The 72,089-nt window shown below is 37.4% G+C and overlaps 3 protein-coding genes across 3 annotated transcripts; all 3 read right to left on the reverse strand.

Annotated features, from left to right (window-relative positions):
• Window positions 1-15,344: 15,344 nt before the first annotated feature.
• On the reverse strand, window positions 15,345-17,428 carry LOC111408217. Its single transcript, XM_023038011.1, has 2 exons — window positions 17,229-17,428; window positions 15,345-17,150 (listed from the first exon to the last, which is right to left on the reverse strand). Exon 2 carries the CDS (start codon window positions 16,995-16,997, stop codon window positions 15,981-15,983), a length of 1,017 nt encoding a protein of 338 aa, XP_022893779.1. The 5' UTR covers window positions 16,998-17,150; window positions 17,229-17,428; the 3' UTR covers window positions 15,345-15,980.
• Window positions 17,429-30,227: 12,799 nt separating this feature from the next.
• Window positions 30,228-32,007, reverse strand: LOC111407604 (6-phosphogluconate dehydrogenase, decarboxylating 2, chloroplastic-like). The gene has a single exon (XM_023037206.1). It carries the CDS (start codon window positions 31,931-31,933, stop codon window positions 30,467-30,469), a length of 1,467 nt encoding a protein of 488 aa, XP_022892974.1. The 5' UTR covers window positions 31,934-32,007; the 3' UTR covers window positions 30,228-30,466.
• Window positions 32,008-34,316: 2,309 nt separating this feature from the next.
• LOC111407605 (V-type proton ATPase subunit E-like) lies at window positions 34,317-38,129 on the reverse strand. Its single transcript, XM_023037207.1, has 6 exons — window positions 37,927-38,129; window positions 37,743-37,843; window positions 36,941-37,097; window positions 36,104-36,297; window positions 35,815-35,914; window positions 34,317-34,652 (listed from the first exon to the last, which is right to left on the reverse strand). Exons 1-6 carry the CDS (start codon window positions 38,026-38,028, stop codon window positions 34,617-34,619), a joined length of 690 nt encoding a protein of 229 aa, XP_022892975.1. The 5' UTR covers window positions 38,029-38,129; the 3' UTR covers window positions 34,317-34,616.
• Between the last annotated feature and the right edge of the window lie 33,960 nt (window positions 38,130-72,089).

Raw genomic sequence — 72,089 nt, forward strand, 5'->3', positions numbered from 1 at the left:
CACCATTAATGCTAAATAATAAGTAACATTACTTAAAAGTAAATCTTTTTTTTCTTTTTCATTTTTCGAGCAAGGACATCCACGTATTCTTAGTGAATTTTTAGGCTCTATCACAAAAGGTCGATAGGAGTTAAGATCCTCTAACCATATATATATCATCAAAGTAAGAGTATCTCCAAGCTTGAGATGACAATTCGATTCGAAAAATTCAAGCTCGGTGCTACCTTGTCCCAATAGGACGATTTCAGGGGAGGATTTTGCTATCCCAATGCACCTTGTCCCAATAATTTTTATTATCCTCGAACTTATGAGGAAATAAAAAAATATTAAAAAATATAAACAGTCGAAAAGTGCCCCTTCTCATCCTGCCTTAAGCTGAGATCGGGGCAAGGATGGAATGCTAAAATTTTCAGCTCCCTATCAGAAAGCTCTTAATTTTAGAGAAGAACTTTTTATTGAAAACTTGATGGATTATAGAATAAACTAAGCCCTTGTTTGAGTTCCATTTTTTTTTAGAAAAATAAAATTTTGAATAGTGTCTTAACCACATTTCAACCACATTTTTTAATAAAATAATATTACATGCAGATTCAAAATTTTCCTTATTTTTTAACCTCACACTTCCCATTAATACGCTATTCAAATATTCATTTTTTTGCTAAAAATGAGGCTCCAATAAGGACTAAGTAAACAAACCGAAATCTCTTCCCTCATACCATATTAGCACTTAAGCTCATAACAATTTTTAAAGAAGAAAGACTCACAAAGGGGTTGGGCCTGCTAATATACCCGTGTCCATGTTACAATATGATGAGAAGTTATTTCTCTTGAAATAGAGGAAATCAATGATAATGGTCAGTTAACCTACCCTTATTTCCACTTTGGCTTTTGACTAATTTTAAAAAAAAAACGAAAATCCAATTTAAGGACAATTTTCCAAAAATACCCCTCCATCTTCCTCACTCTCTCTCGGCAGTCAGCCGTCTCCTTGGATTCTAATTTTCACTTTCATTGGCAGTTGGCTGTCCAAACATCCTTCCTCACTCTCGAACTTCCGGTTGCCAACTATCTCCAATTGTAAATGTTAGTTTTTGTGGAGTTATAATTAGATTATTGGGTTTTGTTGAGTATTAATTAGATTATTGGTTGGAATATTATTTTTGTGGTGTGAAAGGCATTATTTAGGCTAGATTTGGGTAAAGATGAAGTATATTTGACTATTTTAGTGGGTGGGGAGTTCCAGCTTGCCGAAAATGATAGAATCCGACGAGATGGAGCTAATCGGTGTTGACAGCCGACCACTAACAGTCGGTCGGCTGTCAACATCAGGCAAACAACCGGGTTTTTAACCGACTGTTAACAGCCCAACTGTTTGTAACTGGTTTTAACCTGCTGTTAACAGCCAGTTTTAACAGTTGTGAGCTGATTGTTAAGTGGCCCATGACTGTTATATGGACTGATTGTTAAGTCGCAATCGGCCCAATTGTTTTATTTTTTTTAATTTCATAAATTAATTTAAATCATTAAATGTTTCTAATTTTCAGTTAAATAATTTTTTTCTTTATCAAATTTAAAGAAATTTGTTATTCTAAAATTAATTTTCAAATTAATTTTTTTATTCTAATTTTAACTTTTTAATTGAAATTTACTTTTTATTTTTTATTTTAAATTTAAATTTTCATTTTAATTATAATTTTAATTTAAAGAAATTTGTTATTTTAAAATTAATTCTGTAATTCTAATTTTAACTTTTTATTTTACATTTTATTTTAAATCTTTATTTTAAATTTAAATTTAAATTTTCATTTTAATTATAATTTTAATTTAAAGAAAATTGTGATACCAAGGGGGTGGCCCCGTCGGGACGAGAGTGACGATCGAGGAGGTGGTGCCAACGAGGCGGATGAGGGAGTCGAGGAGGTGGTGATGACGGGGGATGAGGAGGTAGGCATGTTGGAGACGGAGGAGGTGGTGACGACGGGGACGGAAGAGGAGGTGAGCCTAGAAGAGGTGGTGATCGTCGAGGCAAAAAAGGGGGCGATCCTCGAGGTGGATGAGGGGAGGACGATCGTCGTGACTGAGACGAAAAAGTGTGTTGTTGACATGTTGGAGCTGGTAGTAGGCAAGCGGCCGAGAGTGCCGTTAAGGTACATCTTCTTTCACTCCACGGCTGAGACGAAGAGGAGGAGGTTCGTCGATGAGACAATCCCCAACCTATTTCGGGAGGTGGACCATGCCAAATGGAAAGCGTTCGAGACGAAGTGGAGAAGAATGTTGTCCGAGTTAGTATTCATGATATTAGAAAAATACGCTACGTTACTTGTATATGCTTCTTTAACATTTCTTTGTTTCCTTTTTCAGACCAGTCGTTCGATCGGTACTACGACGATTTTCGATGCTTATAAGTGGTTCCACTACATCATCACTTCAAGAGTTTGGCTTGCTGACAATGTAAGTCAAGTAGTCATATTGTTATTTTTTATGTGTATATCATTGTTTGTTTATGCAATCAAATAACTCCCTTTTATATTGCTATTTCTTAATGCAGCACATCAAGCTACCCATGGACTTGTTGCGCGATCAATTTCAAAGATATCTAGGGTCATTTGATAGTTCTAGGCGAGTCATACTTAATTTGGAGTTCGGATGAAACATTGACATTGAGTACCAGTCGCTCCAACATCCCGACAAGGAGTACGCGGTGTCCGACTATATGCTCAAGTGGAACATAGGGATGTGGCCACGTGTCGGGGGAAGTCATGGGAGGGTTGTACACGTACATACATACCAGTGATCGTGAATCATCACTGCATAGCTTTGGAAATTCTGTTTGCTGAGTTTACTATATATGTGCATGACCCCGATCATTCATGTCTGACATAGGGCTAGTTCGAGCAAAATCTGGAGTCCATTGCTGTTGTCGTCCCTATGATGGCTAAATGCGTGGAATTGACTGTGAAGGACAGATTAGTCGTCGTGCGAAACACGACGACGGCCAGGCAAACAATATTGTAAGTGGTTCTAAATTTTTTTAAATTTAATACTTAATTCTTTTGCTGCACGGTACCAATCTAACTCATTGTTGTTCAATTGCAGTGGAAATAATTGTAAACACTGTAAATATTATTTTTTGTATTTACTAAATGTTTGTAAACACTGTAAATATTGATTTGTACATTGTGAACTTTTCTTATCGAATTGAACAATTGGTTATTAAATTACGACGTCCTCTGAAATATCGTAAAATAAATGCAAAAAATGTTTATTTCAGATGGACAATATTACAGAATGATTTAACTGTCATTTAGAGGAACATGACTTGTACAATATTGGCAAGTATACCCTATTGATTTGCACCTGCTGCATCTATGCGGTCGAGAAAATTCTCTGATAGATGGTATTCTAAACGTACTTGGAAGTCCAGAACCACGCGATTCAATGAGAGGTGACGACAATGTATTAAATGGGCGAATATGGTCGAGGACTTCCCACTCAGCTTCGTTCAACAGAGAAAATATTGTCTCGGTGTACACAGCTCTCCAATAATCAGTTGCGTAATAATGAGAGCACAATGTTCTAACTGCAAAATTCTCGATACATAGCAACCGCGACTGCATGCTCACAAAGAAAAGTCTCCAATTGAAATTTTTTACAAGTGCATGTATTATCAGTTAAATCTACCATGTATGTCTATTACGTGCACATTTCACTGAGAGGCGCAAGTCATCCAGTGGTTCGACATTCAACTGTCTCGCAAGTTCTGCAGCCTTGAATAGCCTTTCCTTTTGTGTCGGGGCTAACACGCTCATGCAATTTTGTGATTCCGCACCTCAATCGTGATACCACTGCTGCAACCTGGTACGGATATTCTCAATCAGTGCAAGGATGGGTAATTCTCGATCCTTCTTGAATAATGCATTGAGAGACTCCATGTTGTTTGATGTCATCATATTGTATCGACGTCCTGAAAAATACAAGCGCGTCCAATGTTCAATCCCCATCTTCGTTAGATAATCCCATGCATCGAAAAAGTTACTTGCCATTTTAACCATGAACTTATTCCACTCTTCAATACTGTAAGCTTTAGCCGCTCTTCTGAACAATGAAATGATACCTTTGCCAAGATTGCCTTGAATATGGTACATGCAATACACATGATATGCATCTGGAGAAACTTCAGTGATACTATTTATTAAAGGCTGTCCACGATCGATTACAAATGTAAGATCCTCGACTTCCCCGAATACTTCCCTCAACTATGTAAAGAACTACTGCATCGACAGGTCATTCTTACAATCGACTATGCCGAACGCAAGAGGGTAAATTTGGATGTTGACATCTTGACATGTAGCAATAATCAAATTGCTTTGATATTTAGATTTCAGTGTTGTACCATCAATTAGAATTAGGGGTCACATTATATTTCGAAACCCTCGAGTGTATTGTCCAAGCGTCGTGAAGAAGAATTTGAAGCAATTCTCACCCTTCGACTTAATAAAAAATTTCGAGCCAGGATTTATTTTCTCCATGTTATGGCAATACGCGACCAATTTAGTATAGCTTTCCTCTATAGAGCCCATTAAATCCTCAAACGCGCATTCCTTGGCCTTCCATGCCTTCTGGTAGCTCAAGACTACTCCGTCCTCTCGACGGACGTCGTTAATGATATTCGATGGTCTGTAGATCATGCATGGATCTTGATACTTGTGCATTATTTGTCGACCAATAAACTAAGTTTGGGCTTGCCTATGATCATTTCGACGTAATCTCACTTCACAAGTTTGTTTCCGTGTATACGTGCGAACTACAAAGTACACGTTTGTGTTCATTTTCGTCACTTGCAAACGCCAGTAGCAACTGTCGTCTACGCAGACGATTGTCAACAATGACTTTTTTTATTTCTTCATTTTGAACTCAAAGTTATACTCAGCGCAATTAGATGCACAGCTTCCTGTAAATATTTTTTCATTTCAAATAGTTGCTCGATATACAAATCCTCACTATTGGGAATCATACGTGAGGAATTAGAGGATGGCCCACTCGATCCAGCCATTGAGGTCTCACCCCGCTCATGTCTCTGTCAAGATAAAGCTATCAAATCCTCGTTTGTAAAAGTATTTGCATTTTCACACTCATTGTTATGAACTACGAACGGAATTCTGTTAGTTAACTGTCTCTGGAATAACTACATCATCTTCACGAGCTATCTAGACTGTATCCCAAAAATCATTAGAATTGTGATCCCCTCCATCTGAGTCTACTCGTTTACCTTCGACGACATCCTTCCTCACTAAAGTCACACAAACAGGAGTAGGGTGCCTATTGTTCATTTCAAACAGATAATTCACTTCGACATCAGAAGAAAATGTCATAGGTGGAATCGGAACATCTTGATCGCTGAATTTAAATTTCAATTCCATGTCATACTGAGAGAGATCGACATTTAGCTTGTTTTGTAAAACATTATAGAGTTTTGCATATGATGTTGTTTTTGTTATGGAAATTGGGATACCACTACGTTTATCGCTCATCCATTTTCATACCTATCGATCTCTTTCGTCCAATCCAAAATCACCAAAATAACAAACTGAGACTATAACCATATCTGCATAACGAAACATAATTTTTAATTGCAGGAAAAAATCAAAGGCAATAAAAATAGCCAAAAAAAAGTCGGCTGTTATAGTCAACTGTCATCCGGCTGTTAAAGAGTCGGATGAAAACCAACTGTAACATGCCCGTTGGACTTCTAGCTGTTAGCCGTCTGTCCAGCCAGCTGTTCTAACAGTTGACTAGATAGTCGGTTGTTAAGATTCAGCTGTTCGGCAGAATAAACACACCAAATTTTGCAGATAAATCTTTTCGTATATGTAGATGAATTTTTCCTCGTCAAATATTTAAATTTTTCACAGATCTATTAAAAAATTATCTACATTAATATTATATATGTTGAAATAAATTTTATCTATTAAAACGTACAGCAATTTAATGAAAACAAAATTAAATATGCGTATTTTTACTCACCGATCTGATGAGATTGATATAAAAGAATTTACGGTTATTGCGTTCGATAAATTTCTTGATTTTAAGGTTAGAGCAGATGAAAGATGAGAGTGTTTTTATCTGTGTTTGAGTAAACTGATAAGAGAAGTTTACCTGATTTTGACATTTTAAGTTGGAAGTGTTTGATTTTTATTTCTTGACTAAAGGGTAATAATATCTTTTAAGCAAAACCATCTTTTGTAATTTTATAATGTACTTAAAAGTATTTTCATTTTTTAACCATTAATAGGCCATTGTCATAATATTCCATTGTTTTTAATTCAAAGTGGAATTTGTGCACTTTGACTTGGCCATTTTTAAAGAACCCCCTTGAAATATACATGTCATAAAATGAGGTTCTAATGATGAAAATATTGAAGCATTATTTAATAATCAAGTGAGTTGACTACTGGAATTTAGATTCCAATAACCGTATCTAATATAAAATAAAAATAGAGTCTATAGAGAGTGCATTGAAGATTTATTTTAAACATTCACTTTTTAAAATACGAAGTGTCTCACATTTAAAGAATTTGTAGAAGATGCTCTAACAAAAATAAATTAATAAAGCAGAGATTGCGTGACAAATATCCCTAGTTCACTCCTAGAACTAGAAGTCTGAAATAAATGAAACAACTCCCTACCTCCAAAAGAATTTTGCTTATTTTACATTAAAGGAGAAATGCAGACAAAGCAGAGACGGATTTGGGAGTCTATAGAGAGTGCATTGAAGATTTATTTTAAACATTCACTTTTTAAAATACGAAGTGTCTCACATTTAAAGAATTTGTAGAAGATGCTCTAACAAAAATAAATTAATAAAGCAGAGATTGCGTGACAAATATCCCTAGTTCACTCCTAGAACTAGAAGTCTGAAATAAATAAACAATTCCCTACCTACAAAAGAATTTTGCTTATTTTACATTGAAGGAGAAATGTAGACAAAGCAGAGACGGATTTGGGAGGGGGGTGGGGGGACTGGGCTGGGCTGTGCCCACTGCCCCAACACTCAGGCCCAAGAGCTTTTTTTTAAAGTATTTTTTATTTTTAATTTTTTGGGTAAAAAATCAGTTTTTTATGTGTAAATTTTTTTTCCACGTAGTAGTCGGATTTAAAATTTTGTAGTCCTATCTTGGATCCAATTCTAAATTTGTCCCTGAGACAAAGTACACAAAGAAACCATGACACAAACAATTAAAATTAAAAGAAAGAAAAGAGCAAAGTTTAATTGAATGTCTAGTGTCAATAACTTTTACAAGGTTCTCAAAAAGTTAGGATTAGATTATAAATTTATAAAAGATGAGACAAATCGATGCACACAAAGTTCGCCTGAAAACTTGTGCTATGATGCTTCCAGGAGTCGAGACATAATTTTAGCTATCTCAAGAAAACAATTTTTCCAAGGACATATTTGGTATATAGTTGTAAACTCGAACAATGTAATTATCAAGATTTTAGTTTATTTTCTCATAATACTATCTAGTTTACTTTGAGTAAATCTAACTTATTAGACATACTAATGTGATTAGAATCAGATCAAGCAAATGCCATAATAAAGTCGAGCTAACTTCAAACTAGCGGTAAAAACCGAAAAATGGTACAAAGAACTAAAATGTCAAACGTAGTCAATTTTCGTCTCCTTGGGGAAAAAAAGTATTTTAAGTTTTTAACGATATCTAATGTGTTTTAGACTCTTTTCTAAACTTCTGAACTTAGTATAATATTGATTTATTAGGCGGATTTCTACTCAAAATTGTGTATATATGATGTTTGTGTGTAAAAATCCCAACTTGAAGGTGGATTGAGCAAAATGAAGGTCAATTGGAGCTTAATTAGGCAATTTGGAGGGGAAAGATTGAGAGTCTCTGCTTGAGATCCCCTCTTTTTTTTTTTTTTTTTTTTTTTTTTTTTTTTTACCCAAAATGCATTTTGGTATAATATTTTGATGAAAAATGTTTGGCCAAAAAATAAGGAAAAATTTTGAATTTGCGTGTAATATTATTTTATTGAAGAATGTATAGTTAAAAATAAGGTAGAGGAAATTGTATTTTGAAAATAATGAAGACCAAACAATAGATAAAAGTGTAAAAAATCTAGAGCAGAGGGACTCAAAGGGATGAAGAAAAGTGGAATTGAGGACCAGCTTGCACATTCTCAAAAGATCAAGGGATTAATTTGATCATGTGAATAAGTTTGAGGACAAGATAAATAGTTTGGTAAACTGTAGCAACAGTCCCTAATCTTTCACTCTTTTTACAAACTTTATTTTAACATTCACTTTGTGCCATCCACAATTTCAAACTTTTCAAAAATATGCGCCTAGGTCCAACCATCCATTTGAACCTTTGTTGACTAGGAAAATAAAAACTGGACCAATTTTTATCAATTTGAAAAGCCTAAAATGACGTATTTACATTTTTCCAAATATTATTAACAATTAGAACAATTACATGAAAAACAAAAAAGAAAGAAAGAAATCTGCCCTACACATCGCCACCCACACCCACCCACCTTAATCTTCTTCTTCATCTTCTTCATCTCCTTGTTGGCAACGATCATGACGCCACCATTCTCTTCTCTCTCCCAAGCTCACTACATCTTCTCCTCCACCTACACTTGCCCACCAACATTTACAGTTGCAAGAACCCAGAAATCAAATCTGGAGTGATATTTTGCCAAATCTAGTTTTGCAGAAATTCGAAAATCAAATCAAGAGTGCAATATAATTTTTGCCAATTGTACAAACCTAATTTTTCTTTGAGCCCTTCACAAAACGTCAATATTTGGTACCCATTTTTTACAGTGAATGAGGGATATAGAGTAACTGCTGCGTTTCCCGTGAATGATGGAAAACCCTTTTGTTACATCCCTATCTGAACCACATCGGAAAGTCTACCACTGCATCATACGAGGTGTCCACCACCAATCTGAAGTGGTTCCGAAGTAACTCCACCACCAATATCAGCGAGGTGCTAACGGTGCTGCGAAGCACAAAATAATTCTACTGAACCGATCGAAGTGTCCTTGACGCTGAAGCGCAATGCACTCCAAGGTTCTCCTTCAGCGGATCCTCCGCCACTTTCAGAAAGAAATTTGTGTAAAGATCCTCTCTACCCCCAAGACTTAATTGATTTGACGTCTCCAAGGGTCTAGTTGATGTGAATATCAACTTTATGTCAACTCAACTCAGGAGAAGTTATTACCTTCCCATTCTATAGACACGACTGATTGACGTCTCACACCGTCAGATGCATACACATGTCCTGCATCTAACGGTTCTCCTCACCTATAAATATCCAAAGTTTGATAAGAGGCAAAGGTAATGAAACTCTTACAACTTAGCTCTTCATAACAAGAAAATATATATTCTCCTCCCCACTCTCTTGCACAACCAGGGCATTGTTCCGATCACCAAATACTAACTTGACCGTCGGAGTGTATGCGACCGCCGCCGCCCCCGCTGGTTCCAGCCGTGTGCGTCTGATCGTATGTTGATTATGCGTAGGGAGGATCACATGAAGTAGCTATCGGTTGGCCCATGGGAGGTCCGATTCGCGAGGTCAATAGATTGACACCGTCTGCGGGAAACTTCCCGTCCAAAATTCTACATTCTCCACCGAAAAAGCCACCGGAAAGCCATTGACTTATCCTGAAAATGGCACGTTCTTGAAAAAGAACAAAGTCGAATTAGAATCCAAATTCTTATCACCCTTGAAAAAGGAGTAGATAAGATGAGTCCCAGTGATGAGGAAGCAAACCCCAGGATGGATGCTTCTGAAGAAGAGGTGCTCCGAAACAATGTCACTCACCAAAGACCCCATCACCGATGTCGCCGAGGTGAAAGAACGGTCATGCTCACTGAAGGAATGACTCAAATAGCTGCGGGCATGAGAGATATCGCAACTCAGAGTATGGCGATGCATGAATTCTTCATGCAAGCCCAAGGTTATCAGGGCTCCCAAATGCCCCAAGGATCTTATTTAGCTCATGAAGTCCCTGCGTCTAGTTCCCAAGGCCATATGAGCCAGCACAGAGAACTCCCACTCGAAAGAGAAATGGGTACGAAAGTCACATCCTCTGTGCAAGGGAGCCAACTAGAGGAACCGCAATTGGGGGACAACTTCCCACCAGATTATGAAGCATAAAGGTCAGTTAGTGTCACTAACTGAATAGGGCAGGACCCTAGTAATAGGGTTCGCTCAGTGCAAAAGTCAGTTCGGCAAGAGCAGGAGCAAGAACAAGCACCCCTTCCACCTAGAAATAGGAAGGAGAGAAGAAACTTAGTTGATTGGGATAGTCGGGGAGGAGCACCTTCACCTCCCCAGAACATGCAAGATGATGAGGGCTCCGAAGGGCTGTGTCAATCTTATAAGATTAATGATGATGATGATAACCTCTTTTTCTCAAGAGAGATCCGAAGCTTCCCAGTGCCTGCGAATTTCACGCCCACTAAAATCCCCAAGTATGAGGAAAGTGGGACTCGAAAAAGCACCTCACCAAGTACATAACACAGATGAGCCTCAGGGGAGTCTCGCCTGCTTTGAAATGCAGAGCTTTCCACCTAACCCTAGCCGGAGCCGCCGAAGTGTGGTACAGCAGACTGCCTCTCCTGAGCATTAGGAGTTGGCTAGATCTGAAAAAGACATTCTTGAACCAGTAGCTCTCACGTAGAGAATGAGAGGCCCCAGTGCAACGCCTATAAGATATGAGACAAGCCTCTGGAGAAACACTGAAAAGCTACATTTCCAGGTTTACGGACGAAATCACATACTACAAACAAGTTACTGACATAGAAGCCCTTTCAGCCTTGAAAGGCGACCTCAATATGAACACTTTGTTTTGGAGGGATGTATGCAGCAAGAATCCCACCATCTATGACGAACTGTAGAAATGATGAGAGTTGAAATCATCAGTGAAGAGATGATTGATCACCAAAATCGTGCCACGCGGGGACTCCCTCCGCCTCAGAGGCAGGTAGGTCGAGGACCCGCAGCGCACCTTGTCACCAAGCAATGGACCCAAGCAGGGCACATAATAGCTCCCACGTCCGGACAGGCACTAGCTTCTGCCATGCTAAATGCAATGCCAGTATTGGCATACGAGAATACCCCTGCCGAGGCGGGACCATTTGAGGGTACTAATAGTAATCAAAAGAAGAAGAAGAAATGGTCAAACAGGCCCTTAGAAGGGGCAAAATTCTGAACCTTCCACCAACTCTATGGACACGACACTAGCGAATGTAGAGACGCTTCTCGACGCTCGGATCAGAATAACCTACATCCCTTCAGGAGGGACGAACATCCTCACAGATCTGCCTCCTCGAACAGGGGAGAGAGGAGGCATAGAGATTAGTCACCCCAGAGAAGAGAATCGAGGGACAAAGGAGAGTCCAGAGAGATTAGGCCCCATTTTCTAGAGGCCAAATCATCAGGAAAATCGACACGATCATTAGGGGACCTCATATTAGTGGCAACACTAGAAATGCCCAAAGGAACTACACAAGGGAAGCAAAGAATCCACTAATGCTCACTTACATCGTCAACCAATCCCAAGAAGCCAACATGATGGCCTCGATTACCTTCTCCCAAGAAGATGCACAAGCAGTTCACCACCCCCATTGTGACGCGTTGGTAGTAAGAGTCGTAGTGGCAAGAAACGGACTCAAGCGCATGCTCGTCAACAATGGCAGCTCGGTGAATATACTGTTCGGCTCTACCTTCGACAAAATGCAAATTGAACATGGGTTAATCCCCATGATGACCCACTATTTGGATTTACTGGAAACAGCATCGTCCCACGAGGACGAATTACTCTGCCCGTCGAGATGGGTTCAACTCCCCTAGTGGCCCAACATTTCATGAAATTCTTGGTAGTAGACCACAGATCAGCCTACCACGGAGTATTGGGCAAACTCGCCTTGAAAGATCTTTGGGCTGTCACCTCCATGCATTACTTGTGTATAAAGTTCCCAACTGAGCATGGAATTGCTACGGTCCGAGGTGACCAAATGGGCTCCAGAGCATGTTACCTAAACTCTGTGAAAATCAGAGCCCCGCACTGTTAACGTGATCATAACAGAGGTTGCGAACGAAGCCGACTTGGACGTGAAAATGCTCGACACCCCTGAACAAGGGCATACCTCCGAACAGGAGGAAGACATCGATATGGAAGAGGCCCCTGAAGAAGGGCACCCTCTTGATGAGTTAGACCCCCGAATTACTGACTCAGAACCGAATGCGATCCCAATTGAAGAACTTGAAACTTTCTCCGTCAACCCAGAGAACCCCAGTCAAGTCTTGCGAATTGGAAAGACATTATCCCTCGAAGCGAAAGAAGAAATGATAAGCTTCCTGAAAAGGAACTTTGATGTCTTCACTTGGAAGCACGAAGACATGGTGGGAATAGACTCAAGGATCATTTGCCATCGCCTTAACATCAACTCCTCCTGTGCCTCACATCAGTAGAAAAGACGAGCCCTCAACCCGGAGCAGTACAAGGCATTGAAAGACGAAGTCAACAAACTTAACAGCAGCGGCTTCATCAAAGAAGCCATATATCCGAAGTGGATATCCAACTTGGTCCTTGTGAAGAAGCCTAGCGGGAAATGGAGGGTGTGCGTAGACTTCACGAACTTGAACAAAGCATGCCCTAAAGATAGCTTCCCACTGTCGAGAAAAGACCAACTTGTGGATTCCACTACTGGACATTAACTCTTGAGCTTCATGGATGCGTACTCAAGGTACAACCAGATACCCATATTCCGACCTGATGAGGAGGCCACATCGTTCATCACAGACAGAGGACTGTATTGCTACAAAGTCATGCCCTTCGGATTGAAAAATGTTGGAGCTACATAACAGAGGCTGGTCAACATGATGTTTACCGAACTCATTAGCAAAACCATGAAAGTCTACGTGGAGGACATGCTAGTTAAAAGCTTCCAGGCGAACCAACACGTAAGTCACCTCGACCAGACCTTTCAGATTCTTAGAAAATATAAAATGAAGTTGAACCCCCTCAAATGCACCTTCAGCGTGGCTTCGGGTCAGTTTCTGGGATACATTGTGAACTAAAGGAGAATCGAAGCAAATTCGGTAAAGAATAGGGCCTTACTAGAAATGAGGCCACTTCAGAAGACGAAGAAGGTCTAGAGCCTCAATGGTCGGATAGCCACGCTCAGTTACTTCATCTCCAGGGCCACTGATAAGAGTCTACCCTTCTTCAAAGTGTTGAAGCAAGGAAAAAAGTTCCAATAGACCGGTGAGTGTGAGGAAGTCTTCCAAGCGCTGAAGAATGACTTAAGAGAGGTGCCTCTATTATCTAAACCTGAACCACAGGAGTCACTACTGATGTACTTGGCGGTCTCGGACGAGGCGATCAGCGCAATCCTAGTCAGAGAAGAAAACGAGCACCAATTGCCGGTATACTATGTCAACAAAGCACTACTCCCAGCAGAAACACGCTATCCAGACATGGAGAAACTGGCACTCGTCCTTATCATGACATCAAGGAAACTGAGGTTGTACTTCCAGACTCATTCAATTGAAGTTCTCACCAACTTCCCATTAAAGTAGGTGCTGCAGAGAACGGACGCTTCGGGCCGCTTGCTAAAATGGGCAATCAAACTCAGTGAGTTCGAACTATTGTTCCGACCCCGACATGCCATCAAGGGCCAAACCCTTGCAAATTTTGTGGCTGAATTTACCAAAGCCCCAGAAATGGAGGCGACAATTGAACCAGCCAAGCCCCCAACATGGAACCAGTTCGTGGATGGATCTTGAAGAGAAACTAGCTCCGGATCAGGGATCGTCTTGGAAAGCCCAGAACACCACAAGCTAAATTAAGGTTCAATTTCAAAGCCTCGAACAACGCTGTCGAATATGAGGCTCTTCTAGCAGGCCTTAGACTTGCGAAAGAAATGCAGGTCAGAAGGCTCCTGACAAGCAGCGACTCTCAACTTGTGGTGAGTCAGGTCAACGGAAACTTTGCCTCCAAAGACAGTAGCATGACTGCATATTTAAAATTGATTCTGGACCTAGTTCCTCATTTCAAAAGGTTCGAATTGATCCAAGTCCCACCCTCGAGAATACTCATGCAGACGCCCTGTCAAAGTTGGCCAGCAACAAAGATTCAGAGCTACTAAAGATTGTCCCCATTGAATGCTTGTCGAAGCCCTCCATCTCCGGAGGTGAAGAGTTGTTATGGATAGAAAATACCCAATTATGGATGCAATCCATCATGACCTATCTTAATGATCAATCACTACCAGTTTCGAGAAGCGAGGCGAAGAAGTTAAGAAGAAAGGCTGCACACTTCGTTCTACTAGAGGATGTCCTCTACAAAAGAAATTTTGCCACACCACTTCTCTGATGTGTACGAGGGGAAGAAGCCATGTATATACTTAGGGAGATCCATGAGGGAATCTGCGAAAATCACTCCGGAGGAATGACTCTGGCACAAAGTACTCCGACAAGGCTACTTCTGGCCGACCCTGAAAAGGAATGCTTGCTAGTTCGTTCAGAAATGTGACAAGTGTCAGCACTTCTCAAATATTCAAAGACAGCCTTCTCAGAGTCTCTCCATAGTCACCAGTTCGTGGCCATTCGCCAAGTGGGACATCGACTTCATTGGTTCGCTCCCAAAAGGAAGAGGAAGCGCGACTTTTGCCATTGTCGCCACTGACTACTTCACCAAGTGGGTCGAGGCTGAACCTCTTGCCAAGATCACCAAGGCGAATACTACAAAATTCATCTAGAAAAACATCATTTGTAGGTTCAACATTCCCCACTCCTTAATATCTGACATCGGGAGACAGTTCGACAACAAGAAGATATGAGACTTATGCAACGAACTGGGGATAAAGAAGGATTTCCCAACGCCTCATCATCCCCAAGCAAATGGGCAAGTTGAGGCAGTAAAAAAAGCATCAAGCATACCTTGAAAATGAAGCTTGACACCTCGAAGGGGGCTTGGGTCGATGAGCTTCCCCACGTCCTCTGGGCCATCCGCACAACTAGCCGAACCACAATAAGGAAGATACTCTTCTCAATGACCTACGGAGCCGAAGCCATAAGCCCGGTCAAGGTAGTAGTCTCATCGCATCGTCAGATATATTTCAATGAGATCAGAAATGACGAAGCTCGAACGTGCGAACTTCACTTCCTTGAAAAAATGAGGGATACCTCCTAAGTGAAACTGGCTAAGTATCAAAGAAAGATGACCCGCTATTACAACTCCAAGGTCAGAAATCGAACTCTTCAGCTGGGGGACCTCGTCCTTAGAAGGGTCTTCCAATTATCGAAGTCAACTGGGTCCGGAGTGTTTGGACTGAACTGGGAAGGTCCTTATCGCATCCGCAAGGAGTCCCGACATGCTACTTTTGAAATTGAAGACATCACAGGGAGAGTACTGCCTCATTAGTGGAACATCGAACACTTGAGGAAGTATTATCAATGATGAACGTATGTTCCGATCCGATCTCAATGTTGTCTAATAAGTGTTTGTCATGATCCGATCTCATTTGTAACGACCCTATCTTACTAAGTGCTAAAATTGCCTTAGTGAAGATGATGTAACTTCTAAGTAATGATACTTCAGTTCTTTGTGTCACATCGGTTAATGAATTGTTACCTCATTTCTTCAATATGCTATTAGTCCGATCTTCTTTTATCAACTGGTTATTGGTAAGTGGTGCTTAATATTTATTTAAGTGCTTATCATTCATTTACGCAAGTATAGACAGTTCAACAGAAGGAAAAGGAAGAAGCAATAATACTTAGAAGAAAAATTTTCATTCCATTAAGTTCAAACTGAGTTACAAAAAGAAGGCCGAAGCCATTACAAAAGTAGCCCTATTCTACTGGGCCGACGTCTTCCGCCTCGGCCTTCGATTCAACTTCCTTTGGGGCCTCTAGAGCTTCCTCGACAGCCCTATCAGGCTAGCCTCTAGTAGGGCCATTGAACTCTGTTTGCAAAGAGGATATGTCCAAAGTCGGGTGGATCTCCTTCAGCTGACCCAATAGTTCTTGGGCACTCCAAGAGGCCCAGTAGTTGGCAAAGTCATCATACAGGGGGTGCTCCTCGAAATGATCAATGAAGTTCTGCACAGCCACCTCCCCTGCAGACTTCAGCTCTCCCTTCAGTGAAGCAATCTCTTCAGCCTGGGCCTCTGCCCACTGCTTCAACTCAGCCTTTTCCTTATAGGAGGCCTCCAGAGCTGAAGTAGTTAGGCGATGGTACTCGTTGGCGTGATCACTTCGCCTCGTCACAGCAGCCACTTGGCACTCAGTTTCATGCAGCTCTTTCTTTAGCCTCTCAACATCAGCATTGACCCTTATTAGCTGGCCCTCCGCCTCCTGCTTCGTCGACTCCGCCTCATAGGCCTTCTCCTGGGCGGCTCGAACTTCATCTTCATATTGCATCGCCTCCTCGAGGAGCTTGGCCAAATCAATGTTTTTAACGCTAAGATCTTTGATTAGATCCTCCAGCTGAACACTTGTGCCGAGGGCCCTGGCTATGCATGCACAATTGGCCGCCACGAGATCTTCGACAGTGTACGAGGCAGTGTAGTCCTTCCACTCCTCGACCCAGTACTTGTTATGGACCACTGCCACCGCTGCCGTCTCAGGAGGTAGAGCCTCCAGCACTTCTTTCACGGGCTCCTCAGTGTTTACGCCCAAAAAGTCTACCTCCTTTGTGGGGCGGGCCCTTTTTCTCCTTGGCTGCCCCGACACTTGAGATATTAGAACGGCTGAAAGTGGAGCTTCAGCCGGGGCAGCAGAGGTGGCAGGGACAGCCACGGAGGGTTCAACAACCTTCTCCCTTAAGGCCAACCCGGTTGGAATTGTTGTCTGCCTCAGGGCTGGGGCTGGCCTCGCCACGGTGAGCCTCTTTGAAGAGCCCGCAGCCTTTTTACCCTTACAGATTCGCCTCAGGGTCTTCTTCAACCTCCTCATCCACTAAAGGTTGAAGCCTCTTACTGGCATCAACCAGATCCTTCATCTGCTTCTTGTAGGCAGATGAAGAGGTCTTCAAGCTTCTCGCCTCGGCCATCATCTTCTAAATTGTCTTGAAATCAGGCCTCAGAGGCCTCTTCTTGTTGAAGTTATCTGCAAGGAAACAAAAAAATTATTACAAGTATAAAAAGGCCGGAAAACCCACGCGACATGGCCACTTCGTAAATCTACCTTGGGAAGCCATCAGGTCGTGTGTTACGAAATGAATATTCTTCCTGATCAACTCGTGGTATGACCTCTTCTTCGGGGGCAGCTGGTAGATGATGCAGATTATGTCAAAGTCGTCGGTGGATATCTCACACCGAGGAAGGGTACCTTCAAAAAGCAAACAAAGAACAGTTACGATCCGAACCGAAGAAGACTAAACAAAAATGCAAAGCAACAGTACTCACTAAGTGTGGAATGTTTCATGGGGACCGTAAGAGGCGCCAAGGGGTCCCCCTCCATTGTGTCCCATCTCCTAACAGCCCAACACCACGAGCTCTTCCATTCTTTAATGGAGCTAGACAGATCTAGTACGAATGGAATATGGGAACCCCATGAAGTCAAATAATGCCACCCCCTAGTCTTGTCCCCACCAGCTACTACCTTAGGGATGTATAGGGTCTGAAAAATAGAGAAGGGCATGTCCACCTCGAGCGATGCCTCCTTCCATAAGATTCAGGACCCCACCATTTGGCTACAAGAGTTCGGGTTCAATTGAGTCGGGGCTAACACATACGACCTCAGCACTAGCCTAAAGAAGGGATAGAGGGGGAGCCTAAGTCCAGCCCTAAAAAGTGCCTCACTCACGGCCACACACCCCGGCCTAGGATAATAGGCCCTCTCATCAGGGTCCGATAATATCAGTTCTACACTATCAGGTATCCTATATTCAGCCCTAAGTCTACCCAGATCGGCCTCCTTCAATTTCGACTGGTAATCTGAAGCCCCCTGTGTTCTGATGTATCTATCGGGCTGTCAGGCCTTCTCCAAATATTTTGCCCCCAATATCGTCTCAACAACCTCGCTGGGCGTCACCAAAATAGGCTTATCCACCCTCACCATCTCTAAATCCCTTCTCGAAGCCCTACTACCATCCGAAGCCATTGCAGAATAGAGAAATGTGAAAAATCTTGGGAAAAAACTTACAAAAACTTAAGAAACTGGGTGACCTACGGTCGGAAAAAATCAACACACAATGTGATATCGTCAGAAACTGGAAATGTCGTCGGAAAACAATTGTACAATGCTGGAAAACGCAAGAATCTTGTAAGGAAATGGATTTTCTGATTTCGTAAAAGTGAAAAACTCCCAAAATGCTCAAGTCCGCCTTTTATAGAGTGTCCTAGCTGATCTCCATTGTTGAATTCAAATGCAATCAATCTAGGCCGTCCATCGTATCATAAATCTGAGCCGTTGATATGAAACGCCAGATTTGATCTACGCTCAAGATCTAGCTATGACTTTCACATTCGCATAAAACGTGTTGCCTCGATCACCATCAACCATCTACAATAAGTAGCCGCAGCAGCCTTTTTTGGGAATGGGCATCGTACCCAACTGTCGTCTTGGAAATACACGACAGCTGTCAAATCATTTGATGTCAGAAATGTTCGCTTCAAATCGAAATCCTCAGCTTTACAAAGCTTAAACGCACCTGACGCGAAATCCCCTGTGGTCATTGCCTCGGTGGCTGCGTTCCTTCCTGAGCTTAACAAGGTCAGCACACCAATGGCAGATGAGCTCCCCACTCAGCTGTACAAAGCTTAGATGCACCTGACGTGAAGTCCCCTGTGCTCATCGCCTCAGTGGTTGCGTTCCCTCCTAAGCTTTACAAAGCTTTAGCCATCTCCCAACGCGTCGTCCCCTATGGGTCAACGCACCAGTGGCAGATGAGCTCCTCACTCAACTTACAAAGCTTAGACGCTCCTGACGCAGAGTCCCCTGTGTATCACCGCCTCGGTGGATGCGTTCCCTCCTAAGCTTACAAAGCTTTAGCCGTCTCCCAATGCATCGTCCCTGTGGGTCAGCGCATTGGTAGCGAATGAGCTCCTTCGATAGGCAGCGCTGAAGCTTTAGCGCCTCAGTCGAAGACGTGTCCCGACCTTCAGCTTCACAAGCTTCAGCATCTCCCATGCGTTATCTCTGTAGGTCAGCGCGTCGGTTAGAGATATATCTCGATCCTAAGCTTCACAAGGCTTGGCCTTTTTCCTAGCGTGCCGTCCCCTAAGGCCAGCTCCTTGGGAGAAGTTGAGCACCTACCCACATCTCTGGTGAACACAAAAATTTGATCCACAAGCTTTCGGGCCATCTATACACTTCGCCCTTCCACGCCAGTTCTCTATCACAAACCAAGGTAGGCATACTCGATCGGGAAAACAAGTCCACACATGACATAAATATTCATGCCTGAACTTGGGGGACCACTGTTACGCCCCTATTTGAACCATTTCGAAAAGTCTACCACCGCATCATACGAGGTGTCCATCACCAATCCGAAGTGGTTCTGAAGTGACTCCACTACCAATGTCCACGTGTTGCTAACGCGCTGCGAGGCACAAAACAATTCTACTGAATCTATCAAAGTGTCCTTGACGCCGAAGCGCAATGCACTTCGAGGTTCTCCTTTAGCGGATCTGTCGCCACTTTCAGAAAGAGATCCTTGTCAAGATCCTTTCTGTCCCCAAGACTTAATTGATTTGACGTCTCCAAGGGTCTAGTTGATGTGACATATCAACTTTATGTCAACTCAATTCAAGAGAAGTTATTACCCGCCCACTCTATAGACGTGGCTGATTGACGATTATGAACAGACGCCTCACACCGTCTGATACATACACGTGTCCCACATCCAACGGTTCTCCTCACCTATAAATACCCAAGATTTAATAAGAGGCAAAGGTAATGAAACTCTTACAACTTAGCTCTCCATAATAAGAAAATATATATTCTCCTCCCCACTCTCTTACACAACCCGGACACTGTTCCTATCACCGGATACTAACTTAACCATCGGAGTATATGCGATCGCCACCACCCCTGTTGGTTCCGACCGTGTACGTCTGACCGTGTGTTGATTGTGCGCAAGAAGAATCATGTGGAGTAGCTACCGGTTGGCCACGTGGAAGTTCTAATTCGCGAGGTCAACACCTTTGAAAGTCTTGTGAGTGCTATGGAGAATATAGGTTCAAATAGGTCTCTGTCGCTCGTCAAAGCTCCGGAGTCGACCATGACGAATGTGGTGGAGACTGCGAATAAAGGCCTCTATTTTGACCTACTTGTCAAGGTCGAGAGGGGACTTGCGTTTGCAGTGGTGTTGGTAGGAAGGTAGGTCGGGGATTGGGTGTGGGTAGAGGACAAGGAGGCGAGAGGCTGATGTTGATGTCATATCAATGAAGATTTTCCTACAACGGCACAATTTCTTACGTGTTAAAGGCCCAAGTTGGGATTCAAGCGAAAGGTTGGATTGGTTTGTTGAGGTAAAGTTTTTGGTTTTGACTGTAGGTTTGATAGTGATAATGGTGGTGATGGTGATAGTGGTTGGTTTTGGTTTGATGGACACGACGACTGGTCAGTTTGATTTCTAGCTTGGTTCAATTAGGGCAAGTGAGAATGGGGTATTTTATTTCTTTTCTTTTCCTTTTCATTAAAAAGAGAAATATGGCATTGACAAAATTGCCCATGTTTAAAATGGTAAAAATATTCAATTTTTTGCATTTTCCAGGTCAACTAGCGATAAAGTAGACAGTTTCTATCAATTTTAAACCTCAAAAGCATATTTTTCAAAAATTTAGGACTGTAGACGGCACAAAGTAAAAATTAGAGTAAATTCTACAAAAAAGTGAGAGGTTAAGGACCACTGTTGCAATTTTTCGTAAAAAGTTGCATAAAAATTGAAATTGAAGAAGGTATAATGTTCAGGGACCTTCTGTGCAATTTTGGTTTGAAACGTGTGTATATATATTATGCCCATATTTGATAACCATTATTGGAAAACTCCTTTTTTACATACTCATTTTCAACCACATTCACATAATAAAATATTTTGCACGTAAATTTTAATTTTTTCTACTTTTTACCGATATATTCTCCCACAAATTAATATTCAAAACATTATTTTGGCCAAAGTTTAAAATTGAGACTTCGATTTTTGGCCCAAAAAAAAAAAATTTATATATTAAAAAAATGTGGGTAACCACCCAAATAAAATGGGGAAAAAAATCCATGACAACCAACCTTTAAAGATACATTCTCAAACTTGAGACAAAATTGGTGAAATTCTTTAAAAACTCGTGTTGTGTTAATTAAATATGTTAGATCACGATAACATACAATTTATTGTCATAGCTAGGCTGATATGACCCAGGAGTCGAGCTCGACTAAGGCAAGTGCGATACGAGACCTGTTGATAGTCGATGGCGGACCGATGACGCGATCAAGGGCAAAGCAAGTGAAACAAGTGATAAGATTACTAGTTCAAGAAATGATTGATGGAACCATGTTCAGGACTCAAAATGGAGCAACTTTTATGTTCGGGTCGAAGGCCGAATCAACTTGGATCAATTTAATAACGAAGGCCGAAATCGGAGAGAAGTTCCAAGAGGCCAAAGTGGCTCGCGGTCGCATGGAAGCTTACCGAAACTCAAAGGAGGCAACTTGCTTGAACTATGCGACCGCATAGAAATAAGCGTCGCGGTCACATAGGCCAATTTTTTGGCGAATTTCCTATATTTGGTAATTTTCCATATTTTGTTAGTTTTTTATTCTTTTTCATATTTCGGGGATTATGCTCGACTTTTGCACAATTTTTAACTAATTTTTAAGTTTAGTATAAATAGGAGTTTTCATTCAATTATAAGAGACTTTTGACATATTTGATATTGAATTAAAGTAAGGCGTATTGTATTCTCTTCATCGTTCTTCATTGAACAATTTCGAACTTATCAAGTGTTAACTTGTGGCGTTCAAACAACCGAATTTAATTCTTGGATTGCGTGATCAAGGGGTCTTTCTAGCATCGTTCTTGTTGAATTTTTTTGTTCGACTTTCTTTTGAGATTAATCCTAAACTCTTGGATTAATTTGACTTTCTTGGGTTCGTCAATCTCGTTGTGGATTTTGTAGTCAACTTTGCTACGGGGTTCGCATCAATTGGTATCAGAGCAAGATTCCAAATTAATTGAAGGTTATATCTTTTCGTTACTTGTTAAGTCTTTTCTTGTTTTCTTCATTCTTCCCAATTTCTATTGTCATTCTTGTGTCGTTAAATTATCGTCAATTTCAATCATTGAGTTGTTGGTAGTTTAATTGTATTTCTTTACAAGAGAAGTAAAAAAAAGTACTGTTCATCCGTACAGTAAAAAAAAATTGATATTATTATTTATTTTTATTTTTTTTAACTACCAACACAAAAACAACTCTTGAATTGTGTGATTTGACTATTCCATTGTGTCAATTCTTCATTTTACTATTAAGTCTATTCACATATTCTTGTCAAAAAACAATCATCTATTCCACCTAAATTCAATTCCTTGAGTCTCGTGGTTCTTGGTTATTATTCGGTTTGTTGAATTCCCGGTAAAACACTTGATTTAGTTCACTTGGTTCTTTGAAGTGCTTGGAGGGAGACTTTAAGTGGTAAAAGGCCGAGTGATGAGTTTAGTAGAGGGAAAAAGCCATATTGAGTGTTTTCGAGTGATATATTTGTGAGGCATATAAATTTGAGTGATATGATGTCAGAAAGAGAAGGTTCTAACTCAAGCCGAAACGGTAATGACAACAATGCATCGGAGACAAGATACAGAGGTTTGAACGAGTATTTGGTGATGTTAGGGAGAAGGTGGATAGGCAAGGGGAATGGATGGTGCAAATAGGTACCACAATCGCTAATCTAAGCTGGGGACAAGTGGAGATGTCTAATGCTAGGGGGTCGGGTAGGCGTGAATCTAGGAGAGGAAGGCTGGATGAGTATTGTAGTGATGATGATGATTTTGATGAAGATGACATTAATATGGGTCGAGCGAGGTATAGAGGCGTTAGGATGGAAAGACGGGGTAGAAATAACTTGGGAGATGAAGTAGATGGAAATTTGAGAAGTATTAAAATTACTATTCCGTAATTTAAGGGGAGAAACGATTCAGAAGCATATTTAGAGTGGGAAAGGAAGGTTGGGATGATTTTTGAGTGCTAAAATTATTCGGAGGAGAAAAAGGTAAAATTGACGGTGCTTGAATTTGTGGATTACGCGTTATCTTGGTGGGATCAAGTACTTACATCACGGTATAGGGGTCGGGAAAGGCCAATTAGCACTTGGGATGAGTTGAAGACGTTGATGAGGAGGAGGTTTTTTCCGAGTCACTATTATAGGAAAATCCATAAAAAATTGCAAGGTTTGTATTAAGGGTCGAAAAGCGTAGAGCATTATCACAAGGAAATGGAAATTCTTATGATTCGGGCTAATGTGGAGGAAGATTGGGAAGCTACCATGACACGGTTCTTGAATGGGTTAAATCGGGATATTGAAAACGTTATAGAATTGCAGCACTATATAGAAATTGAGGACATGTTACATGTGGCAATGAAGGTCGAGAGGCAATTGAAGAGGAAGGGGACGTATAGGCAATCATTGGGTACTTCGAATTCTAATTCAACATGAAAATCGAAGTGGGATGACGACAACAAAAACGGAGCTGCACCTAGAGGTAAAAGTGATTGGCAAAAGGGTGAGAATGAAAACGCTAGCAAACCAATATCAAAACTGGAGTCACAACCGTCGCGCAATCGGGACATCAAATGTTTTAGGTGTTTCGGAATGGGACATATTGCTTCTCAATGTCCAAACAAACGGGCGATGATGTTGCGGGATAATGGGGAGATAGTGTGTGATAGTGATGACGAGTTTGATGACATGCCGGCGTTGGAAGATGTTAGTGAAGGAGAAAAAGTTGAAGGACCAGTTGGGGATCTACTAGTCACGAGACGAGCTCTTACTACTCACGTCAAAGTAGATGACTTGGAGTTGCAACGGGAGAACATTTTCCACACTCGATGCCACGACAACAATACGGTATATAGTGTTAAAATTGATGGTGGTAGTTGCACTAATGTAGCTAACGTATTTCTTGTAGAAAAGTTGGGTTTAACATTGTTGAAACACCCGAGACTTTATAAATTGCAATGGTTAAATAAGAGTGGTGAGGTGAGGGTGAATCGAAGAGTGTTAATTAATTTGTCAATTGGGAGTTATAAGGATGAGTTAGTGTGTAATGTTGTGCCAATACAAGCGAGACATATTTTATTGAGACGACCATGGCAATACGATAGGAAGGCTGTGTATGATGGGTACAAAAATCGATATAGTTTCATTAAGGATAGAATGACAATTACTCTTGTGCCATTAACACCGGCGCAAGTCTATAGGACCAACTAAAATTGAGAAGTGAGAAAGAGAGGAGAGCCAAGGAGTTAGAAAAGAAGAGGGAAAGTGGTGAGTTAGAGAAAAAGAGAGAAAATGTTGAGATAGCCACTATAGAGAAAAAGAGAGAGCAATCACGAGAGAAAAGAAAGGGAGTGTTCCAAGAGAAAAGAGAAAACACGAGCGAATTTCTTTGCAAAAGAGAATGATTTGAGGAGGGCGGTAGTTGAGAGAAAATAGATGATCTTGTTCGTTTATAAGTAATCACTCCTCAATTTTGAGGAAACTAACCCACCCCTCCCTAGTTTGGTTAAGTCTTTGTTGCAAGAATTCGACGATATATTTCCGGAGGATGCACCAAGTGGATTGCCACCTATTCGATGCATTGAACATCAAATTGACTTCTTACCCGGAGCTGTCATTCTAAATCGACCGGCTTATCGAAGCAATCCCGAGGAAATTAAGGAGCTTCAAAAACAAGTGAAAGAGTTGATGAGCAAAGGATACGTGAGGGAAAGTATGAGTCTTTGTGCGGTACCGATTTTGCTTGTGCTAAAAAAGGATGGAACATAACGAATGTGCGTGAATTGTAGGACTATCAACAACATAACGGTAAAGTATCGTCACCCTATACCTAGGTTAGATGACATGCTTGATGAATTACATGGTGCTTGCATATTTTCTAAAATTGATTTAAAAAATGGGTATCATCAAATTCGTATGTGTGAGGGTGATAAATAAAAAACGGCTTTTAAAACTAAATATGGTTTATATGAATGGTTGGTTATGTTGTTTGGACTCACAAATGCACCTAACATTTTTATGAGCTTAATGAATCATGTTTTACATGCCTTTATAGGAAAATTTGTTGTAGTTTATTTTGACGACATCTTAATCTATAGTAAAGACCTAGGAGAGCATTTGGAACATTTAAAATGTGTGCTAATTATTTTAAGGAAAGATCAACTCTATGCTAATCTTAAGAAATGCACTTTTTGTATGAATAGAGTTATATTTCTTGGATTTGTGGTTAGTGTTAACGGGGTAGAAGTAGACGATGAAAAGATAAAAGTTATTAGAGATTGACCGACACCTAAAAGCATAATGAAAGTTAGGAGTTTTCATGGTTTGACTAGTTTTTATAGGCGTTTTGTGAAAAATATTAGCACTATCACCGCACTACTCACGGAAGTAGTTAAAAAGAGTGTAGGTTTTCATTGGGGTGATGAACAGAAACTTGCATTTAATACTATTAAAGATAAATTGTGTGAAGCACCTGATTTGGCATTACCTAACTTTGACAAAACATTCGAGATTGAGTGCAATGCATCAGGAATAGGGATTGGAGCAGTTTTAATGCAAGATCGGAGGCATATTACATATTTCAGCGAGAAATTGAGCGGAACTGCTTTAAATTATCCTACATATGATATAGAGCTTTACGCACTTGTTCGAGCTTTGGAAACTTGGCAAGATTATCTATGGTCGAAGGAATTCGTAATACACACTGATCATGAGTCACTAAAGCACTTGCGGGGACAAGGTAAATTAAACAAGAGGCATGCACGATTGATGAAATTCATTGAGACGTTTCCATACGTCATTCGATATAAGCAAGGTATTCGGTATAAGCAAGGTAAGGAAAATGTGGTAGCGGATGCGTTGTCGCGAAGGTACGTATTACTAACTACTCCTGATTCTAAGTTACTTGGGTTTGAACATATTAAGAAATTGTATGAAAACGATGTTGATTTTTCAGATATTTATTTATCATGCAATAAAGGGGCGGTTGATAAGTTCTTTAGGCATGAGGGGTATTTATTTCAGGAAAATAGGTTATGTGTTTCTAATTGTTCTGTTCAGGAGTTGTTAGTAAGGGAGGCACATAGTGGTGGATTGATGGGACACTTTGGAGTTCAAAAGATTTTAGATATATTGAAGGAGTATTTTTACTGGCTTAAGATGAAAAGTGATGTCGAGCGAATTTGTAGTCGATGCATAGGTTGTAAAAGGGCTAAGTTTAAGGTTTTACCTCAAGGTTTGTACACACCTTTACCTACATCTAGAGAGCCTTGGGTTGATATATCGATGGACTCTGTTTTGGGTTTATCTAGGACTAAGAGAGGTCAAAATTCTATTTTTGTGGTTGTAAATATGTTCAGCAAAATGACACATTTTATACCACGTCACAAAACAAACGATGCCACGAACATTGCTGACTTATTTTTTTAAAGAGATTGTGCGTTTATATGGGATTCGTAGAAGCATTGTGTCAGATTAGGATGTTAAATTTTTACGTCACTTTTGGAGAGTTTTGTAGGGTAAGTTAGGCACTAAGTTACTATTTTTCACAACTTGTCACTCATAAACGGATGGGCAAACCGAGGTAGTGAATATGACCATGATACAATTTTTGCACACAATAATCAATAAAAATTTGAAAAGTTGGGAGGAGTGCCTACCATTTGCTGAATTTGCATACAATCGAGCTGTTAACTCTACTACGTCATATTTTCCATGTGAAATTATATATGATTTTAATCCACTAACTCCTTTGGATTTAATTCCTTTACCTGTAAATGGACTTGGTAGTTTAGATGGCAAAAAAAAGGCGGAATTGGTTAAGTCACTCCATAAAAGGTAAAAGCACAAATTGAAAACAAAAGTAAGTTGGTTGCGTCGCAAGCGAACAAAGATAGGAAGAGCGTGACATTTGAGCCAGGAGATTGGATTTGGGTGCACTTTAGGAAGGAGCGATTTCCGGAGCAAAGGAAGTCCAAGTTGCAACCAAGGGGCGATGGTCTATTTCAAATTACTGAAAAGATAAACGTTAATGCATACAAGTTGAACCTTCCAGATGAGTATAATATTTCGGCTACTTTTAATGTATCTGATTTCTCTCTGTTTGATGCAGGTTCAAATTCGAGAACGAATCCTTTTGAAGAGGGATGGGATGATATGACTCAGGAATCGAGCCCGACGAAGGCAAATGCGAGACAAGACCCGTTGATAGTCGATGGTGGACCGATGACGCGATCAAGGGCAAAGCAAGTGAAACAAGCGATGAGATTACTCGTTCAAGAAACCATTGATGGAACCATGCTCAGGACTCAAAACGGAGCAACTTTCATGTTCGGGTCGAAAGCCGAATCAACTTGGATCAATTTAATAACGAAGGTCGAAACCAGAGAGAAGTTCCAAGCCTATGCGGTCGCATAGGGCAAAATGGCTCGCGGTTGCATGGATGGGATTACTCGTTCAAAAAACCATTGATGGAACCATGTTCAGGACTCAAAATGGAGCAACTTTCATGTTCGGGTCAAAGGCCGAATCAACTTGGATTAATTTAATAACGAAGGCCGAAACCGAAGAGAAGTTCCAAGCCTATGCGGTCGCATAGGCCAAAGTGGCTCGCGATCGCATGGAAACTTACCGAAACTCAAAGGAGGCAACTTGCTTGAACTATGCGACTGCATAGAAATGAGCGTCGCGGTCGCATAGGCCAAATTTTTGGCGAATTTTCTATTTTTGGTAATTTTTCATATTTTGTTAGTTTTTTTATTTTTTTTTTCCATATTTTGGGGATTATGCTCAACTTTTGCACGATTTTTACCTAGTTTTTAGGTTTAGTATAAATAGGAGTTTTTATTCAATTGTAAGAGACTTTTGACATATTTGATATTGAATTAAAGTAAGGCGTATTGTCTTCTCTTCATCGTTCTTCATTGAACAACTTCGAACTTATCAAGTGTTAACTTATAGCGTTCAAACAACCGGATTTAATTCTTGAATTACGTGATCAAGGGATCTTTTAAGCATCGTTCTTGTTGGATTTTTTTGTTCGACTTTTTTTTAGGATTAATCATAAACTCTTGGATTACTTTGACTTTCTTGGGTTCGTCAATCTTGTTGTGAGTTTCGTAGTCAACGTTACTATGGGATTCGCATTATAGGTACTAATCACAATCACGGAACATAATAGTCACAAACACACAATGTGGGCCACAAGTACAAGTTTAGTAACAAATCGCACATTTTTATATGTCGCAACTTATTTATTGGTAACAAATTATCAAATTAATTGATCACGACTTATATATTGGTCAGAAAGAAACAAATTGTATGTCATAATTACAAATATAATCTCCAATCACACATTTTTAGCTCACATTATTTAATGGTCACAAATATTTAATAATTGGTCGTAATCGCTTTTCAGCCCACTCATCCACCTCAGCATCACCCGAAAAGTCATTGGCACCTCACCACCATCACAACATAGATTAGTACCTCCACCGCACCACCACCATGCAAATCTATACATTCACCGCACTACAACCGCCCAAATTTGTACATCCACAGCACCACCACCACAATACCATCACCCACACAGATTTGTACACCGCAACCTCCCACCAACACCACCACAAATAAGGTCAACTTCCGGGGTGATTTTGGCCCCTCATAGAGCTGCCACTCTTCACTGCCCAAAAACCACCAGATCGGTTGCCAAAACCAACGAAGAAACACAAACATCTAATTCACAAACTCAACAACAAAACAATAGATTTGGACCAGAAGCTAGTAGATTCGCATTGGTCTTCTCGAGGCACGCATCCTAACGCACTGAATTCGACCCCCTCTAGTCAGATTTTCAGATTTTGACGACGGGACCACTACCAATGAACTCAAAAGGCCCAAATAAGTCACTGACCTCAAATTTGGTCAAAAATTTTGTATTTGCAGAGAGAGAGAGAGAGCTCGTATTATAGAAAAAGTATCTTGTAGAGAGAGTGAGAATTCACGACGGAGATAGATGCAATTGACGGAGTGGGTGGGTCTTGGGGCAGGGGTAGGAGAGAGATCCATGTATGGTTAATAATAATAATATTATTATTATTATTAAAAAGCTAAACTATGATCTGATTTTTGAATAAATAAGTATTAAACCACATTTTTAAGTTGGAAGTTGTAGTTTCCACTAAAAGGGGCAACTGCCCAATTATGTAGCCCCTGTAGCCATAACAGGTCCATTTTGGACCTGTTGGTCGCTCCATACCCGACCCAAATCTGGGGGCAGAACCACCACATAATTGCTTCTGTTTCTTCTATTGCTGTACTACCAGGAGTAAGAGCTCTCTACTCCTTTTCGCATGGGTGTGGCCATGCGGATTGGGGTTGGGGGCTAAAGAATTGTCTTTAACCTATACAACATATATTATTTCCTGGGTTTCATCCATTAACTTGGGAGGTAAACAATCATCCATTAAGAAGGGTATCCTATTCTCAAACGACCAATATGAAGTACTAGAGTCATTGCACAAGATGCTAAAGCAATGGTGCTTACTACCAAACAATGAAGTAGAGACTACACAGAATGAAAAGGACCTCTGGGCTAAAAATGGTAAAGTCGACAAAAGGAGATGTCATGGAAAATGCATAAATAAAACTAAGGAATAACGTTTTAAGAAAATACACACTCTTAAGCAAAGTTGGTTCATATCATAGTATAGAGGTCTTAATGTTTACTACGCATCAGTTATATCAACGATCAACCTCTATGCCATTTTATCGATGTTACTCAGCCGGATGCACTGCATAAAATCAGTCCCTTTTTTCTTTTTTCTTTCTTTTTTTTTTTCTGCACCAATATTATCAATCTTATTTGTACATATAAGTACAATGCCTATAAATGGTGTGATCTTAGTACCTAAACAAAAACGAGGGAGTATGTCATAGGTAGACAAGCAAATTAAAGCATTACAGCACTCAACAAAACTGCAAAAATGATTTCAACATTTCGACTTTGAATAAGTCAATGATTGAAATTCCCATCGGAAAGGCATGCTTCACTTATTAGCTGCAAAAATCACAATGCAAGGGCAATAAAATCTATCGATATGTCTTAGCAGGAAATCCTAGTCAAAAGATACAACTCAAATTCAAACAAATGCCTCAGTAGCACCCAATATAGAACAATTGCAGTAATCAAACCTCAATTGTCAATACATGCATTAAACTCTGGCCTTCTGGGCAAGTTTTGACCACTCAGTATGGAATGATCCCGGCCGATCAATCCTCTCATAAGTATGTGCCCCAAAGTAGTCCCTCTGAGCCTGAACAAGATTTGCAGGAAGCCTCCCGCGTCTATAGGTATCAAAATACTGCAAACTTGCAGACATCCCAGGCACGCTTATTCCCTTTTGAATTGCCAGCCCTACAACTCTTCTCCATGCTGCTTGCCTTTGAACCATCTCCCGAGCAAATTCCGGGTCCACCAATAAATTAGCTAGTCCCTGGTTCCTCTGATAGGCCTGCTTAATCCTATCCAAGAACACCGCCCTAATAATGCACCCACCTTTCCAAATCCTCGCCAGCTCCCCCAAATTCAAATTCCACCCTTTTTCCACACTCTTTGCCCTCAACAAGTTCATCCCTTGTGCGTAACTACAAATCTTTGATGCGTACAATGCCTGCCTTACATCATCAATCAACCTCTTCTTATCCACCACGCCTACATTATTAATATCCTCCTTCAACCCTTCTTTCTTAAAAATCTCTGAGGCCGCCTCTCTCTCCTCCTTCAACCCACTCATATACCTACTATCTAATGAAGCTGCAATCGTTGGCGCAGCAATTGACAGTTCAGCAGCCTGCTGAACCGTCCATTTCCCAGTGCCTTTCATCCCGGTTTTGTCCAAAATCTTATCCACCAATCCCCCATTCCCGGTCTCCTCATCCTTCACTCTGAAAATATCCGAAGTAATCTCAATCAAAAAACTCTCCAATTCCCCCTTATTCCATTCCTCAAAAATTCCTGCCAATTCATCATTCCCCAACCCTCCAACATTCTTCAAAACATCATATGCCTCCGAAATCAACTGCATATCACCATACTCAATCCCATTATGCACCATTTTCACAAAATTTCCTGACCCCCCCTCTCCAATATAAGTAACACAAGGCCCATCATCTACCTGTGCCGCGACCTTCTCCAATATATTATGAATATTCAAATAAGCCTCATGCGACCCTCCAGGCATCAATGAAGGCCCATTACGTGCCCCATCCTCACCTCCCGAAACCCCCATGCCCAGATAAAGAAGCCCTTTATTCGACGCCTCTGATATACGCCTCTCAGTGTTTTCATACCACTCATTCCCTCCATCAATAATCGTATCCCCAGGCTCCATATGTGCTGCCAGAGCCGCAATGGTTTGGTCAACAGGTGCGCCGGCTTTAACTAGGATTATTACCGACCTGGGTTTTTGTATAGAAAGCACAAAATCTCTTGGGTTGTACTGGCCGATGAGAGGGAGATTACCTTCACGGTGGGCCCGATCTAGGGTCTCGTCGACTTTGGAGGTTGTCCTGTTGTAGACGGAGATAGGGAAACCCTTCTCGCCGATGTTCAGAGCTAGGTTTTGGCCCATGACGGCCAGGCCAGTTAGCCCAATTTGCGACAGCGCGGCGGATTCCATTGATGGTTGGTGGAGGAGAAGTGAAAATTCCGGTGAAAATGGAGGCAGAATGATTGCGAGAGAGAGAAGAGTGAACAATATTTATAAATTATAATAAGAGCTGGGAAATGATCACGTGGAACGGAAAATGACGAAAAAATCCTTCTTATTTTTTGAATTTGATGGGTTTGGGTTTGTATATATATAATAATGAGTTTTCTTTGTGCTATACTGAAAATTATTTTATGCAAAAGATAGTAATGTGAGTCGAGAAAAAACGTAGTTACATTTCACATCTCAACCTCCCACCTTGAATACGAGGATGATAAATAGGTTGGACACACAATTACTTCATTAAAATCCGTCAAAATAGAAATAACTATCAGTTTGTTATAATATTAAACTCATATTTGATTCCACTAAAAGAGTGCATTAAAATTTAATTCAGAACAGATACTTAATTTAATCACAATTTTTTTTATGAAATTAACAATATTTCAATTATACATTTAACCAATTTTTATCAAAATCTTTCTAATAATTTAATTTTTATCTAAACCAAAACATTGACTAAAAGATTGAAGGTACATTCACGACAAATTTTAATTTTGTAGAGTTTTGAATTATTTTAGGTGTTTCGAGTATGGAAAGGGTAATTTAGTCATTTGGAAAAGCAAGTTAATTATATTATGGATGACGGACTCATCGAGGTAGTGAAAGGGCAGTGACTCCAACTACCACCGATTGGTTGTCCCATTCGGGCACGATTATTATTAGGTGGCTCATTGGGATCTTCGTTGGTGGCAGTTAAGGTGGGTGGGTGGGGTGGCGGCCCAAAGGTAAAGCGTGGAGAAAAATATTTCATCAAACTTTGGGGACAATCAGAAGATGATTGTATTTGATTATCACTATTTTTCATGAAAAATATCATTTTTTTTATCCAAGTTTTTATTTTTGTACTGTTCGATGGATTTTTTCTTGAAAAATATTGATCATATGATCATATTTTCCTTAAAAATAAGAAATTTTTTTTTTTTGAGGAGCAAATTTTTATTTTCCTAATAATTCATTTTACCCTCGTTTGTTTTCCATTATTTTCCTACTAAAATGAAAAATATGACAGTTATTCATCACATCAAAACATCATATTTAACTTTATATCTCTTATGTGAGACCCGTAATGATTATTTTTTTATTCTCATTTTTATATTAATGTGTACCAAACGGAGCCTTTATCTTTATCTCCTATATACCTATCAATAAAAAGTGGAGAAGTATAATATTTTCTAGATTGAAAATAAAATATCGATCAAAGACACTTAATTGACAATTTCTATTCAAATAATTTCTAAATATAACTCAATTGCCTTCTTTCCATGTAAATTCAATATTTGCAATCAAAATATTTTAATAATCAGTTTTAAAATGCCCAAAAATTATTGTCATTTGTAAGAGCAATTTAATTCTCTATTGCAATTTGCATACTTTATATTGTACATTGGTCCTTGGCCATGCCAAGGGACAACATTTTGAAGCACTTAATGACAAACTTTTTAATTCTTTAAAAAAGATCTTCACAGCTTTAAACACTCTTAACTCCTCTTTAAGCTAAAAAATTAAATTAAAATATTAATCAAAGTCAATAATTATTTCTAATTCATATTGTATCATTTTTTCCCCTCAAAATCTAATGCAAATATGATTTTATCTAAACCAATCGGTGCCTTATTATTGCTTTAAATATGAATATCACTAGAGCTTCACATTCAATGCTCACGCTCTAGAAGGTACATACATGTAAACCCACTTGTGTTTATGAAGCAAAAATAACAAAAATAAATCCCTCACTTCAAAATAATTCATCTTGTTTTACGATAAATTGATCATACAATGCAAATAAATTAACAATTTTACTCCACCAGTGAATTAAAAAGAAAATTGCAAAAGATGGAGCTTTTAAACTCAAAATACCCGAACTATTGACTATACGCACACAACACCTAGTGGGAAGCAGTAAACTAGAGGAGAGAGTTAATAGAGATGTTTGATTGTACTTAAAAGTAAGGGTCTGTCTGATTGCAAAGATGGAAAAGGCAAACCAATTCCATATAAGTTGGAAAAGAATAAACGCCAAAACTATATGAATTCGATTTCCACTCAATTGACTAGAAACATGATTTACTGTTTATACTTTGAAATTCGAACTCCATTTCCACTTTCTATCAAACAATCAAAGTAAAAACGAATTCTTCAAATGTGACATTTTCAATGAAATTTAATGTTATCAAACGGATCCTAAATCAAACATACTTTTTGAGTTATTATAGCACACATTTCCAAAGCAACTTTTCGGTAACAAAAAGAAAGAAAGCCTTAACTTTCTTTCCAAAAAGGTAAATTTCAATTTACAACCATTTTAATTCGATCTCATTTATTACCTCAATGCAACAAACACATTGTCTTAGACTTATTTTACAAATTTATAATAAAAAGTTAAAAGCAGAATGAAGCTAATACGAATAAATTATGCTTCAACTGAACAGGCTCTCAATCTGCCCAGTAAAACACACAAATCGGTTTAAGAGCAAGCTTATGCAAGCAACAAAGAAGTAAAATTACAGGACAAGCGAGATTAGAAGATAATTACTACGGACTGACTCATTTTAGAACCATTAAAGCTTGTATCCAAAATGCTTTCGACCGATTAGGCAGCAACCTGACCAAAAAGCAGCTTGCGGATCTGCAATTATATACAAATTTTGTCAAGGCAACTATTATTGTTGATGATAAGTCGGAAACCCAGAGAAAAGGTTCATGCAGTAACAGCCATGGCACGGTCATGAACGTCAACAAGGAGCAAAATACAGGTGGTCTATTTAATAGATGCTGTGACAACTATATTTCACTTTTTCAGCAATTTGTTGTCAACGTTATATAATTAGCTTCTAAACCCATAGAAAAAGGAGATAATTATGTTCAATAATATTCTATTTTCAGATATTTCAATCAAGTAGTAGTCATTTTTCCACGGTGGTTATCAGAACCATGAAGTTCTCTACTTTCGGATTGAAAGAACAAAATAATATAATAAATAAATAAAAGTAGTAGTCGTTAATTGATTATTGGAACCAAAAAAGATGCCTTATTAGAATCTATAGATCTTCAGTCCTCTAAGTGGCGTGCTAAAAGGAAAGAAGAAAACATCTACACTGACAAAATGTTGATACAAGCATTAGTTTCCAGCTATATGTCATGCTCCCTTGACCACAAGAGTGAAGCCAAAAGTTTATTATGCTGTGAATTCTAATGCTTCTTTCATCATGAAGACAAAATGTCCAACGAAGTCAAAAGGGAACTGCCCCAATCAAGATAAGGTATTCTGAAAACACTTAAGGTTCATTTGGGAGATTCTAAAAGTGGCGTGATTTAGTTGAGCTTCAATATTGCTAAACTCATTCATAAACGAGATCAAATTTGACTTTTCAAATATGGTCTTGGATGAGACAGTGTGGTGCTTGGGGAACCTGATTTATATTGTTGCTAATCCCACAACACACTATTTTTTGTTCTTATTTTGTGATGAAATATACCTACTCAATTTAACTTGATGGAAGAGAAAATGTTGCAATTAGAATGTCACAAACACTTTTACTTATCAAGAAGAATGTGTGTGTCACATTTTGTATGGGCAAAAGCAAAATTCTTGATATCAGGAATTTATGTCAACAGAAAAGGTAAAAGAGTAATAAATATAAAAAGTGAGTAAAAACTAGCTGATCACCTAGGGGACCTCATAATTCAATTAATGATACTTATACAACTAGAAGACAACATCAAAGCTAAGGCCAAGAAGCTGCAAAGAAAGAAAGAAATTGGGTAGACAGTATTTAGGACAACAGTACCTCTGGAAGTTTCTTACGGAACACAACATCCAACCTAGCATCAAGAGTGTTTTCAAAAACAATTTTCCCATCTCGAGAAGCCAACACTACACCTCCGGAACTGAAAATAGAAGGAAAACATGCCTTCAGGCATCATTTTAATAAACAATGAATTGTTTTATAGACCATAAGCAGAGAAGAGCAAAGACTGCAGGGTAAATCCACACGCATTGGATTAGACCTTGTAGTTCAGAATTTTTTCTCAAATTTCTTTAGATGGAAGTAACACACTATGAGCAGTAACAATTACCAGAAAAGATCATGTTCATTAGCATGGGATGGAGCAGGTGGAAGGTAGACACTATCAACTATGATCTCAGGAGGATGAACTGTTGCCTTCTTTGCGTACTCCTTCTTTGCAGAGTCCAAGACAGACTCCACAAAACCTACATCTTCTTTACGACAGCGCAATAAGACGGATGGCTCTTTCAGTCTGAGCAAACTCTGCAACACAAAGAAATGTTCTTGGGTACTAGTGAATGGTTTGATGGGCAAAATTAAGTTATATCATCCTCAGAGTTGTCGTGAAAGAAAAAAAATGACATTATTCCAAGGCTTTAAATGAAAACACTCCATCCAGCAGAAAATTGAAGTCACTTGAGAAAGAAGATAAAAGAACCAACTGCTCAAGTGCAACACTCTATTTTCTCATGATAAGCATGTTTAGCTAAGCTTAAAAAAAGTAAATGCATTATCAAACATGTTTGATATGTTACTTTTCTCTTATGTTTAAGTAAAACAAGTAACTTTAACCTTGCTATCGAAATAACTAACTTATAATAACCTTGGATCAATTAGAAAATTCTGCTCATAAGGATGTAGCTGAGTTTCTGCAAGTTTATAACAAATGACTCCTGAGATTCTGTAGAAAAGCTTATTCATGTTTACACGTTTGGAAACTATTTCATCAAATGTTTATCTATGATCATTTATATAAGGAAAAATGTTAAAAACAAACAGAATTGTAACTCCTGAATTCTTTTCTATTACATGTTCACCTACCTACTTATGTGTTAGAAGCAGTCACGGTTCATTTTCGAAAATCAAAATTATAATTAAAAACAGCAGAAAAAATGGTTTCAACAACCTGAACAATGAGATCTTTCAGAAGTTTTTTATAGCTATTGCCATTCTGGCTCACGTTCAAAAGCTCTTTTGACCCAGCCTCCTTCATCGAGTTAACCAAGTCATCCTGAGCTTGAAGAACCTTGATCCGAGAAGCATTGAGCTGCATGGAGTATTCACTACAAAAACCAATTAAAAGAAAACTCAAGTAACGCGTTTTAATCATTAACCTTTTTCGAAATCTATGCATAATGTTATAATTGAATTTGACATAAAACATACAATAATGCTATTTAGCCTCACTGGGTTACAACCCAATCTAGGTGGCGCTAGATGATAAGTTGAATAAAAGATTGAAGTAAATGGCTTATTTGATTCCACCTATCATTTTAAGTCACGTTAATGCCACCAAGACTGTGGTTGTAACCTCGATAGGGCCACATAGCATCATTCTAAAACTTATATAACTCCCAAATGCTTCAAAATAATTAACTTTGTAATCAGATTGGAGTAATCAATCAATCTTATTTTTCTGAATGGCTAAATCTAAAAGGAAATACATTTACTGTATTTAAAAATCATGAACCATGAGGATATCAAGGGGCACAGGTAATCTAGATCTCCCTGCTCAGTAGAAGCATCAATGATTTCAACAAATCAGAAAAAATTACGTATTAGAAAAATCATGATAGACATGATTAAATGAAAATTTTGTATAATCAAGTGACAAAAGTTCAAACCTTTCAGCGACAAAGGATACACCTTTTTCCTTCTGACTACCCAAGGCGGAAAATTAAAAACAAGGGGAAAAAAGTTGAAATTACATTTTTTTACGAACTTGAACTTGTTTATCTTTGCGCTCGTACTCTTGTCTGATCTTTTTCTTCTCCGCTTCCACTAGCTGCAACTTCTCTATATTGAATTCCTAACCAAAAAAATGAATCGAATATTAGATACCATTATTAAACCTAATCGAATCAGAAAAAGAAGCAATTGAGTCAATTTTACTTCTTCAGCGGAGACGGAGATCTCATTGGCCTTCTCTTCGGCTTCCTGGCGGATGAACCGCACCATCTGCTGGATCTGCTTTGATACATCTGCGTCGTTCATTTTTCGGTGAGCGGATCGGCGTCAGTTATAATCAAGGATTTTGGTTTTCGATTTGCCGATGCGAGGAATGGAGGGTTCTGTTATCTAACATTTTAACACAATCGTAATTATATATCTCAATAAATAAATTCACAATTAGTCCCTAACTTATTGACCTTGATGCAAGTTTTTCTCCAACTAATTATTTTTGAGATAACTCTAGTTGTACATAATTTTTCATCCATAAAGTTGTTCATACTCTCACATTAGATATGACTCATTTGAGTAAAATATTTGAGTGGATCCCACCCATTGAGTGTATGGATGCCTTTATGAGTGAAAAATTATGTACAACTAAAACAACCCTTATTTTTGCTCTTCCTACGGATGATAACGGGACGGATTAGTTATTTTACCTCTAGTTTTCTGTTTCTTTTGAGTGTGATAAAATTAATATTTTTGTTAAAAAATACTATTATATTCTTATTTGTTTATAAATTAATTATAAAGAAATTAAAATGATAGTTAAAAAGAGCAACGACCAAACCAACATGCCAACTTCTTAGAACATATTTTCAATGGAACTTTAGATTGCATGAGTATGTGTGTGTGTGTTACATCATCCAAAAATGCTTACATGGCACGAAAAAAATGTGAAGGATTTCCAACACATCTATCTCCACATACCCATGGAGACGATATTCTCTTCATTCCAATTTTGTTTGTCACATGTACAATAATTCGGATTATTACAATGAAATGCTCTTATATTTGAATCATATCGCATAATTAAACAATAATAGAAGTGGGTGCAAAATGTTAACTGGTGATGGACTTTACATTAAAAAAAATCTATCGAATTGATTGTCTTGTTTGAATTTGCAAAATGAATAATGTTATTTATCATTATGATGATGGAACATTGATGATGTGGTAGTCTATATGGAATAATGAGATTGGATGGTTCAATTTTTATGAGAGAGAGGAGAAGACATAGGGGTGAGAGAGGAAAAATGGATTACTACCATTGATGTTTCATCACAATGATGATGAAATAGTGTTCCTTAGTAAAAAGCACCTCGGTGTATGGAAGATCAACCAAGGAGTCACCGTCCTTAGTGATATTGGACCAAAGCGTCCAGATTGAACGAGGCATCCCGTTCGAAATGATGTGGGCAGAGGCTGTACGTGTAGAAGAAGTGAAGAAGTACCTCTCCACCGTCAATTTTACAAATGAATCTTTTGGTCAAATATGTGTTCATATCTTTAGGAATGATGGATGTGACATCTCTGTCAAGTGTCAACTCCTAGTCAGAAGAACTAATTACCTGCCCCACCTAGGAAACGATCGATGGACGTCTACGAACGAACACCTAGCACCGTCAAATGAGTCCATGTGTCCAACATCAGACGGTGCCCCTTCCAACCTTCTTCCGATAAATACTAAAGAGTCCAACTTGAAAAAGTAACGTTATTCCACTAAAAGCATATACTTTTCTCCTCCCTCATCTATAGAGATTTCAGCAGACGGTCACCAACGGAATATACATTCCTCGTTGACTAACTTGATCATCAGAGTGTATGTGGCCGCTACCACTTTCGTTAGGAATGGCCATATACATCTAACTGTTTGTGCCATGCGTAGGGAAGAATACACGTGGAGTAGCTTTTGTTTGGCCACGTGGAAGGACCATTTTGTGGGGTCAACGGATTGGCACCATCTATGGGAAAGTTTCTTGTCATTTTAGTGCTTCCCACTTGTCAACAGAAATAGCCTACAGAAAGAATCCAAACAAATCTTTTTCCTTGAAGAAAGATGCTCTTGAATAAAGAACAAAGTGAAAGTTTAAGCTAATGATCCAGATTGGGTGTATCTTTGGAAAAATGGGATGAAATCAATGAGTTCAAGCAACGAGGATGTTAATCCTAGCAGAATGAGAAAAGCCTCTGAAGAAAAGGTTCTCTGAGCAAAGTCACACACTAGAAACCTCACCATCGCCACCTTCGAGGAGATGGAACGGGCACAAGACTAACTGTTGAAGTAGCCCAAAAAGCTACAAACATAAGGAGTATCGCAGCCTAGAGTACAGCTATGCATGAGCTCCTCATGAAGGTCTGAGGGCAGCAAGGCATCCAAATGTTTATGGAGAGACCCCCAACAGCTAATGGGCAACCTTAGAGTACACATAGCCAAGGGTACTTGAGTCGTCAAAGAGAATCCCCCATTGAAATGGAGGTAGGAGTTGATGTCTTATCATTCGTGGCGAATCCACCTACGACGAATCTTCAGTTGGAGGAGAACTTTTTCCCAGAATATGAACCTCAGAGGTCGGTTAGTGTGTTCCATCGAATAGGGTAGAATCCAAGAAGTGGAAGTCGCCCCGCCCAACTAGCAACTCAATAAGAACAGGGATCGAAACAAGAGGCAGGGACACCTTTATCTAGAAATAGGCGGGAGAGACGAAACTTTATGAATTGGGAAAGCTAGGGGAGGCATCCCATCTTTCGTCCTAAAATGAGTCGAATGGGAATAACTCTGATGGACCATATCGATCATATGAACTAGACGATGATGACGACAACCTCACCTTTTCATGAGAGCTCCAAAATTTTCCAATACCCACTAATTTTGTACACCTTAAAATCCCAAAGTACTAAAGGAAGGGCGATCCACAAAAGCACATCAACAAGTATAAGATACAAATAGGCTTTACTAGCTTTAAAATGTAAGATCTTTTATCTAACTTTGAGCGGAGCTGAGGTTTAATATAGTCGGTTGTCACCATTGAGCATTAGGAGTTAGCCAACCTTAAAAAGGCCTTTTTAAATTATTATCTATCACAAAGAAAAGGCGAGGGCCCAATACAATGCTTGCAAGATATGAGACAAGCCCCAGGAAAAACGCTTAAGAATTACCTTGCCCGGTTCACTGATGAGATAACTTATTGTGAATAAGTTACTGACAGTGTGGCCCTTTTAGCCCTAAAATGAGGCCTTAATATAAACACTTTTGTTTTGTCGGGATGTACAAAATAAGAATCCCACCACTTATGATGAGCTGGTGGAGATGATGAGAGTGAAGATTGTCAATAAAGAAATGATTGATCATCGGAGTCGAGCGGCTCAAGGGCTTTCACTGATCAAAGGCGAATAGGAAGAGGACCTACTACACATCTGGTGACCCAGCAATGAACTCAAGCTTGGTACATGGTGGCCCTCACCTAAGGGTAGGCTCTAGCATCAGCTACGTTGAACACAGTGCCAACATTAGCATTTGAAAATGTCTGTCCTAATGCGAATGCCTAAGTAAGAATGTCAAGGAGTATGGCTCTCAGTGGTCGAGAATCAGATATCGGCCCATATAAGAGATATGACCATAATGCACATTCCATCGCTTCTACGATCATGACATAAGTGAATGTCGGGACTCTCCACGATTCTCGCAAAGAAGGAATCCTCATGCCACGAGAGAAGAATGAGATCGTAAGTATCCTTGACAGTTTGCCTCACCCGATAGAAATATTACGTGTCAAAAGAAGCATACGCCTCGACAAAGAAGAGAGGCAGAAGATAGGCCCAAAGAGGGTCCAGGCAGAGAAGGGATCAAGCAATAGTTCTTGAAGGCAAGCCAATCTGAAAGATCGGCCATATAGGAGGTAATACTTGAAACACACAACGAAACTACGTGTGAGAAGCGAAGGATCTCCCTATGACTAGTTACATTGTTAACCAGACCCAACAGGTAGAAAGAGCAAAACCAATCACATTATCCCAAGAAGATGCGTGGAGTGTACATTACCCAATTGTGATGCTCTAGTTGTAAGAGCAGTAGTGCCCAGAAATGGCTCAAGAGAATACTAATAAACAACAAAAGTTCGGTAAACATCATTTATGGAGCCACTTTCAATAAGATGGAAGTTGACCACAAGCTAACCCCATGATGGATTTACTGGCAATAGCCTCATTCCACGAGGAAAATCACTGTGGCAGTTGAAATTGGAATGCCTCCCTTCATGGCTCACCACTTTATGGCGTTTTCGATGGTTGATGATAGATTTACTTATCGTTGTGTATTAGGAAGACCCGCAGCAAAAGAATTATGAGCTGTCACCTCAATCCATCATTTGTGCATGAAATTTCCCACTGAGCATGGCGTTGCTACGGTCCGAGGCGGCCAAATGGGATCTAAGGAATGCTATCTTAATGCCCTGCAAAAGTCAAAGCCCCACAAAGTGAATGTGATAATAACGGACATCGAAATGATTGACGTCCCTGAACAGGAGGGAGGTGTCGAGATAATCGAAGCCCCTGAAGAAGGGTTCCTTCTAGACAAGCTAGACCACTAATCATCGAGTTCGAGCCTCATATGGCCCCAATGAAAGGGCTGGAATGTTTTTTCGCCAATCCCCAAGATCCCACTCAAGTATTGCAATAGGAAAGGTGCTACCCCATACAACTAAGAAAGAACTAGTGAACTTTCTGTGGAAAAACCTGGACATTTTTAAATGGAGGCATGAAGATATGGTGGAGATAGACCCGAAGGTCAACTGCCATCATTTGAATATCAACCCTACACATACTCCTACATACGCAGAAAAGGTGAGCCTTCAACCCGGAAAGATATGAGGCTCTAAAAGAGGAAGTAGACAAGTTGAGTCACAACAGCTTCATTAGGAAGGCCATCTATCCAAAATGAATATCCAACCCCATCTTGTTTAAAAAACCTAACAAAAAATGGAGGGTGTATCGATTTCTTCGACCTCAATCGAGCCCACCTAAGGGATAGCTTTCCACTTCCAATAATAGATCAGCTAGTAGATTCTACAGCTAGACACGAGCTACTGAACTTCATGGATGCATATTCAAGCTACAATCAGATCCTTATGTTCTAGTCGACGAAAAAGATACCTCATTTATCACTGATAGAGGGTTATATTGTTACAAGGTGATGATGCCCTTCGATTGAAGAATGCAGGAGCCACCTACAAAAGAGTGGTAAATATGATGTTTGTTGACCTCATCGACAAAACTATGGAGGTTTACGTAGATGATATCGTGGATCACGTGACCTACCTGGAAAACACCTATCTAATTTTTAGGAAATTCAGGATGAAATTAAATCCTCTTAAATGCACTTTTGGGGTAGCACGGGGCCAGTTTTTGGGCTACATTGTCAACCAAAGGAGGATTAAGGTAAACCCCAAGAAGATCAAGGCCTTGATTGAGACGAGGTCACCTCAAAGCCTAAAGAGGTGCAGAGCGTAAATGAACAGATCATTACTCTCAGCCATTTTATCTCAAAGGCCACTGACAGGAGCCTGCCTTTTTTCATAATCTTAAAATAAGGAAAGAGGTTTTGGTTGACCATAGAATATGAGGAGGCCTTCCAAGCGCTGAAAAAGAAATTGGGGGAGGCGTCCCTTTTATCAAAACCTAAGTCATGTGAGCCTTCCCTATTATATTTAATAGTATCAGGAGATGTCATCAGTTCAGTCCTCATTAGAGAAGATGAGACAAGCCAACTGCCTTTGTACTACATTAGTAAGGCCTTACTATAGGCCAAAGCTCGTTATCCAGATATGGAAAAACTTGTTCTCTCACTCGTCACTGCTTTAAGAAAGTTGAGGCCATACTTCTAGGCCCATTTCCAAGTGTTACCCAGTTTTCTACTAAAGCAAGTACTCTAGAAGCCAGACGCCTCGGGACATCTACTAAAATGGGCAGTTGAACTTAGTGAGTTCTACTTATCATTCAAGCCTTAAAGCGCTATCAAGGTCATGCCCTTGCTGATTTTGTGACAAAATTTGTTAGAACGCCAAAAGTAAAGGCAGTGATAGAACTGACGAAATCTTCTGCATGGAGCCTTTTCATTGATGGTTTATTAGGGGATACCGAGGTCTCGAGCAGGGATTGTATTGGAGAGTCTCAAAGGGCATAGGCTGAACTGTGCTATAAGATTCGAATTTAAGGCCTCAAATAATTTTGTTGAATACGAGGCTCTCTTGGTTTGCTTATGGTTTACCAAAGAGATACAGGTCAAGAGATTCCTCGTCAGTAGCGACTTAAAGCTCGTGTTAAGCCAAGATAATGGGAGTTGTATTGCCAAAGATAGCAGCACGATCGCATATTTAAAATTCGTTATAAACTTTATTCCCAACTTGGAGAAATTCGAGTTGGTACAAATCCCATGTATGGAAAACGTCCACAATGATGCCTTATCCAAGCTGGCTAGCAGCAAAGATTTTGAACTGTTGAAGACAGTTCCCATTGAGCGCCTCTGAAAGTCGTCTATCGAAGAAGGTAATGAGATGATGTGGATCGACGAAACCCCTTTATAGCCTATGTAAAGGATCAAATCATGTCAGATTCTAGGATCGAGGTCAGAAAGCTACAGAGGAGGGTTGCTCATTTCCTTTTGTATGATGATGTTTTATATAAAAGGCGTTTCTCGTCACATCTATTTCGTTGTACTAGAGGGGGGAGGCCATGTACATCTTAAGAGAGATCTACGAAAGGATATGCAGGAATCACTCCGGAGGAACGATTTGGGTACACAAGGTACTTAGACATGGATACTACTGGCAGACCTTGAAAAAGGACACGCACCAGTTTGTACCAAAATGCTATAAATGCCAGTGATTTGCTAATGTTCAAAGGTAACAATCTTAAAGTCTCTCCGTGATCACAAGCCCCTGGTCATTTATTAAATAGGGGTTGATTTTATAGGCCTGCTACCAAAGGAAAGGAGAAGCATGAACTTCACCATTGTTACGATTGACTACTTTACCAAATGGGTTAAGGCAGAGCCTATAGCTAAATTACAGAAGCGCATACCACAAAATTCCGCTAGAAGAACATCATATGTGGATTCAACATTCCACATTCTATCGTGTCCAACAATGACAAAAAGTTCGTTAACAAGAAGATTCGAAAGTTATGTGACGAGCTTGGGATAAGAAAAGTACTTCTCCACACCTCACCACCCCAAGCTATTAGACAAGTCGAGGTTGTGAACAAGACCATCAAGCATACCTTGAAAATGAAGCTTGCTGCTTAGAAAGGAGCTTGGATTGACGAGCTTCCCCAAGTCATCTGGGCTATACACACTACTAACTAAATTGCAATGAGAGAGACACCCTTCTCTACGACCTACGGTGTCAAGTTTATGAGCCTCGTGGAGATGGGAGTGTCTTAGCCTCGAAGCATACATTTCCACGAGATCTCTAATGATGAAATGCGAACATGAGAACTCCAATTGCTGGAAGAAATGAGGGATGCCTCCCAAGTGAAGCTAGTAGCGTATCAGAGAAAGATAACCCGTTATTACAACACCAAGGTCAAGAATCAAACCCCACGCTTGGGTGATCTGGTACTTTGGTGGGTCTTCCTAACATCAAAACCAGTAGGCACTGGAGTGCGAGGCCTAAGTTGGGAAAGTTCATATCGCATAATCAAAGAGTCACGACCCGACACCTTCTAGATCCAAGACATGGCAGGAAAACTTGTAACTCATCAATGGAACATCCAACATTTTAGGAAATACTACCAATAGTATGTGTTTTATTGTATACTTATGGTCATGTGCTTATATTGTTGACTTGTGTAATTCATCAATGGAGCTTATGCTCGTTGACTTAAGTTTCATATATTAAATCCATTACAAGATAATACAACAAGTAAAATTAACTGGCTCGAACACAAACAAAAGCAAAAAATACTTGGAACTTTCATTAATATCACTAATAAAAGATATACATGAGGACGGTCAAAGCCATTATAAGGGTCCTACGGATCTGTTGGCATAATGAACCCTTCATCCGCAACAGCTTCACTTGGAGCCTCCGGAGCCTCATCGTCAGCAATGATCCTGGGCGACCTTCGATAGGTCCACCAAACTCCTCTTCCAATAATGATATGTCTAAGGACGGGAGGATCTTCTTTAGATGTTACAGCATCATTTGAGCGTTCTAAGAGGCCCATTAGTTGACAAAGGTGTCGTAGAGTTCATGCTCCTTAAAGTGGTCGATGAAGTTCTGAACCGTCGACTCTCCAACTACCTTTGCCTCGGCCTTTAGGGATTCAATTTCTTGCATCTGGGCCACTACCCGCGGCCTCTCCACTTTCTCCTTGTTCGAGGAGTCCAAAGGCGGTGGTGCTCATTGGAGTATTCCAATCGCCTCATCAAGGTCGCCACATGGCATTCCATCTCATGCAACTCCTTTTTCAGTTGCTCTGCCACGACCTTAGCCTTTTCTAGCTTATTTTCAACCTCGACCATTTTTCTTTTTGACCTCTTTAGCCTTGGCCCTCTCACCACTTATTGCATCCCCATACTGGAAGATCGTCTCCAACCTTTGGGCAGGTTGATGTTCTTTGCCCTCAAGTCCTTTACTAGGCCCTCGAGCAGAACGATTTTACTTACGACTCTCGTAATACATGTGTTGTTAATAGCAACCAGGTTTTCATCGGTGCAAGAGAAGGATCGATCTAGTACTTGCTATGGACCACAACCACTACTGTAGTTTCGGGAGACAGGGCCTCAAGCAACACATTTATAAACTCTTCGGGGTTTGTCCCTAGAAAATCTATCTCCTTATTTGAGCGAGGCCTTTTTTTCCTCGATGTCTCTAGAACCAGAGCCATACTCTCTTTCATCTGTGTTGGCATCGCCTCAACCATTGGGGACAATCTATCACTTATTACGACCCTGGTTGGGATGGTCGTTTGGCAGGTGGTAGGCCTTGCAACAATTGGGGCCTTTAAGGATGGCCCAGCTACTCATTTTTCCTTTTTCAACAAAGGGACTTCATTTTCTTTCTCCTTCTCACCCAGAGAAAGCTTGTTATTGGCGTTCACCAAGTCATCCGTCTACTTCTTGTAAGCTGCGGATGAGGTCTTCAGAGCTCTGGCCTCCACCATCAACCTCTGAATAGTTGAGAAGTCAGGCTTATACATCTCTATGTAACTTTGGAATTGCATTTTATCTATATGACAAAGTCTGTTATGCCAGATTTAGGTAGTAATTAGATTATCGCATTTATGTCTTATAATTTCTATAATCATTATAGAATGCTTAGTATTAAGAATATAAACGTTGTTTTGTAATTTACCATAACCATTAAGATCTTTATCAAGATAAATAAGAACAACAATTGTCCTCAACAGTAAAATGGTCATGTCTGAACATGAAACTCATTTAATGTTCCAGTTATAGTGGGTACAAAGCAATATTTTTCTAATTTCAATACTAAGTCAAAAGGCAACGACAAGAAGTATGCTCCTACAGGCAATGCAGCAACCTGTGTTTATCTTCAACCTGTAGGTTAACTTCTCCCTCTTACAGTGGTCTACCTCTATTTAGTTTCTTTATAATTGTGTAAATATGAGATCTACATCTGGTATCTAATACCTGAGAAGGTAATGAAATAGATATAAGCCTTGTAATATCTCTTCCAATGACCTTTCATTCTATAACGAAGACAAAGGTCATTAGATTTGGTATTGTCCTTTGCTCAGACTGTCTTAACCATATTGAATGCTTTCTCAAAGCCCCATTAGATTTCCTCTTAACACTCTTAGAGGAATCAATGGTTTGCCTACTACCAACTTTGATGAAGGGCTTAATAGTCCTAAGTATGTTAAGCAACTTAACGAGTATGCATTCGAGTTTATTCATATAATAATTCATAATTAGTATGAATAACTCTATGACAGATATTGCAGAGCTAAGTCAATACTTAGTTCATAGTTAATGATTGAACTCAATTGAAACACTTCTCATGTCAATCATCTTCAATACATGAGGATTGACTGAAGATTCTTTTGTCACTTTGCATTGGTATAGTTGTTTGGAAGTCTCATATCCTTCCACACATGATTACTATCATACAACTCTTTGTAATGAATAATTATGTGTTAACATCTATACTCTCAAATTGCTTTTGTAACTCATGTGATATAGTTGCAAGTATCACATACATTACAGTACTATTGTCATCATCGCGTTTATTATAGCAGCCACTCTTCCTTAATCGAGTCATCACCAGTTGTCTCTGGAAAATGGCTACTTAAGGACAACCAACTCTATCATGCTTGAGAACAATTCTCAAATTGCAGTGTCAATCAAGAAGATTTAATTTGGTTGTTAATATCCAGTATGCCTCTCAAATACACATGGTTATTCACGATTCAATAAATATAAATGACGAAAAGAAAAAGAATAATATATAAAATTCATCAATTAATTTAACATGGACTTTTATTAAATTAATTATGCTTCCACTATTTAATTCAAATTTATGATCCTCTCATATAGATTTATGGAGTCCATACTCAACTCCCAGTGGGCTGGGATCCCATCTGCTATACTAAGACATTGAGTGTACTCAACAAGCCTTAATATAACATTTGGGTGGATACTATTATTAATTGTATCTTCATACAACTTCCAGATTATTAAGCTGATAACTCTTTATCTTCACACATCTTATGTGTTGGCTTAACATGCCTCTAAAATTTATCTCCTTGTGTGTACTCAACAAAAGATAAATTTTAGTTAAGTCGAACCCATCATTCAGAAATATCTAATATTTCATAGTGTCAAACATATCCCTAATAGACCAGCCTTGAGTGTACTCAACAAGTTGAGACGATTTGAGACTCCGATTTTTCACTATAATGATGAAAGGCAATTATAAATGTAACTTAATATTTTGCTGAGAGGTTTTGCATTTAAAAGTCTCATTGTAACAATCATATATGTTATGTTACACATCTACCATACAAATAAACACATTTATGATAAATGTAATAATATGGACGATTATGGACTTTTACTATCTAGTCTTCTCGAACCATGATGAAGACTAGTTGGTTAATTCCTAGGGGATATCGCATTGATCAGTATCAATGCACCATCTTCATAGTTTCCTCTTCTTCGTGTGTCTTCAATTAGTCCAGCTGTAACATGTATCTTATAATAGTTAGCACGCAGGCCTACATGAAATTGGACTCACAGGCCCATTGCAACAATAACAATAACGGATTCGCAAGTCCAAAATGATTAAGAGCTCGCAGACCCATAATAATAACAATAATAACAGGCTCGCATGCCCAAAACAATTAAGAGCTCGCATGCTCACAAAACGACAAGAATAAAAATCAACCATTCAACACATCCATATGGTCGAGTCCATAATTGTTCACTAATAATGCATTTATCACATAAATGTATTCTTATATAATATCTAATATCATATGCAAACATGTTTCAAATTTCTAGCAATTAAGTTCGTCTAAACTCTTTTAAACAAATGGATCGGAACAATTAAATAATTAATTAATCATATTAATTAATTAATTTAATTAACGGGCATATTTAATTAAAATCAAATTTTAATTAAATATCGAACTAGAGTCAAACTTTAATTTCACAATTATAGGGAGGAATTATTTGATTAAAATCAAATTTTAATTAAATATCAAATTAGAGTCCAACTTTAATTTCATAACTTAAGGCGGTTGAATTTAATTAAAATCAAATTTTAATTAAATAGTAAAATTAGAGTCCAACTCTAAATCTAAGATTTTTAGAGCGAGCCCTTTTAATTAAAATCAAATTTTAATTAAACACCAAATTAAAGTCTAACTCTAATTTAAAGAAAAGTTTAGGGCGAAACAATTTAATTAAAATCAAATTTTAATTAAACGTCAAATTAGAATCCAATTCTAATTTCTAAAATATCTTCGGGTGAAAAATTAATTAAAATCGAATTTTAAGTCCTAAATTAGAGTCCAACTCTAATTTAAATTGAATCAATATTTTAAATTAGGATAACACTCCTAAATAAAATAAAATTCAATTGGTTTCAAAGTTTAATATTTAAGTTAAAATCAAATTTTAACGAAAATATAAAATGTCGTCAATTTTTAAATAAGATTTTAATTTAGGTCAAAATTAAAACTCTAGTCAAAGTCGAAACCCATTTAAAATTTTCTTTAAAACATTTTCAAAATTGCATTTAAAAACCTCACTTGAAAAATTGCACTTTGACCCAAAATTAAAATTATAAGCAAACCCTTCCAATTTAACCAATCGCATAATAGGTCCTTATTTCAAAATTTGCAAATTGACCCCCTCTTCCATAATTGCAACTAGGGGTGTGTAATTTCCTAAATTGCAGCTGAGGCCCCCGTCTCCATTCACGTCAACCTGATTGTAAACCCTAGATTTTCTTTTCTTTTCTTTTTATTTACTTAATCCTTGTCGGTGCCGCAACACAATTGCGGCAAGGGCTGCCGCACTCAGGCAGCAGTACCTTGCAGCGTGCAGCTACATAAAGACGCTTCTGCACGGCAGCGTCTTCACGCTGCTAGATGAAGTTGCAGTAGCGACAGCTGCTGCTGCATCGTCGGTTGCCGTCGTTGCAACTTGCAGCGGCGGGCAGCAGCCATCGTCGGCGGCAACAGTTGCCGCCGGCATCCCACCTTCATATACTTTTTTTTTCTCCAATCCAAAATTAATTTTTCTTTTCAAAACAGATTTTAGAAACAAGGAAAATCAATTTACTTAAAAGCTAGAAACAAGAAAACATCAAAACAACCAACTTTTGATTATTTAAAAATTCAAGACAATTTCTAACAAACACAAAGTAGGTTCTGATACCACTGTTGGAAATCTACTTAACATGCACAGCGAAAAATTAAAGCATATTTCGATTCCCTTCACGATTCATCTTTGTGTTTAGATAGATACTGTGATAAAGACGTACCTTTTACAAGATCTGCAAACTCCTCTTCCATATCTTTGTTCCAGCAACTTGGATCTGTCTCTCACAGCTGTTCAATTGTCCAGCCTCTAACGATGATCCATACAGAGAACAAGATTGCAGGATTAGAGATTCCTTCTTATGCTAGCAAGATTAATGAAAATCTCTACAAAATTATAAACCCTAATCTTTATATAAGCCCAAACGGGCTTGGCTTGACCCGATCCAATATTTAATAAATCCATTTAATTAAATCCGATTCATGAATTAATTAATCCAATTAATTAATTCGGGCCTATAAATAACCAACTCAATTAATTAATTTATCCAACGCTTGTTAAATTAATTAATTGATAAATTGTAATCTTTCAATTCTCTTTTGTGTGTGACCCATCGGGTTCTCGATCACGATACCTAATGATGTGAAATATTATTTTGATCTAATCAAAATTGATAAATTAAAACACCATTTTAATTTATCACAAATTCACACTCGTCATCCTAGATTGACATCTAACAATGTGTCAGGGCAATACATGTGACAGGAAATGTCACGTGGTATGACAAAACCAAACTCGTTCGTTTACCGTGAAAATATAATCACTTCGTCAATGTGATTCGATCAATTACGAGATATGAAAATGTGTCTATCTCGATTATCGATCATATCTTTCACTCCACTATTAAGTCAATATAAGTTGAAAATTCCTTTTCGACTTATGAGTATACCTTGGCCAAGAATTTTGTTATCGACTTAATTGAATGAAATACAGATCATATTCTCTTACTATCTAAGAGTGACGAAACCTCAATTGGTGATTCACAACCTTCATATGATTCTTGACATACCCGAACGATGTCGTATTAGCAGCCCTTAACAGAGCAACATCCAATACCGTGAAAGCATGATTGTCTTCATATAAGGTACTATGATGACCTCAAGTCAAAAAAACCAATCCCACTACCAAACGTTAGAGATTAACCACTGACGCTCTGATAGTTATCCATGTGGAATCTCTCAGTGGGTCTCCAATGTTTTGTTCTATAACAAAACATTCATGTGTTCATTTAAGTGTCACCACACTTTAACTTGTGACATCAACTACTTACTTCACAAGTAAGAAATGTCACACGTGATGGTCTATCCATAATAATGATATTTGTATTTCGTTATTACTTACGACCACGGATGATTTAAGATTCAATCATATGTAATTTGTTTCTCACAATCACAACTCCTTGTGATTAACAAATTACGAAGATTTAAATCTACGGACTCTATTATTTATTTAATTATCTATTAATTAAATAATAGATTTGTCATTAAATTGCATTAATTATATATCAAAAGTATTTATGTTCAAAGTTGATTGGACCTAGGGCATAACACTTACAAACTCCCACTTGCACTAAATCCAATCACTTATGTATCTAATATCATAAGAGTCTACATGACGATCATATTTATGCTACGACAACTCTTTGTTAGTGGATCTGCAATATTGTTAAATGTGAGAATTTGTTCTTCTCTTTATATCATTTCTATGTATTATCTCTCTTATGAGATTATACCGTTTTAATACATGTTTGGATCATTGATGAGATCTTAGTTCCTACGCTTTCGCAATGGCTCTATTGTTATTACAATACAATGGCAAGTGATCAACAATATCAGAAATTACTCCAAGTTCATTTATGAACATCATGATCCACATTGCGACTCTTTGCTATTTCTGAAGTAATCATGTATTAGGTTTCTGTTATTGAATCAACGGTTGCTTCACGTTTGGAACCCTTCGAACACACCGTTTAAGAGTAAACCAATTTCTCCATATAAAAGCTTCTCAATATTTTATATAGATTGGGACGAGTTAAGTAATCTTCTAGATCTATCTGTATAGATCAAGTTGCCTCCCCATATGGTTCACGAATAAATCCTTTAGCAACCATTATTTCAACGATTGAAACATAGGGATGCTGTTTCCTATAATATTAGGAATGCGACAATGCTCCTACTATCTTCTTGTAAACACACAATTCGTCTTCATATTTGATGAAATCAAACATTTTGATTTTTCCTCAAATAGAAGATTTCAGTTCCAAGAGATTTGTTTTAACCCACAGTCACGGTATGCAATTATTGCAACCAAAATTCGAATAGACCTCAGCATGGCTACAGGCGAAAGGTCTCATTAAAGTTGTCAACACATCGTCTTTGTTTGTTACCTATTGCTAATAGCCTTGCATTGTATGTATGGATATTCCCATCCATGTCAACCTATTGCTAATTATTTGGTTTGGTAAGATGCAATGTACTCGGTTTCCATTTTTACAAATTTAACTATTGTTATACAAGATGAACTTTTTCTAGAGATGCTAAAGTTTTTGTTTTCTTTGTTTGACATTTGTTGGGTTCATAAGTATGTTAATGTATTTCATTCAACAACGCAGAATATTGGGAAAGAACTTCGGAGTTTGCCATAGTTGTAGAAGTGCCGAACACTACTTCAGTGAATGCCTGATAAAATGCCGATGCCCAAAATATACACATGGATTTCTAAAGTTTTTCGAGGGCGAAAGGAAGACTGTTAACAATGGAAAATTCTTTATATACTGCAATGCGAAGTGTGGGTTTTAGAAATGGTACAAGGATAGAGAAACAACCGATGAATCTAGTAACTCTAGCGTTACCTTGGCTAAACCAATGATCCATGAAGAAGTTGACGATCTCTCATGAGTGTTCCAATCTCAAGTTTAGCTAAATAATGAAGAAGAGATCTTGATTTCTATGAATGTTAACACGACGGTCCGACGGGAAAAGTCACCTGTCGAAGGTAAAAAGAAGGGAACAGACACAAATTGATTAGTGGTTTTTGGAGAAGCAATTTGGTGTGCTCTTTGTTTTTATTTTCAATCATATCCTTTGTATTTTCAATATCCCATGTCAATATACTCTTTCTTTTTGAAGAGGGAAATCTATAGGGACCATCCTGTTTGTTTGACAACATAAAATTATGTACTGGGATTATAATGGAATAATTTTTGGTCCAAATTAGGGCATTATAGTGTTATTCTGCACATATGAAAGATAAACCAATATTGCTATAAAAAAAATTTTAGCCTGAAGCAGAAGATGAAAGGTAAACCATTAGTGTCGTTGAAGATAAATATGACATACACTTTCAACCTTCCTTTCAACTATCAATATATAAACAATTCAACAATATTTTTTAGCTGAAAACATAAGCACTGAAATCACAAAAACAGTCTTTGCACATGCAAATTTTCAACCCTCCTTTCAACTAGTAAGACGTGGGCAACTCAACTACATTGTTTTTTTACGATATAATCCAAGGAAATTTGTGATGTTCTCCTACGACCCTTAGACTATCTTTCACATAGAGCCACCACGATGTGGATAAAAGTATGAGCTCACAGTATTGGATGTGCAAAATGAAATTAATAAGAATAGAGATAGTTCTCAAATTTTACGCTTTTTGATTAAAATATATACCTTGCGAATTGGGAATAACACTTAGGGTCGTACTAGGGGTGAACGTAGAAAACATTTGTGGTTGTGCTAGCACATGGCCCATCCCGTCACCCTACATCATGTTGTTAGCATTAATGACACAAAAAATGCTTACGAAACCATGAAATTTATATACTAATCTGTAAGAGTTGCAAATACGAGAACGACATTGGCATTACGTATTGCTATTGGTGAGCTGGATGAACATCTGTTGTACCATCTGGGATAGAAGTATTCGATGTTGGTCTATTTCCTTTTTGTGTTATTTGATCGGACCTGTATGTACACCATAGCAAACATTACTAACTATATAAACCAAGGGAATAATAGAGTATAACATAAGCTTATACCTTAGATGTCTTAGTGCTCGTCTCCAATGGGCCCCTAATCTGTTTTGTCTTCGGGGCTCCTTTTCTCTTCGACGATATCAGATCCCTCACACTCCGCAGTCGTCATTTCGAGATGCAACACACTGCGAGTTGTTATTACGGCATGACATGGACTTCCTCAAACTAAGCTCTTTCTGTTGACATTGTATCCAATCCATGATTGAACGATACCTTATGTCATCATCTGCTGCAAGGTTTGCTACCGTAGCAAATGCCTTACACATCTCGTCGTACTTCATTTGTGTAGGCGTACTAACCAAACTAGCATAGTTAACAACGACCCTCGTGTACGCTCTGCTAACATCTCGCTTCCATCTTCGCAGTATATACCGATTCGGTATCACAGTTACGTCATTACGTATCAACACTGCAATGGCATGCCTACACATTATTCCTCGAAACTCGAACAAGTGACAATTGTAGATTATTTCACAACTATCTCTATTGAATGACACACGAAATGTTTTTTTCTTTCATCGCTCGGCACAGACAACGTCCTCCCTTACCTCATACATTGTTCCCATATTTCATTCTGAAGTGGACATGAGGTCGCAGTAAACCTTCCCCATGAACTCGGCTTGAACTTCCCTAAACTTCAAAATGGTGTACACTTTCTGATCTGTCGTATGTTGTTGTACACGGTAGCATTTGAGAGAAAGACTTGAAATCAGCCTAGAATTCCTTCTCAACCTTATTTCGTAGTGTTCGTTCATATTGTTCGACAAATTGCTTCAATGATGTCTTTGAATGCACATTCCCATCGAAGAAGGCGTTCATACTTTCACTTCTTTACATTGTTAAAATGCCAGCCCATAAAAGTTGTTTTCAAGAAAATATGGCACCCAGCGACCTTTGTTTTCGTACAATCCGGACAACCAACCATTATCGTGTAAGTCATAGATATCGATCATCACTCTCCAACCTTCCTGAAATTCTTCAACGAATTGCGAATCATAAACCAATACATATATGGAGGAAAATACCAAAGCCTTATCGACGTGATATCCAAACTTTTTTGGCAACTTTTTCAGAATGTTCCACAAACACCACCTATGCTTCGTATTTGGGAAAACTATCAATATTGCATTTTACATAGCTTTATCTTAATCAATAATTATTTCATGACCATACACACTTAATCCATGTCCTAAACAATCAAATAAATGTTTCTGTGTCCTCATTCAACACTAAACCACAACCCAACAACATTGATTGCTCATGTGATTTACGCTAACAAAAGGGGCGAAGGGCATATCGTACTTGTTAGTAAGGTAGGTTGTATCAAATGTGACAACGTCCCCAAACTCTTTATATGCTTGCCTGCACTAATTATCAGCCCAAAAAATATTCTTCAGGTGCAAATTATCACCCAAGTCAATATTAAAGTAACATCCGGAGCACCAGGATTGCATTTTAGAAAAGTAAGATTGTATTGGAGCTGTATCATCCTTACCAAGTCTTAGTCGTCTTACTTGTTCGATATAATTTTGACAATCGTTTTCGACACAAGTCACATTCTCATAGCCCTAGCTTCAACAACTGTGGAGTTAAAACTTTTATGTAATGATATTCCTGCTATATCATTTACTTCCAGCATTCGTTTCACATGTGCACTCATTTCTCGATTGCATCGATACAACCTGGACTTAGTAGGACTCGCCTTATGATTGTGATCAAGGTGGACTGTGTTAATTTTCCAATAACCATGGATATCTAAAAATGCAGAAACCCTAGCTTTACAACCTGTTTGAATTGTTGCTTACGGTGTCAAAGAAGTGCTTGTATTATCAATTCTTCATCCCTCCCGACTCCATGTGAAAGTGACATATCTCATAATACCATCATCGTCCCTCATCGAACTCCTCTTTCGAAGTGGAAAACCAATGGCGTAAGCATATCTTGCATAAAAATCACACACCTCTTTTTCATTCTCGAATTGCATACCAACCTCCTGTGCAATCAAACTATCTCCTCCTACCACCTCATCTTCCATGACATTCACATTTTCATCCATATTCTCATTTTTGAAATCAACAATCAAAACACCTTCCATATGGGTCTGATCTTGCAAAACATAAACAGTCACCCAATATTTACGTGTTCCAAATGCCCAGTGTTGACTTGAAATCTAACTGAGTTATGTATTAACCTCTGCATTGCGTTCACGAAATGGATGACATTTAGTGAACAACCACATATATTTCTTAAAATCGTAAAAATGACAAAGAGTACACATTTAAACAACATATGAACTTAATAATTAGTGAATAACCACATAGATTTCTTACAATCCTAAAAATGATAGAGAGTACACAATTAAACAACATATGAACTAAATAATTTAGCAAACAATCACATAAATTTGTTGCAAACATAAAATATTTTTGAAAGCATAGGAACGTAAGTTTTACATTCACTGCACCACTATCAAAGTGTCAAGGAGTTGGACATGAAGCTTCTGCCTATCTGATGCTCCATCTGCACATTTAATAAATCAATTTTAAAAAGTCACTCACCGGGTTAATAAACAAACACACGCCGTCGACGCCGGTGAATTCGCCTCAACTTGGACACGACAATGCAATTTCTTTCGATACTGGGTTGGGATCGAAAACTTCCACAAAATAGGTCAGTGAGTTCATCTCGGCTTGGACACAACAAAGCTAATTTTTTCATTACCTTCAATGTTGGATTTTTGCTAGGTTCCAAGGAAAACACGCCGGAGTGTTGCACATAAGATTATGTTTCTCGCAATGACAATATATTGGTAATAAGAGTTGGTTTCTCTCCTTAATAATTTAGAATCCCAATCACAATATATTGGTAATAAGAGTGGGTTTCTCGCTACCTTACATCAGCTCTGCCCCGAATTTATGTTGGATCTCATTCACATTTTAGGGCTCCGCCTCCACGGTGGAAATGAAATGAAACTGGGCTTTGCTTTGTTTTCCATTTTTGTGCCCTCTGTTTTCACCTGGAGATGTTTTCTTTTGTTTGACAATCTCAAACATCCAACGCCAACCCCTCAACCATCCATGTCATTCTGTCAAATACTTTTGTAACCCAAATATGTACAAACAGGATTATTGAAAAAAATAATCTTAGCGATGTATTTTTTTGATTAATTTCCAGCTTTTGCATGGGACTTTGTGATGTCTGTTGGTGTCTATCCCAGTTTTATCTGACTATTTGATGTAACAAATTATTTTTTCACTACTTCACCATCCACTCAAATTTGTTCTATAAACATCATTTTTAACCAATGTATGTTTGTCTTATGCGGGTCTTCTAAGCTATTTTTCTGATTTAAAAATGTCATGAACAAACACTACCATGAGATTTTATTTTTATTTTATTTTATTTTTTTGTTTTTTTGTTACATATCTATATTTTATAACAAATAGTCTACATATATCTTTAACGAAACTTTGAATAGCATCCTTCCGTACGTTTGATACAACAGGCGAGCCTTGCACGCATCTCAGGTACATACATGTCTGGGTCAAGGGGCTTGCAATGAATCTCTTGCCTTCGATCGATGCCAATTGAATAATCGAACATAATCACACTTTTAGACCTGTGGAGCTTAATTCTATTTTCACTTTCACTTCCATTGCAGATCACGTTTTGCTCTAACTCGTGAGGATATATGTAATCATTCTACTAAGTCCTAATTTGTTTCCTTATACAAATGATATTAGAGCGAGCTTTTTATACAGTAGAAATTTGTGAGTTCATATACATATTGTAGTCATCTTCTTCTTCATTATAGTAAAACTTGAGTGGGATAATTAAATGTAACTATTGCATTGAGAATGAATCACAATAAATAATGTGTTTTTCACCCATTTTTGGTTTTGTAATTCATATTATTAGTATTCTCCTTAATAGGAAATTAATCCTTGAATTTATAATAATCACATGTGGTTGTTAATTAGAGGGTAAAAGCACATCAACTGTAGAGCATTTTCACTGATTTTAGATCATATTTTATGACCTAATCATAGTGCAATAATTTTTCATTTATTTTGTGTTCTAATCTTTCATCAATTATTTGCTTAAATGTACCGTCAGAGTCTGAGGTCAGTTACCCTTTTGAGGCCTCAAAGTGTTGGTGAATCAGAAGGATACCATGTTAGTTTCTCTTTGGTGCAGCAAAAGTTCAAAAGGCATGATTTCTATGAGATACTGACTCTTTACTTCAGGAAATAATGGTTAGAATTAATATGGGTCAAGGTCAACAATAAGACAATAAGAGATAAATTTTATCGTCGAGAGGAAAACAGTTCAGATCTCCAAATAAGACCCCAAAATTATTGCTTTTCATTTGCTTTTAGATGAAAGTTTGATTTTGCTAGGATGTATCCTAATTTTGGACTTAATTCTTCTAATGATCGATTCAATCTCTGATAAAAAAAAGATATACATCATTCAAGTATTTTGAGATTCTTCCAAATGAATTTTTCGTAATAATAGTATTCCTCGATACATAAGAATAGTCCATTTGATGATTGACATTTTATTCTCTTGGATAGTTTGATGTCCCATATTGCAACTCTCTTAGTAGGAGCCATGCATCCTAAGATGAGTGCTCGCCTATTACGACTTCTCCAAAGCTTTCGGTAGCACAGTCGAGACAGCAACGAGAGACTGTTGAATGAAAGAAGCAACGTTTTACAAAGCATTCTCTCAGGATGCTGTAGGACACGTGTCAGAAGCTTGGTAGTTGAAGAATGGCAGATCAAATGGTATAGCTGTATGGGCCCAATTGGTCCAGAAAGAGGTCCATTTATTTGTCCTCAACTTTTCAGACATGGGCCGTATGGTCAAGCGAGCCGCACCGACCTCATAATGCCCTTCAACTATAATAAATATTAGCACATTATTCAATCCATAAATCAAAAGAAATTATAAAAAATAAACAAAAAGCATTTATTCTTCTTAATTCTATCGTAGGAGACTGCTCAATAAAAAAATAAATAAATGCAAGATGTTGAATAAATAAGTAGTAAAATGAATCTATAAAGTTCACAGAGTATTTATCTAATTATTAGATTAACTATGGCTAACTTCTATTTGAATTAAAAAAAAAAAAAAATCAAAGTGAGTCTGATCTTAAAAATTATAAATCCAAAAAAAAAAAAACAAATTTAAAAATGCACAAATAAAATATTTTAGAATTTCAACTGGGTGGGAAAAAGTATTAAAAAATTTACAAATTCAATTTAGTTATCTCTTCGAGTTCAAACAATAATTAATCATGTGTATCAAGTTAATTTGTTTTAAATTCATTGATTTACCTCTCTCAAATTCAAATTAATAATATACAATTAAGTTAACTCATTATATCTCTATGTGAATTTCGTATACCTTATGTAAGACAAATTAATCATAAAAGAATTTAATTAAGGATTGCAAAATTAGTAAAAATGTAACTCAATCTTTTACCCTAATTTCAATTTTTACTACGTAGTCTAAATAAATAACTCATCCATTTGCTTGTTACTATTCACAAATAAATGAAAATAGTTGAAAAGACTCAAAAACGATACAAAACAATCAACCAATTTGAAATCAAAACTTACAAGGATATTCTTAACTAAGATTTTAATAAAATTAAAAGTCCTTCTAAATTCAGGCGTCTCCAAACTTTAAAAGATTTGGATGTATTTCAAGTTTAAAAATACATATAAAAAACTATTTTGAAATTTCAACATTTTTAAAGCAATCCTTGTGAATAATGTAAGAATCTATTTAAATTAACGAAATTCATTAGAATTTGTAACCTTTTAAAATTTCATAAAATCTCAATTAAAGATACCTCATTAGCATCATTTTGAGAAATTTATAAATGGTTCATAAATAAATTTGTAAGATGAGCAACTTAATTTGCATTCATGCGTACAAGAGGTTCACCTTTTCAAGCATTTGCTTTGTGGTTCAAATCTTTTCCAATTTGTTTCTCAAAGTTTGAGTTTTGTCAATTTAAGTTTGTTATCTTTCAAATGTGCACACATTGACCGTTGCAATTTTAACTTTAAACTTGATCAAATTTAGTCCTCAAATTTTTTATTTCATCTATTTTGGTCCCCAGTCTATCCAAATTATAAATTTGGTCTCTAAAACTTGCGAACCCTTCCAATCAACTCTATAAATTATCTAATAAAGTACTCAATTTCCTAGTATTGACGCAATTTCACCATTTTCCTCAATTAAGCTCCAAATCCTCTCATTTTTGCTCAATTTCCTAGTATTGAATGCTAAACTGTTTGGGTTTTCCTTATTTCTAATAATTAAACTTTAAATTAATAATGAGCAATGCTATTGGTACATAATTGTATACAGATTGATGATGTGGTAGAAAGAAAAAGAAAATGAAAACTCGGGAGAGTAAAATAAAGTTAGTTAATACTTAATACCATACACATCGTTAATTTGTAGGTGCTCCATTTTCCCATTAAGGCCAAATTGTACAAGTAGCATTATTCAATTAATAATATTTTAATTATGTATTTCAATATAGAATAAATGCTATCTGGCACCATTAGTGTTATAACATTACTCGAGATGGTGCTATATGGTAGGCTTAATGAAGATGAAATTAAGCAACTTATTTAATTGTACTTTTCATTTAATGTCACATTGATACCACCTAAATCGATCTTTTAATACTAATGGTGCTGATAACATTACTCACATAAAATAATGAGGATTTTTTTTTTTTTTTTAAATCCTTTCATTTTTGCTCAATTTCCTAGTATTGAATGCTAAACTGTTTGGGTTTTCCTTATTTCTAATAATTAAACTTTAAATTAATAATGAGCAATGCTATTGGTACATAATTGTATACAGATTGATGATGTGGTAGAAAGAAAAAGAAAATGAAAACTCGGGAGAGTAAAATAAAGTTAGTTAATACTTAATACCATACACATCGTTAATTTGTAGGTGCTCCATTTTCCCATTAAGGCCAAATTGTACAAGTAGCATTATTCAATTAATAATATTTTAATTATGTATTTCAATATAGAATAAATGCTATCTGGCACCATTAGTGTTATAACATTACTCGAGATGGTGCTATATGGTAGGCTTAATGAAGATGAAATTAAGCAACTTATTTAATTGTACTTTTCATTTAATGTCACATTGATACCACCTAAATCGATCTTTTAATACTAATGGTGCTGATAACATTACTCACATAAAATAATGAGGATTTTTTTTTTTTTTTTTTTTTTTTTTTTTTTTTTTTTACCATTTTGAAACCAAACAGCTTTAGATGGCAAACTAAACCAAACCGTTTCATTTTTTAAACTTAACAACTCTTTACTATTCGGTTTGATTTCAAACCACGATTTTTGGGATATAAAAATAACATATTTCAAACAAATAAAAAAAATAAATATGTTGGTATGAAATCTCAATGTAACATTTAAATTGAAAAATTCTAAACATAAATGTTAAAACACTAATACATTTATCTCAATACAGACTTGCACCAATAAATTAATACAACGTTCAATTTTAAAATTCAAACTCGCAAATTCATTATTTTTGAAATAGATAAGAAATTATGAAGTATAAATTGAACTAATCAATAATCTATATTGAGAAAAACAAGCAATTTTTTTGAAAAAATAAAATTGTATGAAAAGTTCGGTTTAGTTTCAAGCCAGATTTAATTATCGAAAACTTAAACAAATCATTTCCAACCAGTTTGAAATCGAAATGTTGATGGGTTCATGTAGAACCAAATCAATTGTGATTTCAGTTCGATTTGACGGTTTGACGATTTTTGTTCACCCCTACAATACAACTTGCCTTTCCAAATCCGCTTCATGCCATAATCCACATTTGAGAAATGCTATGTGTACAAAGAGAAATGTCAAAGTTTTGTAAAAGGAGACACTTGACAAATTTTCGATGGGTGTTGCCTAAAAAAACTAATAATTCATCCAAATATGGGTTTTTTGCCCCACATTATTTCACATTTTCTAAAAAATGCAGAGGGGATGGGAGAATATGTCGAGGATAATGCTAAGGATCTCAACTTTAATTCAAGGCTTTTTATTTGTATTCCAGTATTCCAATTATACCCGTAATTGTATCTTCCATTTTTATTTGCTTCATTCTTACCATTCATTGTAATCTTTCCATTCCATTGTGTCATACCATATACGAATATGTAAAGGTTTTCAAACACATATATAGTATCAAAGCTTTCTTGGACTAACATTCAATGATTTTTCTGTAAAGCCAATCAATTATGGCCCATGTAATATTATTAAATAATAATTAATTAAAGTGATTTATATTTCTTAAATCCAATTGGCCCTCTGAGAAGTGACAGTTTAATAACCGTCCACTTTGATAGAAAGTGAGTAGTTTTATGGCCCATAAGAAACTGTCTCTCTCTGCCTATAAAGGTGCGTGAAATCCATAAACTAATTCATTCAATTACAAAGAGGAAAAAGAGAGAGAACGCCTTCTCGTTTTCTTGTTTCTCTTATTTTGCAGGTTTAAATTCTCAATTATTGTCATGAATTAATGTATGTTTTTTTGATCAATTAATTAATATGTGAAAATCATAAATTTTTAAGATCATAGTATTAGGGTTAATTGCTTACATATGATATCAGCGCCAAGTTATGAAATTCTTGATTTTCCTTTAAAGATTAATGTTTTCCACTTGTTTATCCTTAATTGTTTTTTATAAATTTATAGATCAAAGTTTTGTTGAAATTAATGAAGCTAATTATTGTCAAATTGTTTCGTGGAATTAATCATAGTTATAGTTGATTAGTGCACAGCCATTAAATGTTTACTTATTTCTGGACTCTTTATTTTCTTATTAATCACTACAAATAATTGGAATACATTAATTCGTTTCACGCGTCATGGATCCAGAATACGGCACTATTGTTGATTTGTTGTTCTTAATTTCAAAAGGCTTCAAATTCCATTAAATGGTCAGAAAAGGACATGGACTTAGGCTTAGTCATACTGACTAATTATTGCTTGAAAATTCAGTAAACGTGAATGCATCCTTAATATATGTTTTAATGTCTTGTTTATTTGAAAGGGAACATGCCTTGTTTATTTATGTGATAATTAATTTACATTTAGTAATTGAGATAGAAGTGAAGTTTGATGAATCACATAGATAAATATTATATTCATGTAATTAATGTTCGATTAATGTTATTTGTTAGTCCGTAAAGTGGCCAAACATTATGGTATTTCGAACACTAAATTACACAATGTATTTATGTCAATTATTATTGATAGTTTGATACTTATAAATGAAAATGACATTATAATTATTATTGTCAAGAGTATGTGTTCATAAATTATAAAATTATTAAGGATTGCCCAAAGGTTGATCAGTTAATTTTATTAATCTTGAACATGATCGTGGTTAATTAAACTTGGTCGGATGTATTTTGTATATCTAAAGATATCATACATGTTTGATTAGAATATATTTAATTACCAAATAAGTGAAATTAAATTAACAGCATCATGTCTATTTATGATGGTATAATGTAGTATCACCCGAAGGAGAACTACGATATACATTTATTATTATTTGAATCTGAATCAAATGTTTAAATCTAAACTCAAAGCATTAATGTTAGAGCATTTTATATTTTCCAGTATCTGTTCCCGTTTCTGTGCATTCACATGCTTCATTTGTACCATTGTTCAATATGCTCAATTTGTCTGACTGGTGTGAACAAATCCAGTTCAATTTAGGTGTTTTTGGATTTGGACTTGGCACTTCAAGTTGAGAAACCTGTTGATCTTACTGATGAGGGCAGTGTTGATGAAAGGTCTTTCCATAAAGCTTGGGAAAGGTTTACTAGATTACACCTAATGTTTATGCGGATGACCTTAGTAAAGAATATTAAGTCTACTATTCCAAAAACTGAGATTGCTAAAAAATATATGAAGTTTGTAGAAGAACGCTCCCAAACAGCTGTCGAATCACTTGCTGGCACACTGATGGGTACCTTAACCACCATGAAATTTGATGGTTTCTCGTACCATGTATGAGCATGTTACTAAAATGAGTAACATTGCTGCAAGACTTAAGACTCTTGAAATGATTGTGAATGAGAACTTTTTGGTACAATTTATCATAAACTCCTTGCCTCCCAAGTACTGTCCATTCCATATGAACTATAATATCTTAAAGGATAAATGAAATGTGAATAAATTGCACAGTATGCTTGTGCAAGAAGAGACAAGGCTTAAGAATCAAGAAAGTCATTCTGTTCATCTTATAAGTCATCAAGGAGTTGGAAAGAAATATAAGAAAAGGTCTGGAAAGGACATTAAGCAAGGACCACTAAAGATAAATGAGTCTTTTACTTAAATCCACAATAAGAAATACAAGAAAGATATGTGCCATTTGTGTTGCAAACCTGGGCACCATAAAAGGGACTGTCTGATACATAAGGTATGGTTCGAAAGTAAATGTAAAGTTATTTCTTTTGTATGTTTCGAACCTAATTTGACAGAGTCCCTTATAATACTTGGTGGATTGATTTCAGATGTACTACTCATGTTACTAATACGATGTAGGGAATCCTTTCAATCCAGACCATAAATTCAAATGAAAAGTTTATCCTCATGGGAAATTGAGTCAAAGCTTCAGTTGAAGTCATTGGAACCTATCGTTTGATTTTAAAAACTGGACATCATTTCGATTTATTTCAAACACTTTATTTACCTTCTATTTCTCGAAATTTAGTTTTTCTATCGAAACTTGATTCTGTTGGATTATTCTTTGATGATGGAAATGGATTTTTAAATTTGTTTAAACAAAATCATCTTATTGGTTCCGCTGTTCTTTGTGACGGCTTATATAAATTAAAGCTCGATAACTTTTTTGTCAAGACTCTTTTAACCTTGCATCATAATGTTGGTACTAAATGTGGTTGATTGAATTAACGTTCTGCTAATGTTGTTGTTCCTCAAATTATTAAACAACATGACAATTTACCTGAACAACAAATAAATGATCAAACAACCCACAATGAAGTTGCTACTGATGGATCTGCATTAAATGAACCACAAGAAATAGAATTAAGAAGGTCACAAAGACAACATAGACCTGCTATTTCTGATGATTATGTGGTTTACCTGCAAAAGTCTGAATTTGACTTGGGAATTGTTGATGATGATTAAGTTTCATTGTTACAGGCTACTGAGAGTGCTAATTCTAATAAGTGGTTAGATGCTATGAAAAATGAGTTGAAATATATGGAACATAATGAAGTCTGGGATCTCGTCGAATTACCAGAATCATATAAAAGAGTTGGATGTAAATGGGTCTTTAAGACCAAGCATGGCTCTAATGGTAATATCTAACAATATAAAGCTAAACTTGTTACCAGGGACGGATCCAGCTGCTCGAGTGAGCTAGGGCAGAGCGTGGAGCATTTATCAAACACCGCCCAATATAACGATATTGTTTAATAATATTTAATTAATTTCTATTAAAAGAATCTCCAATCAATATATAAATGCACTAAAATGTAAAATAATATAAATATTAAAATATAATTCAGTACAACCCAAAATAATAAGGAATAAAAATACATTTTTTGAGTCATATACCTATTATCGAGTTTCAAATTTTTATGAATTTAAGCGAGACAAAATGAAGTTTATATGTAGTGGTTAATCGATAAAAACAAAAATTTAAAAACAATGAATTTTAGAGCTATTTTTTTCCCCAAAAAGAAAAATATTTTTCAAACTCTTAGAAGAACAAAGAATTTTACAAAATAAATTTATAAAACTTAACAATTAAAGTATATATTATGAAATAATAATTTCAGTCAATAAATTTTTAAAGCAATGATTTTTAAAGCTATTTTTACCCAAAAAAAGAAATCTTTTTTTTTTCAAACTCTTAAAATAATAAAGATCAGTAATTAAATTGTCCAAATTTGAATTTTACAAAATAAATTAATAGAATCTAATAATAAAAGTATATACTATGAAGTAATAATTTGAGTTAACAAATTTTTTTAAAGAAATTTTATTAGAAACAAAAACTATTAATATAGAATTGTTTAATTATTATTTATTGTGTTAAAAAATTAAAAAGAAGAAAAGGAGGTGAAGGGAATCAAATCCCATACCTCTGATATGATAAAAATGGAATTCTCAATTGAGATACAAAGCTATATCAGTGCTAGTTAAAACAAAATAGTATACAATTATTTAATTATTATTTATTGTGTTTGAAAAATTAAAAGAAGAAGTGAAAAGGAGGGGAATTGAACCGGGTACCTCTCACTTGCAAAACCAATGCCCTACGAAATGAGCTACAATCATAATTGTGAATAATGGTACAGTTTTACATATTTAGCATAATAACTTTATCAACATGAACTTCCTTCCCTACCGGAGCTAGCACGGGTGGCCGTGCCAGCTCGCCGGGTGCTAGCTCCGCCCTTGCTTGTTACCAAAGGTTTTACTCAGAAAAGTGGCATTGATTATAAGAAGACATTTTCGCCAGTCTCTAAGAAAGGCTCACTCAGAATTATAATAATTTTACTAGCTAATTATGACTTAGATCTATATCAAATGGATGTGAAAGCTGTCTTTCTAAATGGAAATTTAGATAAAGAAGTTTATATGGATCAGCTTGAAGGTTTTTCAGTTGAAGGAAAGGAACATATAGTGTGTAAATTAAAGAAATCAATATACGGACTTAAACAAGCTTTCCATCAATAATATCTTAAGTTCAATGATACCATTACTTCCTTTGGATTCAAGGAAAATATCGTTGATCGATGTATATATTTAAAGGTCAGTGGGAGCAAGTTTATATTTTTGATTCTGTATATTGATGATATCTTGCTGCTACTAATGATCTTAGTCTATTACACGAGGCTAAGAAATTTCTCTCTAAAAAAAATAAATTGTAATGAAAGACATGGGAGAGGCAATATATATGATGGGAATTGAAATATTCTGTAATAGGTCACAAGAATTGTTGGGATTGTCTCAAAAGGCATATATCAATAAAGTTTTAGAGAGATTTAATATGAAAAATTGTTCAGCAAGTGTTGTTCCAATTCAGAAAGGAGACAAGTTTAGTCTCATGCAATGTCTTAGAAACAAATTAGAACGCAAACAAATGACAACTATTCCTTATACATCTCTTGTTGGAAACTTAATGTATGCTTAGACTTCCACAAGGCCAGACATTAGTTTTGCTGTCGGAATGCTAGGTAGGTATCAAAGTAACTTGGGATTTGATCATTGGAAAGCTACAAGAAAGTATTGAGATATTTGTAAGGAACGAAGGATAATATTCTCACTTATAGGAGATCTGATAACTTGGAGATCATTGGGTATTCAGATTTGGACTTTGCTGAATGTGTCGATACTAGAAATCTACATCTGGTTATTTGTTCCTCTTGGCTAGAGGGGCTATATTATGGAAAAGTGCGAAAGTAGTCAGTCATTGTTGCATTCAATATGGAAGCTGAGTTTGTGGCATGCTTTGAGGCCACAGTTCAAGGAAATTAGTTGCAGAACTTTATTTTAGGGTTTGAAATTGTCGACACTATTGCCAAGCTACTGAAACATTATTGTGATAATTCTGCAGCAGTTTTCTTTTCAAAGAATGACAAGTACTCTAAAGGTGCTAAACACATGGAATTGAAGTACTTTGCCATTAAAGAAGAAGTTCAAAAACAAAGAGTATCAATCGAGCATAATAGCACCAATCTTATGATTGCAGATCCACTAATGAAAAGATTGCTACCAAAGACATTTAATGAACATTTCGAGAGAATGGACATTATTAGAAATTATCATTGACATTATTATGTAATTTATGATGCTTATGTATTGATACTTTGAGCTCATTTATGTATTGTTTCTGACAAAATATTATTCTTATCATAACTGTTGGTACATGTACGTAAATGAATTATGTGAATGTTGACAGGAATAGTCTTTTCGAAGACACTAATGTAATGCAATTATAGAACTTCTCATTATGCTTCATGTTAGGTAGGGGCTAATATTGTTGTATATGGAAGGGATTATGCTGAAATGATGGTGTAAAACTGCCAGTACTCTTATTAATCTTTACTTAAGGATGATATATTAATATGCCAATGTATGAGGGATTTACTTATGATATGCGCATTATGTTATAAATCACATAACAGAGCAATATTATACATGGCAAGTGGGAGAATGTAAAATCAATTAATTGTGGCCCATTATATTTCTTAAATCCAATTGGCCCATTTGAGAAGTGGCAATTTAATAACCCTACATCTTGATGAAAAGTGGGTAGTTTTATGGCCCATAAGAAATTGTCTCTCTCTGCCTATAAACATGAGTGAAATCCATAAATTAATTCATTCAATTACAGGAAGAAAAAAGAGAGAGAACGGTCTCTTGTTTTTTTGTTTCTCTTATTTTGTAGGTTTGAATTTTCCAATTATTGTCATGGATTAAGGTATGTTTTTTTGATCAATTAATTAATATGTGAAAATCATGAATTCTTAAGATCTTGGTATTAGGGTTAATTGCTTACACTTTCCACCTTACCATGGCTGCTGAATCAAATCCCACCCTCTTTTCTTTCAACTCCATGATCCAAATGATAACAATCAAGCTCTCATCCTCAAACTACATTCTATGGAAAAGCCAATTGCCATGTCTTCTTAAGAGTCAAGAACTGCTCAGCCATGTCGATGGAACTCTTAAGCAACCTCCACGATTTGACCCACCATCATACATCAAATAACAAACACCTAGTGAAGCATGGAACTCGCTGTATTTTCGAATATGCCCGTGCCTTTAAGGTACTTTTTGACCAACTACATGCCATTGGATGACAAGTTGATGTCACAGACAAAGTTTACTTGTTCTTGTGAGGTCTCGATGTCGAATTCTCACTGTTCTTTGTTGTACAGATGGCGATCACCCCCTTCTCAGCTTTGGTGACATTGTATCCAAAGCTTAAAGATTTCATTTGTTCCAGAAGATCTTTTAAATCTCCAAGCCTAATCACTATAACGTTTATCGCCACCAATCGTATCTTTAATTGTTTGTCCCAGAGAGGTCCTTCCTTGAGCACCAATCACGATCGCAATAGCAACCATGGTCCTTCATATCGTGGCCATGGCCGAAATTTCTTTGGCCTGGAATGTCGCCCATCGAGATGTCAAATCTTTCGGATTGAAGTACACTAAGCTGATCGCTACGACCAGTGATATACTTAGCAAGAAAATTATGCTCATCTTGTTGAGGCTTTCAACACCTCTTGCTCCATGTCCGCAAATGAGGCTTTAGATTGGTTTTTAGATACAGGGGCCTCGGCCTATGTCACTCCACCCATTTCTTATTGGATCAATGCACTTCTTATACGGCTAAAGATTTTGTTATTGTTGGGAATAGTGCGTCCCTACCCATTACCCATTCTAGTAAACTTTTTCCTTCCCTTGACTTTTGACTATTAGACATTTTGGTTGTTCTTCACATTAGTAAAAATCTTTTATCCATTAGTAAATTAACAAGTGACTTTCCATTATTTGTTACGTTCACTAATAATCTTTACACCTTTTAGAATCGTCAAACGGGAATAGTGATGGCAACCGGTAAATGAGATGATGACCTATATGTGTTGGAATGTTAAAATTCAGCTTTTATTTCTATCCTAAAAAATAAATCTCTTCATGCTTCATATGATTTATGGCATGCTCACATTTGATATGTGAATAATTCTGTTATTTCTTTTCTGAATACAAATGTCCAGCTACTTCTTACTTCTTGGTTAACATCTCCTGTATTATATAGTACATGTCAAATTGTGAAGAATAATTGTTTGCCCTATTCACGTAATGACAACAGATCTTCTAAAGTATTAGAACTTATTCATTGCGATCTATAGGTCTCCTGTAAAGTCAAATTTGAGTTTCGCATACCATGTTTTCACTTGACTTTATCCATCGAAATTGAAATTTGACTTCGTCAATATTGTTATTTAGTTTCAAAAATTTGTGGAAAACATTTTGCTCGCATAAAATTTTTTCAAAGCGACAATGGTACAAAATTCACTAGCAGTCGATTTAAAAGACACCTTATTAACTCCGATATTCATCATTAAATCTCTTGCCCATATAGACCTGCACAAAATTGTCGTGCCAAAAGGAAACACCGTTATGTGACTAAAATAGGTTTGACCATCCTTTTCCATTCTCACGTTCCCACCTACTTCTGGGTTGATGCTTTTAGATTTGCAACTAACATCGTCAATTGTTTGACCACACTGCTTCTTAGAGATAAGTCACTCTTTAATCTTCTATATAGTTCTTCTCCAAATTATGATAATTTTCACCCATTTGGTTGTCATGTTTTCATTGTTTACGTGGTTATATGACTAAAAAAATTTTCCCTCGTAGTATTTCTTGGAATTTTTTGAGGTTATAATTCATCTTATAGAGGTTTTAATTGTCTTAACCCCACCACCTCCAGATTCAATATCACTCACCATGCCCAATTTGATGAAAATCACTTTCCATTCAAACAAACTTCCCAAGCCCAACCCATATTCTCCTTCAAAATCTCAAATTTTTTGGAACCGTGTATCCCGTCCACAAACATGTCCCTACCTTCTGTTACACCACACTCCCGACATATTCCTCAATCAAGATCTACCCATGCATTATTTGTTCACTCCAATGGATGGGTCTTTGCAGGCAGTTGATTCTCATAGAGGTCCATTTTTGTCACACTTGGGCTTCAGACATGCTTTCTCAGAGCCTAACACTGGGTTGCTTATTGTTGATCGCACTTCTATTGCTTCTGGGCCTTTCTCATGATACTGAGATGCTCGTGCTTTCTTTTAGTCATGGAAGAAAGAGGGGCATGAGTGATGTGCTTGGAATTCTCCATTCTAAGATTTTGGTGGGTCTAGAGCGAAGGAAAGAGATGTGTGGCAGAGGACGGTTAAGGCGTCAAACGAACATGTTTGAGTATGGATCGTAATTGAGTGAAACATCTGCTCATCAAAACCTAACTCAACCTACTTAAAGCGAAGGTCTTGACCTAGAAGGATCGAAGAGAGCGCAAGTAGATCGAGTATGCTCACACTGGCCACACCCAACATCTTCAAAATGAGCCACCAAGTGCATGTCTACATTGTAGTTTCCTCTGGCCTTCTCTCTACTCTTCTTTCATCCACTGAGCTTAAAGGATTCACTTCTGTTGCTTAGAATCCCGCATGGCTTATCGCCATGGATGCAGAAGTTCAAGCCTTGCAAAATAATTGTACCTGAATTTTGGTTCCTTGACCTACTATTGCCAACATTGTAGGCTCTAAATGGGTGTTTCAGACCAAATATT

This window comes from Olea europaea, chromosome 13, assembly GCF_002742605.1.
Source record: "Olea europaea var. sylvestris chromosome 13, O_europaea_v1, whole genome shotgun sequence".
In the NCBI taxonomy this organism is placed as follows: Eukaryota; Viridiplantae; Streptophyta; class Magnoliopsida; order Lamiales; family Oleaceae; genus Olea; species Olea europaea.

Bases quoted from the DNA above. Each gene is read 5' to 3' on its own strand.
- LOC111407604 (XM_023037206.1), bottom strand. From the start codon at position 31,933: ATGGAATCCGCCGCGCTGTCGCAAATTGGGCTAACTGGCCTGGCCGTC.
- LOC111408217 (XM_023038011.1), bottom strand. From the start codon at position 16,997: ATGAGGAGGTTGAAGAAGACCCTGAGGCGAATCTGTAAGGGTAAAAAG.
- LOC111407605 (XM_023037207.1), bottom strand. From the start codon at position 38,028: ATGAACGACGCAGATGTATCAAAGCAGATCCAGCAGATGGTGCGGTTC. The intron at 37,844-37,926 runs GTAAAATTGACT...TTTTTTGGTTAG, and splicing joins TCTCCGTCTCCGCTGAAGAA to GAATTCAATATAGAGAAGTT. The intron at 36,298-36,940 runs GTTGTTGAAACC...TTTGTGTTGCAG, and splicing joins TGAAAGATCTCATTGTTCAG to AGTTTGCTCAGACTGAAAGA.